The 72,089-nt window shown below is 38.5% G+C and overlaps 3 protein-coding genes across 7 annotated transcripts in view; 1 reads left to right on the top strand and 2 right to left on the bottom strand.

The window, feature by feature from the left end:
• The window catches only part of CFAP96 (cilia and flagella associated protein 96), a 13,820-nt gene extending 6,545 nt beyond the window's left edge, over positions 1 to 7,275 (top strand). Inside the window, exons 6-8 of one of the 2 annotated variants that reach the window (XM_060136456.1) lie at positions 1,431 to 1,610; positions 5,383 to 5,552; positions 7,114 to 7,275. In XM_060136456.1, coding sequence (XP_059992439.1) covers positions 1,431 to 1,610; positions 5,383 to 5,552; positions 7,114 to 7,162 — 399 coding nt within the window. In that variant the 3' untranslated portion in view covers positions 7,163 to 7,275. The remainder of the gene's footprint in view (positions 1 to 1,430; positions 1,611 to 5,382; positions 5,553 to 7,113) is intronic. The other variant, XM_060136457.1, reaches the window with a different exon arrangement.
• An 8,400-nt stretch (positions 7,276 to 15,675) lies between these two features.
• CCDC110 (coiled-coil domain containing 110) lies at positions 15,676 to 27,785 on the bottom strand. 2 transcript variants are annotated; one of them, XM_060136413.1, is made up of 6 exons: positions 27,648 to 27,785; positions 27,198 to 27,302; positions 21,087 to 21,142; positions 20,761 to 20,826; positions 19,435 to 19,545; positions 15,676 to 18,600 (listed from the first exon to the last, which is right to left on the bottom strand). In XM_060136413.1, the coding sequence occupies exons 1-6, from the start codon at positions 27,655 to 27,657 to the stop codon at positions 16,504 to 16,506; spliced, it is 2,445 nt and encodes an 814-aa protein (XP_059992396.1). In that variant the 5' UTR covers positions 27,658 to 27,785; the 3' UTR covers positions 15,676 to 16,503. The 2 variants fall into 2 exon arrangements, with proteins under 2 accessions (XP_059992396.1, XP_059992398.1); XM_060136415.1 differs by lacking the exon at positions 19,435 to 19,545.
• Positions 27,786 to 40,931: 13,146 nt separating this feature from the next.
• PDLIM3 (PDZ and LIM domain 3) lies at positions 40,932 to 71,002 on the bottom strand. Of its 3 annotated transcripts, XM_060136615.1 has the most exons (8): positions 70,816 to 71,002; positions 61,831 to 61,982; positions 60,106 to 60,190; positions 51,669 to 51,736; positions 46,692 to 46,955; positions 44,967 to 45,094; positions 43,020 to 43,131; positions 40,932 to 41,654 (listed from the first exon to the last, which is right to left on the bottom strand). In XM_060136615.1, the coding sequence occupies exons 1-8, from the start codon at positions 70,906 to 70,908 to the stop codon at positions 41,465 to 41,467; spliced, it is 1,092 nt and encodes a 363-aa protein (XP_059992598.1). In that variant the 5' UTR covers positions 70,909 to 71,002; the 3' UTR covers positions 40,932 to 41,464. The 3 variants fall into 3 exon arrangements, with proteins under 3 accessions (XP_059992598.1, XP_059992599.1, XP_059992600.1); XM_060136616.1 differs by lacking the exons at positions 46,692 to 46,955; positions 51,669 to 51,736 and adding an exon at positions 52,116 to 52,303; XM_060136617.1 differs by lacking the exon at positions 46,692 to 46,955.
• Between the last annotated feature and the right edge of the window lie 1,087 nt (positions 71,003 to 72,089).

Genomic DNA, 72,089 nt, shown 5'->3' with positions numbered 1-72,089 from the left:
TAGATTCCCAGAATGAGCTTTAACCCCTGCTATAGTTTACCACGTCTATCCTGTATCTCTCCAAACCAGCTGTGAGACTTCTGTTAAGTTGGCCTGATCAACTATGCTCTATTTTGGTTAGAAGAGTCCTAAAAGTATCCTGGTCCTTAGCCGTGTTCCCACCACACCCTAATATATTGTGCCTAAAAAAGTAGTGGTAGTGGGCTTCCCTGGTGGCGCAGTGGTTGAGAATCTGCCTGCTAATGCAGGGGACATGGGTTCGAGCCCTGGTCTGGGAGGATCCCACATGCCGCGGAGCAACTAGGCCTGTGAGCGACAACTACTGAGCCTGTGCGTCTGGAGCCTGTGCTCCGCAACAAGAGAGGCCGCGACGGTGAGAGGCCTGCGCGCCGCGTTGAAGAGTGGCCCCCACTTGCCACAACTAGAGAAAGCCCTCGCACAGAAACGAAGACCCAGCACAGCCAAAAAATAAATTAATTAATTTAAAAAAATATCCTTACAATGGAGATATTATTAAAAAAAAAAAAGTAGTGGTAGTACTTTTGGGCTGATCAGGCCATTATGGTGAATGAATGGGATGGAGGAGTGATGGGGAGAAGGGAGGAAGTGGAGAGTAGAGAATGAAAACCTACAGAAGAGAAAGTGAAAGGACGGGAGAAAACGACTCACTTTATTACATGGCAGAAATAAAAACTGAGATGTACTGGCATAAGCCTCTTACACTCACTTTCTACAATATTTCACTTACAGTGAAGCATATTCACATTTGTGGATACTTTTCTCTCTTTAGAGTTTTTACTTTTAGAACTTATTATTTATAAGTCAGAAATTTTATGTCCCTGGATTTCCTAAAATAATATTGTAATATAAAAATGTTGTAATGTAGAAAGTAAGTATTCCTTATTTTTAGAAGTAAAAGCTGACATTCTTTTGAAGACCTATCATATGCCAGGTACTTTGAACCCATAATCTCATTTAATCTTTAGAAGAGCATTAAGGGTGGGGGGAATAGTATCATCATTATTTACACTTAAAGAAAATGTGACACTAAAAAAGTAATTTTCCCAGTGTCCCTGAGAAATGCTAAAAAGCAGGAAGGAGTTAGGGTTTGAACTAGAGACTGACTTTTTTTTACTGCCTTATATCACCCAGATGGTTGATATAGATTTGTTCAAGTGATAAATAAATCTCTATACATCAAATAAATTTATATCCAAAATGAACAATCATAGCTGTGCTTGTTCACAAGTAAGCATATCTTTTGTATCATAAAAATAGAACATAACAAAGGAATGTTTCAAAAAAGTGAACCCAGCGGTATATATTAAAAAATCTACATATTTATATTAAAATTTAAAGGTATATTAACTCTACATTACTTCCAGTTTGAGTAATTTTTGCTATATAATTTCAAACTCTTTAATTTACAGAAAGAGAATGAAGAACACCATCGTTTACTTAAAGGGACACCTTTCAAATTAAATCTTTACCCAAGGGAATATTTTGATACCAATCCTTATTTGTTTGAGAAACCTTTACCACCAATTAAAAAAGCAGAGAAGAAAGAAGCACTTGCACACCCTTTTAAGCCCTCTTCTCCTGGTAAAAAGGTAAGTTAAAAATTTTAGAATGAAAAAATATTAAGCATTATGAAGAAACGTTGCCTCTTGCTGTCATTTTATTACCCATGTAAATAATAAACTTGTTTATAATCATGCCATGAATCATGAAACTCGTTTTTATGAAATTATGAAAAGTCATAAAACTGGATAGCATAGGGCTTCCCTGGTGGCGCAGTGGTTGAGAGTCCACCTGCTGACGCAGGGGACATGGGTTCGTGCCCCGGTCCGGGAGGATCCCACATGCCGCAGAGCGGCTGGGTCCGTGAGCCATGGCCGCTGAGCCTGTGTGTCCAGCGCCTGTGCTCCGTAGCATAGGAAATAATGAAGCTCTTATAATGAAATAATTATTAACCATTTCATAACCATTTCAAAAGTATTTTACTTTACAATGAATTTTCTAAGTGCCTCTCTAGATTTAGGCATAGTTTTTCTCAAAAGCATAAAAAGTCAGATCATCTTTAGTTTTTGAAGTGGTGATTAAAATGAACTGTCTCCCTTCTGCTGAGGTTTACAACAAGTGTGAATAGAAATGAAAATGCTTCTAACAGTAAACCTTAGTTTATGCTTTTGTTTACCTTCTGTGAATTGCTTGTTAATTTTCCTTGCGAATGTTCTATTGGGACATTTGTCGTTTTGATACTGATTTGTAAGATCTTTTCATATATTAAGGATATTGTTTTATCATTTGTGTTGAAAATAATTTTTCTAGTCTGGTGAATCTTTGACTTTGGTTATAGTATTTTGTGCTATTCAGAAATTTAATAATTTGATGTAGTCAAATTTATCAGTCCTTTGTGCTGAGTTTATGTCATTCTCAGAATGACTTTCCTTCCCAGCAGTATTAGAAAAATATGCATTCCTGATTTCTTTTACTGAAATGTATTTTGATGTAAAGAGCAAGGTAATGATCCAGCTTTTACCTTTTTCAAAATTCAGTTTTAAGGGCAGAAGGAAGCTTTGTGGGGAGGACATGTTCTGTGCCTTGACTGTTGTTGTGGTTTTAAGCGTGTATACATCTGTCAAAGCTCATAGAATTGTAAACTTAAAATGGGTGCAGTTTATTATACTTAAATTAGATTTATGTAAAACTGATTTTGAAAAAATTCAGTTGTTCCTGATCTCACCGATAGGATAATTAGCACCCCTGCTTTGAAATGCCACCCTTATCAAATCAAAATTCCCAGTTTTTAGGTATTTTTTTTCTGAATTTTCATGTAATTTGATTGATGTTTATTTCTACCAGTACCAAACTACTTTTAATTATTTTTGCATTTTAATATTGGGTGGGTCTAGTCTCTTCTTACTCTTTAAAAAAGTTGTATGGCTGTTTTCCAATATTTATTATTTAGAACTTTGGAATTATTTTGTAAAGTGCTGTGGAAAAAAAGACCTTTGGTATTTTGCTCTAAAATTAAATCTTTAGATTTTTGCTTGTATTAGCATATTTATATTTTGAATCTTCTGATCTAGAATTAAGATACTTACAAAAACCTTCGTCTTGTAGATTTTAATATTTTACTTCACGTAGATTTATCTATCTTATATTTATTCCTACTTATTTTAAGGTCCTGGTCAATGCTTTTTTCTCCCATCAATCCTCTTATATTATTTGTTCTTATTAAAACATCTGATTTTTTAAAATAACTGGCCACTTAATTAAAGTTTCTTATGTTCTAATGGGTATTCTGTTGATTCTCTTTGGATCTTTAGATATATGATTATATATCTGCAAATAATTTTGGTCCTGCCTTTCTAATATTTATATCTCTTATGTCATGCTCATTCCAATATTTGGATATGTAATGGAGATCGTGGGAATTCCTCCAGTGTTCATTTTTATAGATGCCAAAAATAAGAATAAATCAAGAATGTATGTAGAATTATACTGAATGTTTTGGTGTAATCTGTTTAGACCATCTTTTTTTTCTCCATTGACTTGTTATGAGTAACAGTAATAGATTTCTTGGAATGATGCCCACTTGACTGTGTTGTATTAATCTTTAAGTGTAACACTGTTTTATTTTGTTAATATTAAGTATTTTCACATCAAAAATTTTAAGGGTTGTGACTGTCTGTACTTTTATTTTTATATGCCTTGTTCTATTTTGGTATAAGTAGATGCTAGCATCTTAAAACAATCGGGAGATTTCCTTCTTTTTCTATGTTCTGTGAGAGTTTAATAGCACCAGAAATATCTGTTCCTTGAAAGCTTGAAAGAATTCTCATAGGAAATGTTCTGGGCTTAATTTCTTGCATGATGCCCATCTGTTTTCCATAGTTGGTCTCTCTCTTTTTGAGTCACTTTTGACAATATTTTCTTTGAAAATCATTCATTTCATTCAGATTTTCAAATTTATTAACATAGAGGTGTACAAAAATACTATCTTACAGTTTTTGATATTCCATATATGTACAGGTTTCTTCCACCCATTTCTCAATCTTAATTATAATATAGACTTACCTATTTATTTTTTAAGTATCATCTAGTGGGTTGGTTTATTTACCATATATATTTTTACATTTTCAATGCATCTGTTTTGCTTTTACATTAATTAATTAATTAATTTTATTTTCTTAAGATTCCTTATTATTTGTTGCTCTTAAAAATAATCCATGGGTCTCTATCTGGAAAACTTGAAAAATTACAACCATATCTTTCAAACGAATCAAGTTTTCATGTATATCTGACTTAGACACTGTAAGAGAAAGGATGCCTAATTAAATGGGTTATTGTGATTGTATAGAGTTTTCTTGGTGACCATATATAATATAATGATAAAAATCCTGTTAGTAAGTCAGTTTAAAAGGTCAAAGCAAATGTTTGTTTGTTTTGTGTATAGCTCAAAAAATATTTTGATTGACTTCTCTTAATAGATTACAAGAAAAGTACAGTATATGGTACAGTATCCATGGGGAATTGGTTTCAGGACTCCCCCCGCCACTCTCAGGATACCAAAATTTGAGGATGCTCAGGTCCCTTATATAAAATGGCATAGTATTTGCATGTAACCTTTGTACATCCTCCTGTATACTTTAAATCATCTTTAGATCACTTATAATATCTAATACAATGTAAATGCTATGTAAAGCACATGTCAAGTTCAAGTTTTTCTCTTTGGAACTTTCTGGAGTTCTTTTTCTTTAAATATTTTCGATCTGAGGTTGGTTGAATCTGAGGATGCAGAACTTGTGGATACGGAGGACTGACTGTGGATTACATTTTCCTCTCTCTTTTTCTATGTGCTCTTCCTTTATTTTTATCAAAAAAAAAGTTTTTATTTCTAGTATCTTCCCCATCATTTACTGACATTTAGTGAACTCATGTCGTGCCAGGCTCCCTGTTGGACAGACCTTACCCTTGGCCTCTTCTGGTTCTGAGGCCTAACTCCTTTCTCTATCAGAATACATGTGACCTAGGTCTCATTCCCTCAGTAATGGGCTCACCTCCTATGTAGATGATAGCCTGATCTGATAAATTCTCACTAAAATATTAACTGTTGGCAACAGTTTAGAATATTACCTTCTTATAAATATTTGCATTTTAATAGAGAACTTTTGGAATTATAGTGTCTTAACCCCATAGAATTGGTGGTAGGGAGACGCTTTGGTGATATTTGAATTAAACAGTATAGACAATTTTCTTTAAATGTAAAACCAAACTCCATGTACAGTACACAAATATGTATGAACTTCTTCAAATCTAATTTTGTTAGAAGCATTTTTACAAAACCACATTAAATTGTCTCATTTTTATTTGTAGGCTGGTGGAATGAAGGCAGGAACATTTGATTCTTACCCTTCACATTCTGCTGACCCTTACGGGGTTAAATTGACAAGCCATATTTCCAGCAAAGGTGCTAAGGTTTTCCATCCACCAGGTGGACCAAAAAGCAGACCAACTGAAAGTATAATGACTTTGAATGTCAAAAGGTAGTAATGTTACATTTAGCCCATAAACCAGACAAATTATTTTCAGCTTTTAGATTTCTTCAAAATAATATCTTTTATTTATACATACTTTAAAAAATGACAAATTTGGGTGACTTTAGAAATCTCAGCTTCTTTCTTATACCTGCCCTCCCCCGTAGAAGTTCTTTCCCATCTTCTGAAATTCCCAATTCAAAAAGCTTAATTTATCTGTACCAAACTACTCTGTTCATAACTTTTAAAGCAAATCTATATAGCACCTTATTTCGAGTCATTTGAGACTTTAGATATATAGAGTTCAGTTAGCAGTACATGTTAACATTGTCTGTTTCTCAGTCTTTTGACCCTTGTTAAATTATTATCTCTCTGTGGGCCCCAGGCTCTCAGTAATTGTGTAGAATCCTAATGACACTTATTCTGTTCTTAACTTTCAAATAGCCTATGAAAGCAGGAAATATTCCGATTAATTAAAAATGCTTCGAGGAAAAGTATATATATATTATTAATGTATCATGGAACTTCAATTTTACCTAGATTTTGAGCACTCTCAAAACTGAAAAAGAAGTTCTTACAAGTTCAGAGTGTAATTTAGAATGGAACAATCCATCATTCTTTTGGTGTGTATGCAAGATCATAAATAACTGAAGAATTCATTTGATTACCTTTCCACCTATTCATTGGAGAACTTTTAATGCCAATTTAACTAACTTACATATTTCTAACTTCAGTGTAATCATACAATGGATTAGGTAAAGGACATCAAATTCACATTCTTTCCTTTTGTAAAAACAGTAGTACATCTTGATCACTTGCGGACAGTGATTGTAATACCAACATGATTATTATATCACAAAAGACCTGCCCTTCATTATTTATGTAATTTGACTGTTGTCTGTAGGAATAATATTCTTTGCAGGCTAGTTGGTAGACAGTCGGTCTGGGAAACAAAGGTATGAAGCCTTTTTTCCATGTGTTTGGACCTTTATCCTTTGGCAAGTTACCTATCAGTACTCTGGCCAACTTTAGTTATACAATAGAACTGACAGTAAGATTGGAATTTTCCTCACAACACTGACCCTCAAATAGATGGAATTTTTTTGGTGCAGGGTGGTTTCAGGTTTTCTGGCTATCCAGAGGACAGATCCAAGAAAGCTCTATGATGCCCTAGCATATATGTTTAGAGCAGAGTAAAGAAAAAAGTCGCTGATTGTTCTTTTGGAAAATCAGCAGTTTATCTTTTGTTGAGTAATTTTGAGTTTATTCAATCCCTCTTTTTTTTACATGATCACAAATATTATCCTAAATCAAGTTTTAGCTTCTTTTATCCTAATTTAAAAACTAATAAACCTTTGGGCAATAGCATTTAAAATTGGTATCATAAACCAGTTATTCCCTCTTAAATTACATTTTAAAAGTATATCTGACATATAAAGTGAAGCTTTTTATTTGGTGAGAAAATTTGGGTTTGGATTGGTAATTTTTATTGCAAAATGTTTTTACAAGAATAAACAGATGTATTACCTGCACCTATAAAATTAAATGTGCATTTATTTTTCAATTTTAGGGCACTAAATATGAAGAACTACAAGACTGCTTCAGTACAGTCCTATTAGCATCTGGAAGACAAGTAGCCTTATAAGTCCTGACTACCAAAAATTCATTATCAAGTGCTCATCACTTGAAAAAATATAAGATATTGTGGAACAAATAGCTCAAGCATTTAAAAGAAATTTAGGGCTGTGACTCTAATACTCTTCCATCTTTTAGTACTATTACATAATAAATAGTATTTGTTAATAATTTAACATGTGCTTGCTGATCTGTGTTTAGATCTGTGTTTCTGAGGAGATGTTTAGGAATGTTTAGAAATGTTATAAAATCTTGAAGTGTAGTCTGTCATTTGAAATATTTTGCTCCTAACGTTAAAAAATTGCAGGGTTGGAGGGTAGGGGTGGAAATGGGGGCTGGAGGGGTAGAACGTGCACAGTGAATTCTTAATTTGCTGTTCCTTCTTGGAGGTATTTGAAGGTTGAGTTGATAGTTATCCTAGTGTCATAGCCCGTTAAAGCATTCTTAACATCAAAGAGAAGTATTGATCCAGTCATATTGCATAGATTCATGTATACACACATTATATAGTGAGGCAGATAGCTCAATTTATGTGGTATCGTGCCTTCTATTTGTGGCCTATGTAGAGCATCAGATCAGCCAATGGCAGCCTCAGGATGAGCAGGGGGAAGGGAGAGTGGGGATGTACTTTAAGTTCAGTGTCTTACAAGAAATGGCCAGGTTTCAAAAGATAGGTGCAGTTGGTCTGTGGTGTCCTCTCACGCTCCTCGGTAGCTGCTTAGAGCTGCCTCTCTCGTACCTGCCTCTCTAGGTCTTACCCTCTCCTTTCTCTTCACTCATCCTACCACTTAAAAAATATTTGTTCTTAAAAGATATGATTTAAATACATTACTGTAATTCATAGGTCTCTCTCAATAGTCCTCATTCTGTTGGGGCGGGGTGGCGGTGGTATTTAAAAAGAGAAATTTACAGTATCTATTAATATAATGTATTGCAGGAATTATTTTTGATCCGTGTTTTTTTCTTAGTACTTGTCTCTCTGCCATTCTAGACCTGTCAGAGCTGAAAACCAGAATATATAATATATAGGGGTGGCAGTAGTCTCCTTCTGGATCCACTTTTTTTTCAGTGGGGGGAAACCATGTCAATCCAGATCCACATCTGGCTTTTAAAGGGATTGCAGATGGTACAGAGAATTTTTAATGTTGTCAAAAATCTATTTTTATTTCCATGCCTCATAACTGTTTACTTTTTTCTAAAAGAAACTATTTTTTAAAAGATTTTTAAAGAAGACTTAAAAAATTTTCTAAAATATTTAAAAATTTTCTTTCCTATCCAAAGGACAGTATGGAATGAAGATCTTGAAGACATTGTCAGGGGTATAATGAGACTCAATGGAGAATACATTTGTCTTCAGAATAGCAAAGGTTTTGCCAGGTGGACAAAACTGAATAAAAACTCATTTAGTTGCATATTGATAAATGTTACCAAACAAGCCTTATAAGTATATGCATTATTTTGAGGAAGAGGTTTATATATTCAGATTTTATTAAAATCTAAATAATTGCTCATTTTCACCTCTGCCTTTTGTTAGCTATTTATTAATGTGCCTCTCATAACAATGCACACTTCATATAATTAATTCATAGATGCAAATACTCATCTAATGCCTCCTGAAGGGTGTAAGAAGCAGTGTGACAGTTGACAGAGCTTATCTAGAGTTTACATAAATATATTGTGTCAAATAGAGAAACCAGTAATAGGAATAGTGAAGCCTATAGAAAAGTTAAGATTTTTGAAATGATCAGAAATAGAGGAACACACACATACAAATTTGATTTGAGGGGCACAAACTATTTACGATGCCCATTGTTTTCTTAAAACTAGTGTCTCTCTCCTTTTAGTTTTGAAGATATAACAATACAGTACAACATTAGGTGGTTTCCTGTGAAACAACCTTTTTCCCCAGAGTCAGATGTGAAGAGTTAACATTAATGGACACCGGTGTCCTGTCTCTTGACAACTCAGGCGTGTAGTTATCTACTGCCCATTAGGATGCCTGTATGACTTGAGTGGTTTTCTGCATCCACCTTCAGAGAATAATGGAAGCAATAATATGCTTGCTTAGTAGTTGTTAATCTCTGTTATGAACCATCCAACCACACCTATTTAAGGCTCAAAGTTGAAACAAAGATTAAGGATGTTAACCTGATCATGGAAGAAATGCTTAACTTTGAGAGAGACTTAGATCAATAAGAAGCTCCAACAGGAAGTGGAGGGAATGTTAAGCAGTAGCATAGTGTATTTTTGGAAACCTTACCCTGCTTCTTCAGAGATTGCTTGCTCCTCTTGTATGTTAATATTGTGGACTGTGTATTAATAATAAGCCAGGCTCAACCTATGACTAGCTGGGTAAATTGGAGCAATTTAATTAAGCTTTAAACCATATCTCCAGCTTACAACATTATCCTGAATCAGAGTTCTATTTATAACTGCCTACAAGACATCTTTTCTCTTTTTAAAATGATCTCCTAGAGAGCTCAAATGTAATGCTTCCAAAATGAAATCTATCATTTTTACCTCTTAAATTAGCTCCTCATTAATTATTCCCTCTCAGTAAATTGTGCTTCCAAATATCATATAACTTAAAACAAATCTTGAAATTATTCAGAAATCATCTCCCTTTACCATCCAATCACTACTTCACTAAGTTAAAAACTCTTTAGTGGATTCCCATTATCCTTAAGATAAAGGCAAAATCTATATCAGGGTTAAAAGGCTCTTCGAGACTTGACTCATTTCTTTTCCTTTATTTCTTGTTACTCTTCTTTGCTCTTTTCATTCTACCTAGGGTAGATTTATTTCACTTTTTATGATGACAGACATGCTGTCCCTTGCCTGGGAGGGATTTATCTACTTTCTATAGCTTGGAATTTTTCCCACCATCCATCATCTTCTTACTTTACTAACTCCAATTTGTAGACTTTCAGATCTCTTCTAAAAATGTTTCTTCCTTAAGTAAGGCCTTCCTGATCTTTGAGATGAGGTTAGGTCCCCTTGTTAAGTATTCAAATAACACCTTCTAACTTCACATTTATAATATTTATTAGCCTGCCATCTTCTGTGATATTATAAGTACTGTAAAACCGTATCTATTTTGTTTATGGTTATTAGCACCTAGCATAGCGCTTGACACTTTTTGTAGGCACTCAGTAAATATTTGTTGATTGAATGAATAAATACTATCATGGCCATATTTAATCATATTTCCCCTTCACCTTGAATTATTTGTAATTCCTTGAAAGTGACATGTTGTTTTGAGCTATTATGATGGCTCACATGCTTTTCCTTTCCTGGAATACCCTATGCCTTTCATTGTTTTGCTAACTTCCCAATTATTACTCAAAACTGAGATCAATACATAATAAAAAACCAAAGCTACATAAACAAGATGAGAAGACAACCCTCAGAATGGGAGAAAATATTTGCAAATGAAGCAACTGACAGAGGATTCATCTCCAAAATTTACAAGCAGCTCATGCAGCTCAATATCAAAAAAACAAACAACCCAATCCAAAAATGGACAGAAGACCTAAATAGACACTTCTCCAAAGAAGATATACAGATTGCCAACAAACACATGAAAGAATGCTCAACATCATTAATCATTAGAGAAATGCAAATCAAAACTACAATGAGATATCATCTCACACCGGTCAGAATGGCCATCACCAAAAAATCTAGAAACAATAAATGCTGGAGAGGGTGTGGAGAAAAGGGAACCCTCTTGCACTGTTGGTGGGAATGTAAACTGATACAGCCACTATGGAGAACAGTATGGAGGTTCCTTAAAAAACTAAAAATAGAACTACATACGACCCAGCAATCCCACTACTGGGCATATACCCTGAGAAAACCATAATTCAAAATGTGTCACGTACCAAAATGTTCATTGCAGTTCTAATTACAATAGCCAGGACATGGAAGTAACCTAAGTGTCCATCAACAGATGAATGGATAAAGAAGATGTGGCACATATATACAATGGAATATTACTCAGCCATAAAAAGAAACGAAACTGAGTTATTTGCAGTGAGGTGGATGGACCTAGAGTCTGTCATACAGAATGAAGTAAGTCAGAAAGAGAAAGACAAATACCGTATGCTAACACATATATATGGAATCTAAAAAAAAGAAAATGGTCATGAAGAACCTAGGGGCAAGACGGGAATAAAGACACAGACCTACTAGAGAATGGACTTGAGGATACGAGGAGGGGGAAGGGTAAGCTGGGACAAAGTGAGAGAGTGGCACTGACATATATACACTACCAAACGTAAAATAGATAGCTAGTGGGAAGCAGCCGCATAGCATAGGGAGATCAGCTCGGTGCTTTGTGACCACCTAGAGGGGTGGGATAGGGAGGGTGGGAGGGAGGGAGACGCAAGAGGGAAGAGATATGGGGACATATGTATATGTATAACTGATTCACTTTGTTATAAAGCAGAAAACTAACACACCATTGTAAAGCAATTATACTCCAATAAAGATGTTTAAAAAAAAAAACACCAAAGGTAAAGAATTAATCAGATGGAAAATTTACAGGCTTACACGCTGATGTTAATATTTGAAAAAGATTGAAAATCAAATAATTCAAAGAGAGAAAAACAACCAACTGAGAAGCAGATCTGAAAAACTTAAAATTGGTTTTTTAAAAAGCCCACCTAGAAAAAAAAGAGGTGAGAGAGAATACAAACTATCCTCTGAGTAAGGAATAGATTTAACCACAGATGTAGCAACGGTTAAAACATGTACAATTCCATGTCAAATACATTTGAAAATGAAATGTTACCAGAAGTAATTCAACAAGAACTGAAAACATGAATGGACCAATAAGGGTAGAAAAAATGGAAATAATAGTTAAACTTAGTAGCCAAAAGGTACTGTGTCTAGATTTAAGGAGCTAAATCCTATCAAATCTTCAAAACAGAGAAATCTTTTGTTATTTAAATTGTTTTGATCATAGAAAAATATGAAAGAGTTTTGATTTATTTTATGAGGATAGCATCACTGGACAAGGATAACATAAATAGGAAAATAATATTTCTAACTCATTAAAAAAATCCTAAATCAAATACAAGCCAATGGAATCCACATTTTAAATGAACATAAAATGATTTATTATTCTATGACTGCTAAAATAGCTTGACATGAGTGAATCTATTATTATAATAAAGTTCTTTAATATATTAAAATGAAAAAAATACATGTTCCCCTAATAGATGCTAAAAAGCCATTTGATAAAATTAAATACTCTTTCCACTTAAAACCTGTTAGGATGTGACAATTAGGAAGAACCTTCCTTACTTTCTAAAGGATATCTATCACAATCATAACAGACATTAAGCTTGAGCCATAAACAAGACAAACACTTCCCTGGAAAACATATTAATATAAATATATTAATGCAGGAAGACAGGAAAAAATCCCAAGAGGAAATAAATGTTAGAAAAAGACAATATTATTGCTTGCAGGTGATATATAGTTATTTACCTACAATGTAAAAAGAATCTGTTGAAAGATATTTGAACTAATAAAATTGTACAATAAACAGATGTATATAATGACCTGCAGAAAAGACAGTTTTCCCCATATGTCCATTAGGAAATGTGAAAAGTATTCTATTTACAATAGGAAAAAAACTATGGAAACTTAGGATTAAAATGAAGATATAAAAGGAGGCCGGAGCAATAGACCATGTTCCAGGGAGACTAAATATTGTAAACTTGCTGTTTATCTTTAATATATCAATAAATTTAATGCAATTTAATAAAAATCCCTACAGAATAAAAACAATAAAACTTGACTAGCTAATTTAAAATTTTATTTTGAAGACAAAACATGAAAATATGTCATGAAAATTTGAAAGAGGATGTTTGTTCTAAGCCAAAATATACTAAAAAGCTATTTATACTATAATCAAAAACACTAATGTATTAGGGGCTTCCAATTGAAACTGGCAGGCAGAACACACATATTTGCTGGCTCTCCTCTGACCCTAATAACACAATAGTAAAATAATGAGTCCAGAAAAATGACTCATAAGGGGATCATCAGAGAATAAGGGGTTTCAAAAAAATTCTGTAGACAAAAGAAGTAAGAATAGAGCCAAAAATGTTTAATTAAAAGTGTGTTTAGGACAGACTTTTTCAGTCAGTTTCTTTTTTTCCTCCTACCTCCTTCCCATCCTCAGTGCTTTCCCAGTTCAGGCAACCTGGAATTTTACCCCCAGATGAAAAACTAAGCATCTTGCCTCTGAACATTCTAAAGAGCTGCCTAAGGAGAATTGGGACTACAAGGGTAAGGTTCTTGTTCTGGCACTATTACTCCAAAAAGAATAATTCTGGTTCTCTTCTGGTCAATAGCCCTGTACACACATACTCATAGTTACAGGCATCTTCTTTATAGTTGGGTGAGATCTGGTGGAAGAACATACCTACATATACCAGCTACCTAGAAGAGTCAACACTGTGTTCTGTCTGTTCATAGGACTTGATTTTCCAAACTTCCCAAACTTGACTACCCAGAAATGGCTTCTAGCCAAGATAGAGTATCAGGAACCAGATTTACACTTCTTCTTTAGGCAATTAAAAACTGTACAAAACATGCATAACAACTCTTTTTAGATACTGGACACAGACAGTGCAGGATTGTGATCCGTGAGGAAAAGGAAACAATTGAGGTGAGCCCTGCAATTGCTTTTTGTCTGGAGGCACTTTTGGACTGGAGAGGATGGAGGACTTGGAATCTCAAAGTATAGTAGCCTTGCTGAATTGAGACAGAAATTGGAACCCAAGGAATCTAAAGTGGCTCGAATTTGTGGAGTTGAGTTCTAGAGAGGAAAGATCTACACAGGAAAAGAGTTCAGAAATCTGCATAGGGATCCCCTTAACCCTGCTGACATCTAAGACAGGCATGCGTAGGTTACATTCCATGAGGCAGAACAAAGAACAACACGGACCTGTCATGGTTCCCACAGCTCACAGAAGGCCAGGAACCATTCAAGGCTGGGACATTCTCACCTCTCTGCATTCAGTGGTGGTTCCAGAGGATCTAGAGTAGACGAGAGGCTGCTCTACACCCACCCTAATAAAAGTTTAAAAAACAAGCCTCAAAAGCATCAAATTGAAGCAGAAGTAATGTAATGCCTAACACAACCAATTCCAACAATCTGTAAAGGAAACAACAACATTCGGACAATCAACAATGTAAAATTCACAAAAACCCATCTTCCAGATGGATTTTTGGCATACTAGATATGCCAGGAAGCCAGAAAATATGACCCATAACTGGGAGAAAAATCAGTCCATAGAAATAAACCCCCAGACAGTAGAGAAGATGGAATTAGCAAATAAAGACATTAAAATAGCTACTTGAACTATGTTAATGTATTTAAAGGAAAATATGAACATATTGGAAAGAAAGTTATAAACAAGAACCAAATGGAAAATCTAGAGATGAAAAATAAGATAACTGAAATGAAAAACTTCAGTAAGTGGGAATAGTAGAAAATTAGGCATGGCAAAAGAAAAAACTAGTGAACTTGAAGATATAGTAATATAAAGTATCCAAAGTGAAACACAGAAAAAAGACTGAAAAGCAAATGAAAATAATACCAGTGAGCTCTAGGACAATATCAAACAGTCTAACATATGTGTTATTGCATCTCAGAAGGGAGCAGAGAGAAAAAGATTTAAAGAAATAATGGCTAAAAATTTCCAAGTGTGATAAAAATTATAAATCCACATCCAAGATGCCCAAAGAATCACAAGAACCCCAAATTATCAATGTCAGAAGTGAAAGATGGGACATCACAGGTCCTCTAGACATTAAAAAGATAATAAGGAATATTATAAACAACTTTATGCCAAAACACTTGAGAACTTACGTAAAATTCTTCAGAACAACAAATGATCAAACCTGATTCAAGAAGAAATAGAAAATCTGAATAGTTCTATATCTATTAATGGGGTTGATTTTGCAGTGTAAAACCTTTCCATTTAGAAAACTCCAGGCTCTCTGGTGAATTATGTATTTAGAAAGGAATAATCAATAAGACCAATTCGACACTAATCCTTTCAGAAAATAGAGGAGGAGGGAACACTTTCCTCTTGGAAAACCTGACCTTATATTTTATGAGGCCAGGATTTTCCTGACACCAAAATCAGATAAAGACATAAAAAGAAAATAATATAGATACCAATATCCTGAACATAGAAGCAGAAATCTTTAACAAAATATTGTCAAATTGAATCCAGAAGTATGTTAAAAGGATAATACATGATATCTGATGAAGTTTATCTCAGCAACTCAAGGTTGGTGTAATGTTTCAAAATTAATCAATGTAGTCACCATATTTACAGATTAAAGGGGGAAAACACAGGATCACCTCAGTAAAATGCAGAAAAAGCATTTGACAAAATTCAGTAAGTTTATTTGTATAACAAGCAGTCTTGGAAGCTAGAGATAATGTCTCTGCTGGAGCAAGGGCAGGTATTCTAACTGTCCTGTACAATAAAGGTAATGTTTCCATCTAGAGCAAAGGGCAGGCATGCTTACTGCACTCAGAAAAGTAATGGTTCCCTTAGCTTAGAGTTTTCTCTTGTAATGCAACCACTGTGTGACCCTTTTCATGTTGCCTGTAGGAACTGGGGCTTGGAGAACCTGTGCAAAAGTGCTGTTACTCTGGCTCCTGCTATTGCTGTGAGCAACAAACTGTCCTTTATCTCTGACCCGGTAGTCTCATGTCTTCCACTAGAACCCATGAAACTGTCAGGCTAACATATTAGCTTACAAGTTGGATAAAGTCTCAGAATGTTTACAGTTCTTGACAACATAAAAATATATACCTAATTCCAATATCGAATTTAAAAAAACTAGTCTAATCAATTATAAGGTAATTGTAATCCCATGTAAAAGTGAATTTAAAATTTTTTGTTGAAAAAAGTACTTGGACAAAGGATTTTGAAACACTATTTCAGAAATTTATTTACATGGTTTGGATGGAAGCAATTGATACGGTTTACTTGGAATTCCTGGAAAAAAAAAAAAGAATTTTTTAGAAGGTTGGACTTCTAAGTGTATTGCAGAAAAATAATAATTAAAAAAAATCCCTGTTTGCTGCCAAAGTTGCTTTGGTCATATACAATGTATAGAAGTAGTATAATAAAATAATATGAATTTTATCAAAAGGGCAAAATCTCTAAATAATTCCACTATATAATAAATTGGATACAAATCTTACAAAACTGAATTGTACTCACCTTCTTATTACTGTCCTCTGGCTAATGCCCGATAGGCTAAAAGAATCTTAAACGTATTTCTGCTAATCCACCATGATATACATACCTTTCAAATCAGGGGCTAAAGGCCTACTTCTGGGACTAGAGGTGGCTTCATAAATATCATAGATGTCAAAATGGAATTTCTCTCTTCTTGAAATGTAACCCATTTTTGATAGGTCAATATGATGATTATAGATTTTTTCACTTAGATTTAAATATTCTTTTTGAAGATTCCGCATCTCAAATTCCAAGGTATCCCTTTCATTCTCTATACTTCTTACATAATTTTCTAAAAGTATTTTGTCTTCCTCAAGTCTACTGATGCTGTTTTCAAATTTTATACTTTCTTGACTATGTTTTTTTAGTTCTTCTTTTAGAATCTGATTATCAGTTTTAATTTCCATTAACATTTTTGATAACATCTCACATTTGTTGCCCATTTCTGACAAACTATTCTTATAAATACTTGCTTTTGATTTTGCATTTTTTATTTCTTGCAGAAAATTCTCTTCGGCGGTAGATTGGTATGTTTGAATATCCTCAATTTCTCTTTCCATCATTTCTCTCGCAGCAGTAGATTCTTGTAAGGTTGTTTCAAGATTAAGCTTTTCATTTTTAACTGTTTCTATTATTTGAAGAAGTGTCTCTTGTTCAGTTTTTGCCAATCTTTCTTTCTCTTTTAGCTGCATTATCTCTAGCTGGTTTTCTTTTCGTTCATTTTCAAGTGAGCCTTTTTCCTTTAGAAGCTGGTATGTTTTTTCCTCTAATATTTCTTTTTCCTCTTGTATCAACAGAATATTTGTTTTCATTGATTCCATTTCTGTGATCAATAGTTTATTTTCATTATTGACAATGGCCATGTCACTTTGAGTTTTGTGTTCCTTACTTTTTAGTTGTTCTAATGTTTCTATTATTTGTTGCTTCTCCAAAGAAAGTTGACTATTTTTTTCCTCTAGGGTTTTATTTTGTCCTTGGAGAACATTATAGTTACTAATTATTTCTTTCAATTCTTTAACACATTCTTTGCCATCTTCTTCTGTTTTAATTAACTTGGGCTGAATAGTGTTCTTTTCTTCAGCCAATGTCTTAAGTTGTTTTTCATACATTTCAATTTTCTGTACCAGAGATTGTGTGGTAAAGACAAGAAGTTTAATTTTCGCTTTAAGGGTTAGGTTTTCATTCTCTAGTTTCAGTACTTTTTTCTGTATCTGCATAGATTCTTTCAGGTAATTCTGTAAGTACTGAATTTTTGCTACACACTGTTCAGTAACAGAATTGACTTTGGATGTCTTCTCACTTTCAAATATTATTGATCCTTGTTTTACTGCAAATGGTTGTCTTTCTTCGTCTTTCATTGCATATTTTGTTGGGTCAAAGAATGCCAGTGTATGTTTTGGAACTGTGGAGTGGAGTTTTAAATCTGCAGTATTCTTGTCAGCGATAGGAATTTCTTCATTATTTTTCTCATTCTTTTCCCCCCTGTGTATTTCACTCTTAGATAGTTTTTTACATTTCCTACAAAAATTCACATGGAATTTTGACACTGTTTCCCTAAGTGGGAGTAATTTGTTTACTAGTGCCTCTAATTCCAAAATTCTCTTTGATTTTATATCTTCATTTAAGTTACTTTCAATATTTTCTTCCTTAATAGAGTTAATTTTTTCCTTGTGAGTGGGGGGCAGGTCATAGTTACCATTCCTTGGAACAGCTTTTAAAGTTTGCAGTTCATTTGTAAGTGCCAGTTCCTTGTCATGTGACTTTTGAAGCTCTTCCTTCATTTGTTTGATAGAATGGCAGATATCATCTAAATTTTCACAAAATCCATGCTTGAGGTAAGGCACAGTAACTCTGGACTTATCCAGAATTACCATATCAGCTTGAGACATCCCGTTTTGAGGTACATTAGGTAGGAAATTATAAAGGTTATTATAATTCTTCAAGTCAGAATTTTCTGAAGCTGAATTATCTGTCGAAGTTAATATGTCCTTGAAATGTATCTGGCATGGGATATTTATACCTTGAGAGAGCCTGTTAACACTGTCACTACTGAATATTTCTTCTACGGAATGAAGAGTCCTAGGATCCTCAAAAGGCTGAATTTTCTCCATAGAAAGGGTTTCTTCTTGATTCTCTACAGGCTAGTAACAATAAAAATCACACTATAAATGTACTATCATTTGCTACATGACCAACAAATTAAGATAATATTTTGTGGAGGAATTGCTTTTACTACAACCAGAATGAACATTTTATCCATTTCTGCAGCAAAGAGGCTGACAAGTATGATTCATTTTCTCCAGGAAATATACTGTTATTTTGAGATCTGTAACTCTGGTCTTCACAGTTTGCTTAGAAATTGCACTTACTTCCTTAGGGGGTGAGATAGAAGGGCCAACCCCTCAATTCCAGAAATATAAATTCGGCATTTCTAGAGACCATCATAGATAGGTGGGGAAGAGAGAAGCAATAGTTCAAAGGGAAGTTTTAGGAAAATGAAAATTTCTACTTCTGGGCTATTTGTCAACCTTAGCTTGTCTTCCTCATTTCAAATGGGTCTAGGGTTGTGACTCTTCACAGAGAAAGTGTGAAGTTCTAATAAGTATAGACACAGTGACTCTAGTTTGGACCTGTTTTAGAGAACTCACTCTAGGTGTAAGTCAGTCCTAAAAGTAGAAAAACTCAAAGTGGACAGAAAAACTGCCATGTATTTCAGTTTACTTGGGAATCTTTAGGTATATGGATTAAGTCAAATGCCCCTCACACGCTCTCCTAAGAGAAACAAGAAAATTGCAGAAGTACAGAGGTAAACGAACATCTTTTAGGGTTTTCAGGACAGGAGTTTCCTTATTTTCATCTTTGACAATCCAGTCGCCCTGTGAAGAAGGGGAGAATGTAAAGGTGAAGGTAAACTGGTTGCAGTAACATTTCTGAAGTACCTAAATGTAGGAATGATTTTGTACTGAAACACATACCAAAGCTTTTTCATTGCGTGTGCTGAATACTAGATTTTTTTCTGAGCTAAATTGTGGGTTTTCTACTTCAATAATACTTTTGTTCAGTATTTCACTGATTTCAGACTGCACCTTTAAAAGAGAAATTAAGAATGTCAGGCTTTGATTTCACATATAAAGTTATGAATGCACAAGGATGATAGATATTATACTTGAAAGATACCTTTACATTTCCTATGCATATTCTTTTCCATCATATAAATTAAAAATTAAATTTAATTTATTGTAATCTCTATCATTGAAGGAATCTTTAAGAAAAGGATGTCTTTACTGCATGATTATAAAATCAGAAAGACTTAATTTAGGAAAACAATAAAATCTTATGAATTAAAATAATTTTAGATGTTTGATTTTTACATTGTTGAATAAATCAGAGGTCTTTGATCACTGTCACCAGAATGGAATCTATGCCGTCAGCCTCAGGAGGATTTTATCTTCTCGTCCCATTTCCCTGCAGTTGCTTCAGGAATATCAGGATGAAGTTTATGTTGGGTCTTTGGCAACTATGCGTTGTGTTATGTACCCCCAGGATCCATGCACTGTCCTTCTGTTAACACTATCCCTTACTTCTGGATAAAGTCCATGTGCCTTTGGTGATACAGATCCCTCCTCCAGCTCCAAGGGGTGGGCATGTGACCCAGAGCTAACCAGTCAGAGCGTTGCCTCCCTCTGAACAGTGATTGCTTCAAGCACTGCATGTGGGGCCGTCAGAATCAGGCCAAGAACTCAGTACACACTGTTAAGAGAGAAAAGCACGGTCTCATCTCTGTCTAACTGGAATCTGGAAGGATAAGGGCCAGAACTTCTAGCAACCCTTTTGCTACCACATGGAGTCTGAGAATACATTACTGTCAAAAGCAGAACCAAGATAAGGAGTGAGGCTGGTTCCCTGACGACGTGAGTCCTGACCGTATGGATGAAGCCATCCCCAAGTGAACTATTCAGAGGGTTTGCATTACTAGAGCTAATAAAGTACACTTTTCCCTTAGTCAGTTTGACTTAGATTTTATTATCACTTATAATGAGAGTCCCTATTTGTAGACTATATATAGGTAGCACTTTAAACATATGTTTTAAAAAAAAATCAGTGAGTGTTATTTCTTTGGGCTCATATCCAAATGCAAGTATAACAGAATATAGTTTCCTGCCAATTTCGTGTCTAGAATAGGTTGTGGCTTTATTACATTCAATACCAACTCATCAGTTGGCTATAGTGATCATCAGTTTAGAAGTGTGTGACAGTGCTCTAAGTTTGGATATTTTCTATGTAAATGAGAAGAAACATACCATGCTAACATTCTGCAAAGTCTGTATTCGGAGAGCCTGAAATGATTCCAGCTGATGCTGAAGGGCCTATAACAAAATTACACAAGGTATGAAATTGAACATTTTTAGGTGAACATACATTTTGTTACAATTAAAAAAAAAATCCCCTGAAGTTGCCTATTACAAGGATCATGTGAGGGTCAGGTGACCCGCATTCTTCATCATTCTTGCCCACTCTCCAGTGCATTTTGATGAAGACTTTTGTGGAAAACCCGTATATATTTAGGAAGTATTCTGAGAAAGATCAGACTTTACACAGATTTTCTGAGAAAATGAAATATACTCACTTTCAGTGCTGAGTGTGGTTGGATTTGATTTTCTGATTCTGTTATGCAGCCGTATTCTAAAAAGTAAAATTGAAAAACGATGTGATTTAATCCTTAAGTGTTATTCTTAAACAATGTTAATGGAAAGCAGTCTCCTAGCTTTCCTGGATGGTGAGGCAAAGAGATGATGAGACGATTGATGTTCACATTAAGAAAAACCCGATGCTAGCTGCATGGTGAGTGTAAGAGATAATTCTCATCTGACTTACAATACTGCACCTACTTAAGGTTGTAATAGTGGTTTTACTTTTATAATAAACCCTTAACTTGTAACACCAAACTGAGAACTCTCAGGAACTCAGATATCTTTGTTTGTTTCTGGGATATAAACTATATTTTTTGGCAAAAAAATTAACAATTCTTATGTTAAGGGAGACCCTTGGCAAAGTCGTATATAGGTCTCAGTACCTATGCAACAGCCACGTGATGTTTTTCTTCCTTAACGTGGAAAACAGTTTGGATTAATAGAACATAATTTTTGTTATGCTCTTAAGCAAAGTGCTATAAGGATCCGTGTGTTCCTTCCTAGAAAATAGATTTTAGTTCTGCAGTAGGGGAGAGACTATATAACGTTTGCACATTTCCTGACATACATTCCTCTTTTTTCCCAAATGTTAGGCTACTTGCTTTGTAAATTTTTATTGAAAAAATTAAAAAACATGTCCTGAATGAAATGAGAGTTATGTTAGAATTTGCCCCAGGCTGACAATTTCTGCTGTAAGAGAAGGTTTTTAAAGAAGTCAGTGCATCTCTTTTGGAATGGCAGTCTGCCAGATGTTACAGAATCTGGTTGCAAAGTGTACTTCCTTCCACCCAGTCCCAATGTGGCCCTCATCACTGAGAGAGCTGCTGTGGTTCAGAGCCTGGAGCCATTTGGCCAGTTGAAGAATCCCGCCTTCATCACAGGGCAGGGATGGACCATGTGTGGGGGCTGGGCAGGGGTGCATTAATGAGTTATCTTCAGGATTCTGGCTTTCTTTATCGCCTCTGAAAGTCAGAGGGAGTTACGAGCCATGCTATAGATAGCCTTGCCAGAATCATCTGTTTTTGTCTTTGGCCTCCACTCTCCCATTTTATGTCCTGAGGGGGTGCCCCCTTCCTTCTCCAGGTACTGCTGGTGAAGTTTTTGCTGGTGTTTGTTCATGTCCTTTTGTAGTGGGGGAGGAAGGTCTGGGGTCTTCTTTGGCTCTAAAGTCTCTACCTGAAAGTCTAGAATAATTTTGATAAGTTCATGATTTGGCCTTAAATACTGTTTCATGTTCAAGTGGTTCGTTCCTTCAATAATATCACACGTTCAGATTTTGAGTGTCTACCACGTGGTGTGCCCCACTGTAGTTACTATAGACAAAGCAATGAATAAATCAGCCGGAGCTCCTGTTCTCACTATGCCTACCTTCTAAAAAAAGTAAACAGAAAAAAAGCAAACAAAGATATAAACAAGATACTTCCAAATAGTGATAAATAACACAAAGAAAATAGGCTACTGTGAGAGTGAGGGGGGGTGAGGACAGCATTGGGGAGGGCGGTTAGAAAAGGCCTATCTGGTATTTTGTGGCTTCAGCCAAGACTCCTACGTGATAAGAAGGGGCCAGCCGTGTGGACATCTGTAGGAAGAGATTCAGAGCAGAGGAAACCGCAAGGTCCTGAAGCAGAGCACGTGTTACCTGTGTTTGGAACAGAAAGAAAGCCCATGTGGATGCAGCTTCCTGAGCAGATGGGAGCACAGTGTGCTAAGAGTTCAGGGGGAGATGGGGGTGAGGTTAGAGAGAATCTGGCAGGCCATCCTGAGGGGTTTGGCTTTTATTTTAAGAGAAATGAGAAGCTTTGGGGGGTTTCGATCACGAGAATGATTTGATTTGACTAAAAACATTATAGGACACTCTCCTGCATGATAATGGATTAGAAGGTAGCAGTTGCAGGACTATTGGAATAATCCAAGGGAGAGACAAAGGTACCTTGGACTAGAATGGCAGTGCGGGGAATGGAGAAAAATAGGTGGATTCAAAATACGTTTTTGATATGAAGCATTGCTGGAGGATTAGATGTGGCCAGTGTCGAGGAAGGAAAGGTGACTCCTGGTTTTTAGTGAGAGCAGGTGGACGAATGATGATGCCATTTACTGAAATGGAAAAGAGTGGGGGAGGAACGTATTTTAGGGAAAACTCGTTTAGGTCTGTTAAAGTTTTCTGTTGGACATCAAAGTGGAGATGTCAACAGGCAGTTGGATAGTCAGGCTCTGGGTCAGGGGAGTGGCTATGAGCACTGTATTGGGAAATATGGACCCTGCTGCTGGCCTAGACAGGGGCACTTTCTGTGCAGTGAGCAGCTCAGAACCCCAGATGAAGTGGCTCGAGGGGAGCTGGAACGTGAAGGTTCGTGGGCAACGCTTTCTGGTTTTACTGTGGCAGGGGATAAGGTGCTGGTGGGGATAGGGGTTTTTGGAAGAGATGTGAAGGTTAAGAAGAACTTTTTTTTTAACCATGAGCGAGTCTAATATGCCTGCTTACTGCGGGAATCATATAGTGGAAATGGAGGAGAAGAATAATTCTGGAGAATGAGGAAGGCTGATCGCCAAAGTTGAGTATTGAGAATTACAGGAGAGGTATGATCTGGAGGAAATGACCTGTGGTTGAGCAGGGACAGTCCTTCCACTGAAGTGGGGGGCAGCAGAGAATACGGAACACAGGCGGTAGGTTAGCAGAGTTTAAGGTTGAAGCTTAGGGATTTGGGGTCTGATTGCTTCTATTTTTTTCATATAGTTTGAGGTCATGTTACACGTTGGGAGGTAGCGGTGAGAGGTGTTGGAGATTTGAGGAAACCAGAAGAGTGGAATAGTTATCTTGGACAGGGCTTGCAAAAGCATTTACTGGGGAAATAAATTAACTTTTCCAAATAGCATTGAGATCCATGGTATGACTCAGAAGTGAGTGTTTTTCTCCAGCAAAGTTCATATGATTCAGTGAAGATAGAGTAGGCAGAGAGTTGGATTCATCTATTTTTAAAAGCTACGAAAATAACTTTTTGTTTTTCTTATGAGTTTCAGAGACATTGGCTACTACTTATTCCCAAAGGGAAGATAATTTAAAAATTCATCAGTACTTAAAGAAACACATAGGATTATGTGATTCTAGAATTGGAAGGGAAATTATCAGTGAAGCACAGGAGAGGGAACACAGTGACAGGTCACCATTTATTAAGTCCTTGCTAAATGTACTATATTGGGAAGTATTTAGACTAAGTAGAGGATATGGTGCCAGCCCTGAAGAAGCTTATACTCTATTCAGATTGCAAGAAATATTATTCAGATTATATTCACCTTAAGTTCTCTAGCTGTTTCATATTTAAGTGTCAAAATTTAAAAACAAGATAGTTATCAGCAGGATGACTTTTGAGGTCATTAAGATAAAGATATAAGGAATTTATTCTGAAGTCTGCAGAAGATTATGTCATATTCAATGTATAGAGAAAGTTTTAAGGGCATACTTGTAGCTAATAGAGCAGGGAGAACAAATGAGTTTTAAAAATGCAACGTGGTAACAATTCTATATAGGATGTTAGACACTCTGTAGTCAACGCCTTTTAATCCTCAGGTTCAAATACTGAGTTTTGCCGTGACTATTCACACTCACTCCTAGAAGTAACTGTTTTATTGAAGCCTTGTGAGCTGTTCTACCCAAGCCTTCATTCATTCATCTAACAACTATTTTTAAGCACCTGCTATGTATCAAGTACTGTCCAAGGTGCTGGGGATCCTACAGTGAGCAAAATATGCAAAATCTCTGCCCATGTGAGGGGAACAAAGGATACTGTGTGTAAGATGGGAGTGAATCCTATGGAGAATAGTAAGGCACAGAGCAGGGGAGTGTGCATATCTGCACGAGGCTTTGTTATGGGAGCTATGGAGCCAGGCTGCCTGAGCTTGAATCCTGGCTTTGCCACACGCTCACTGTGAGGAATCAGTGTCTCGTTTGTAGGTAAAGCCTTACACAGTGCATGGCACACAGTAAATGCTCAAGGAAAATTTACTCTCTTACTGTAGCAGCAAGGGTGTTATCAATATGATGATGATTTGGTAAATTTAAAATTTCTAATAGAGATGGAAGGGAGGGATGACTGCTCAAATTCTCCAGTGCCTCCCATTTTGCTCAGAATAAAACCGCACATCCTTACATGGAATTACAAAGCCCAGTATCCTCTCTGAACCCTTCTCCTATCCTCCTCCATGCTTATTCTGCTCCCGTCACCAGCTGATCCTCAAGCATGCCAGGCATCCTCCCACCTAGGGACCTTTGCAGCTGCTGTTCTCTCTGCCTGGAATGTTCTTTCCCTGGAAATCTGCACTGACTACTCCTTTACCTCCTTCAGGTCTTTGCTCAGATGTCATCTGCTAAGTGAGGTCTCCTACCATCCTATTTGAAATAAAATTGCACACTCCCCACCCACCTCTGACACTCCATATATATACTTCACGCCATATACTAACTCCTTGTTCTTTTAAAATCAGAGACCTGAGAAATATATACGACCTTGTAATTCGGCATTATTTATGCAAATCATGTTAGTGTTCTGTTGGTCAGTACCCAGCGAATGGATCACTTGGTGACCATGACGTGTAGCTAAGAGAACAGAAAGTGGGGAGGGCACAAGGTCACACGTCCTAGTTTTGCCTTGAGCTGTAAGCAGGAAGTCCCTGCCATCCTTGGTGGCGCCTAGCTTAGAATATGTCTCACCCATTGAGTCCCTGCCCTTACACCCGCCACGCTCTAGCAAGAAAGACTTAACTCTCACACAAGCATATGTGCTATTTTGTATGTAATTTCATTTTCTGTGAATGCTGGCATTTTTCTCCAGAGCCTTCCATCTCACTCACATTAGAGAACACACGGTCTTGCCACATGAAGCTCCCTCAGTCTCTTCTGACCTTAAACACTCTCTCTTGGTATGGAGCTGTCTCCGTGTCTAGACTCTCTGTGAGGGCTTTCTGCCCCACTCAGGGCTTCCCGTCGCCCCTCCTGTTGCCCAGGGATGCCTGCCTGGCCTCATGCAGGCGGGCGGGGCGCAGAAGAGCAGAGAGGGGGCAGGTCAGTGCACTGCCCTGCGGCCTCTACTGAGGTGTGGCTTATCCTGGTGCTCTGGGCATCCAATTGTCTTGTGTCTTTTGTCTGCCTGCTGTGGCTGTTCCAGCCTTTTTTTTAAGAGCCCTTGACAAGGCCGTTGTGAAGGTCCCCGGTTTATGGAGGTGGACAAACCCCAACCTGACCTCAGGTCTCGGGCTCATCACTTGTCGCAGCACCTCTGCGTCTGGATTGTCCACGTGTCCCGCGTGGCTTATGGGTAACCGTAGGATCCCAATGTGGCCCCTCAGTTTAGATACTGCCTTCTGCCCACAGCGCTCTGCTCCTTCCCTGGTGTCTCACATGAACACCAGGCCCCTCTGAGAGCTGTGTAGCCTCCTTCAGCTTCTCTCAAGGAAGCGAGACTCCAGCTTCAGTGTTCTCAGATCCTCCACACATCTTATTCATGGTTTATATGGAACTTGAAAACTGCAGCTTTTTAATGACTTCAAACATCCTCCCTATACAGTATCCTGTAGTCTACAAATATTTACTATAAAAGTATTTCTTTTGGAAAAAAATAGGTACCTTTTTAGTGACTGTCCAAAAAATCAGCAATTCTTATCTGGTATTCAGAGAAGCAGTACAGTGTAGCATGGAGGTTAAGGCCTGGACGCTGGAGCTACCCCGCTGAATACTGGCTCTGTCAGTTGCTGCCTGTGTGACCTTGGGGAGTTAGTTAACCTCTCTGTGCCTCAGTTTCCTCACTTGTAATATGCGGAGAATGGTAGTACCTACTTCATAGGGTTGTTGTGAGGATTAAATGAGTTGACATATTTAAGTGCTCAGAACAACATCTAGCACAAAGTAAATGTCCCGTGTCAGTTATTATTAGTATCTTACGAGTAGTTACCGGAAGCACACCAGTTGGGCCGGTGGACTTAGGTAACGTACTGGTTGCCTATAGTAAAAGGCAGAAACATCACTGCCATCGGAGCCTTGGCCTGGGAGGTTTTACCTGTTTCACTGCCACTATTTTCCTTTACCCCCTCAGAGGAATTTAGGATCTTGGGTGCTGAAAGGAGAACGCAGTCAACCCCCTCCTCTTCGTCAGTACGCTTTTCTGTAACACAACAGTACGCGGCTTTTGGTTTTGCTGGGAGAAAGGAGGCGAGGCGTGGGGATTCGGGACGCGGGCGCGTAGAGCGGCCACGGGAGGGCGCGCTGGGGCCACACCGCGGCGGCGGGCCGTGCTGCTCCAAGGCTGGAAGCAGGGCAGGCGCGGGGACGCAGGCGGTGCTTTCCTCCTGGGGAGGGCGGAGGTGTGCGGCTCGTCTAGGAGATCCGCACTCCAGACGGGACCCGCCCCGCGGGGGAAGGAGGCGGGGCGGGGGGAGGCGGCGCTCCCCACCACGCGTCCAATTCCCGGGTAGCCCCCTCCCAGGGCAGCCCCCGACCCGGCTCTTACCCGGGCTCATTTCTGCTGCTCAAGCTCCCTTTCCAACCGCCTTCCCCTCTCCCAGGCACTAGGCTCGGTTGCTTCCCGCCTGGGCAGCTCGTTGCTTGGTAACAGGGTGGCCGGGACACAGCTAGCGGCAGTGGGGCGCGCGCGAGGGTAGGGGTGGGGAGGAGGAAGGTGCGCGCTGGGGGCCGGGGTGCAGTACGTCCGCCCAGCCGGAGCGGCGCCCGCGACAGCTGCGTGCTACCTTTGCTGTGCCTCCCAGGCCCAGCGACAGTCTCACTAGGGTGTATCAACCCCCCACGCCCCACCCCCGCCGCTCCCCTGCTGACCCAGAACTTGATCTCGATCAGACTCTGATTTAACACAGCACCTGTTGGACCCAAGCTGTGTGGAGAAAGGGGAATGTTTGGAGACACGCAGACACCTAGGAACTTCCCTCCCCCCCCTTTCTGATCGCCATTTCATTGTTTTATTCTGTTCTATTCCTCTTGTTTCAACACATCGGTCGAATTAGTTTCAGCGTTTGGGGATTTGAACGGTCCTAGACCATTATTGTGAAAGGACGTCTGTTTGCTGTGGTTAAAAGAAGACCCCTGTTTCCGATAATGAACTTTCAATAACCGTGTATGGAAATGTAAACATTACAGCTGTAGCAGAGGCGCCGGTCTTCATCTGTAGAGCATGCTCATTTCCTGTGCACCTGGGCAAACTGCTTGCAAAAGATGAATGTTGAGTTGGAAGCTGGGGCTTGTTCAACTGAGGACTGGTTGGCGTGGCCGCAGTCAATCCCTGCGCCCATCAGGAAATGGAGCTCTTTAAGTAAAAGTTTTAAATGAGTGTATATTATTATTTTGCGATAACAACCGTTACAGATGATAGAATATAAAATAATTGAAAATTCAAATTTTAAGTCACAATAAGGAATTTAAAGTCATGATGACAACTTATTATATAATAATTATGTCGCTTGCTTTCATGGAAATGAAATTCTTTATCAGAGGTTCAGTGTTTACTTGCTGTAATTTCTTGTTTCTTAGCCTATAGAAATGGTCTCTAGAAGATTCGACAGTCTTGTGGTGTTGTAGACAATTTCAACAGATTGTAATTTTGAGAACTTAGGTTCTCCATTGATGATTGACATTGACAAAATTAATTTTTTCCAAAGAGCTACGAAAGTTTTCATCAATGTGTCTGTTAAATTGCTATTCTGAATAAATGCAGTATTTTGAAGGGAGAATGTAGATAAAAAAGCATTACATTTTAGTAAGTTAACTTCCATACTAATGAAATTTCCATAACAAATAACTATAAAATATTCTATTTTATGTAATATTATATTTTAAGATGTAATAACCTGATAATTAACATATGTAATATTCTATAATAACTAATTTGGCCATGTAATATTTGTGGATTATGATGGCAAATGTATACAGAGAAGTTACTTGTGGATTTAAATTAGAGGATTTAGCCACACCATTTAGCACAGAATATAAAAAGCAGATGATAAGATCTATAAAATCAAAAACTCAAACTTAGCCAGTGTGCTAATTTCAATAGAGAACCTACTCTAATTTTAAGATATTTACCAATCAGTTCATCAGTTAGGGAAGCAGTTCTTTACTTAGAAGTTCAGTTGATTTTAGATGTTAGGTCAACAAGATCATTTGATTATCAAACTCATTTCTCTTTAGTAAACTAAATCACATATGTGTATTCTCAGGATAGGAATAATTTGTCAGAAAATTATTGTAATTAATATATAAAAAGCCCATCTTTGGAGCCAACAAACATAATAAATTTTAAAAATGTCTTTAGTAATTACAGTGTCTATGACATGAATGGCATCCCCTCAGAAAAGGCCCCATGTTAGGGCCTCACATCAACAATTGCACATGGAGACCCTGTTCCTTGGTGAGAGAGAACCTGGAAGTGTAAGAAGAGAACATGAACCCCCAGAATATGGGTGGATGGTGGACACATCATTTTGGGGGTGTTCATTGCATTTGTGAATGTATGTCGAGGGAAGTCTTTTCTGATTACTCACGGCCACTTAAAACCGTTGTCACCAATCACAGCCTGCTTGAAACTCCCTCCATTTCTGAACTTTGCAGGTAATGGTGACTCGGTGACTTGCCATCTCTGAGCATGAGTTTACTTATCTCCACAACAGGCCAGGATTGCTGTAAAGGGTCCTACTACAGTAGGTTCAGTAGTTACATAGGAGGCTGCCAGTGATGGCACCTCTAGACCCCAGAGTCTCAGGTGAGATTCCATTAAGAGTGCTGACATTTTTTCCTGTGATTCATCCTTATTTTTTAAAAATTGACACTTCAATTGGGCTTCCCTAGTGGCACAGTGGTTGAGAGTCCGCCTGCTAATGCAGGGGACACGGGTTCGTGCCCCGGTCCGGGAGGATCCCACATGCCGCGGAGCGGCTAGGCCCGTGAGCCATGGCCGCTGGGCCTGCGCGTCCGGAGCCTGTGCTCCACAACGGGAGAGGCCACAACAGTGAGAGGCCCGCGTACCGCACCAAAAAAAAAAAAAAAATTGACACTTCAGTTGAAAAAGATTCAACTACTTTAGCTCAAATACCGGAACACGTATATATTTTAAAGAGATAGTTTGTGTTGTCTAATTTGTATTGTGCATCCACTTTGTGATGAATTTGCCAAAATTCAAAAAATAAAAAATTTTATGTTTCTCAGTCAATGCACATTTATATGGCCTATAAAATGTAAAGTCCTCATTAAGTTTTATTTATTAAATTATTTTTTGAGAAATTTAAAAATGATGGAATATGCAAAGAAGGCTATAATTAACCCTTTGCTTCCATCTCCCAGAATTAACAGTTATAATTATACTGGCATATTTGATTTTTATTTAGAAAAATAAGAATCATATAGGATGGAACTCCCCACCACTTCCTTTTCTGTTCCTTCTTCCCTACACTCCTCCCATAAGAAACCATTGTCATGAATTTAGGGTACAATTTTACAGTCCATTCTTATATTTTTATACTAATTATAATGAGTAATAGAGATGATTGCCCTTGTTTGTTTTAAAGTTTTTCATAAATGGTATCATAGTTTACGTTTTATTCTGCAGCTTGCTCTTTTTCAGCAAATGTTTTTTAGGTCTATGCATTTTTAAAGAATAGATCTTTAATTCAATTGTAAAACTGGACTTGAGATACCTTTCAGTTCCTCCAGTGTTTTTGCCCTTTTGGTCTCCACTATGTTTTAAATTTTGAAATGAGATCACCAACTTATAATAAGGTTGGAAGTATAGTCTGGTACATATTTCATTTTCTCCTGAGCCATTAAGAGTGAGTTGTTGACATGTTGTCCCGTCACTTCCGAATACTTTGATGTGTATCTTGTAAGGACACTCCAACATGAGTACAATACAGCCATTAAAGTCTGGAAATTAGCATTGATACATTACTGCCATCTAATCCTCAGACCCCACTAAAGTTTGACCAGTTCTTCCAGTAATATCCTTTACAGCAAAGGGATCCAGTCCAACATCTTGCTTTACATGTAGTTGTCATGACAGGTCTCTTTACTCAGAGTCTTGACCCAGAGTTGCCTGTTTTATTCAGTGGGTTAGAATGGATTATCTTCTGTTGCTGACATGATTTATATTGTTGCTTAAATTTCCCTAATGGGGTCAGTGCGAGTGTCTCCAGCTGGCCTCTGCATACTTTTGACACATCTCCTTCATTACTAGAGCACTTTTTAATTTGCTTGACGCAGTCAGATGTTTCAGGCTTATCCTGAATTTTCCCTGCCCTAGCCCTGAAATCAGCCATTTCTCCGAGGAGACTTGGTTTCTTTTAGAAGAGAATGGTATTTAGAAGCCAGGATGTGAGTGCTAAGTTGCTATCTAGGTGTAGCTGCTCCCAGGCCATCTTAGTAGATAGAGCAAGGGAATGTCTGCCTGGGTATGTATGTACATATACACAAGCACACGTGCACATTCGCATCCACGTTTATTTATCCATATTGAGAACCCTGAGTTCACAATGCCTCCAGTTCCAATGCAACATCACAGTGCTCTTTCTAGTTTTTTCCCTTTCCAGATGAGAAAGTTGACTTCCATTATCCCTTATATATTTACTTATATGCACTCTCATGCCAGTCTTTCACCATCACCCTCACGTGGATGCCCTTGTTATCCCACTTAGGTTCCAGTACTCTGTATCGCCCCTTCCCAACTCCACTGAGACCCTGAACCCTATGCTGGGCTCCCTCTCCACCTAGACACGCTCCTCACCCCTTTGGGCTCTGTCACTGTAGGCTGGACCTCCTCTCTGTGGAGACGTCCTTCACGGCCTCCCTGCCTCTGACACCATGCACCACCCAGTCCCATGCACGGCCACCCTCCCCACCTGCTTGAGCTCTGACCACTGATGCCAGTGTTCCCAACCATGCGATGCTTTCTTTTCCCACCTTGGGATGGGACACCCAAAGCCTGCTTTTGCAAGGTCATGAGATGATTCTTCCATGCTTTTTTTTTTTTTCTAAAAGCTTTATTGTTTTACCTTTCATTTTTGGACTCGCTATTCATCTGGAATTGATTTTTATAGAGAGTGTGAGGTAGGTGTCAGTATCCAGTTTTTATATGCCTATCCAATTGACCCATCATTTATTGTAAAGAATGTGATTTTCCATACCAGCTATATATTTTAATATATTTTACAGTGTGTTTTTCTTTTGTGTGCTTATATTCTACTAACCTTGAACCTAAAGTTCCTCATTGCCAAGTTGCTAAAGTCAGGTAAAGTGATTATTTGCTTACCCAGCATATAGATGAGAATTAGATAAAAGGAATAGTATAGTGAAATTTCCTTTAGACTGCGGAAATGGGGAAAACCCTATTCTCCTGAGTGAGACCCGGAGAACCCTGGGTCTCTGAGATTCTCTGTTGAGTACCCAGTGTTTTCTATAGCACTCAGGTTTTCAGTACATAGAAATGAAGGCTCAGTGATATTCAGAAGAATCTGGCAAAAATTTGCATTACACTTGCCCGGCCCTACCTATCATTGTTCCTGCTCCTGTGACACTGGATGGGTTCATTATTCCATTTGAAATCGGTAAACAAAGTTGAGAATTAAAACACTTAACTCTGGTGGATGTTCAATTTTTTCCCCCCCAATGTAATTATCCTCCCCCACCAACCCCCAAATTAAGTTTTTGGTGAAATATTCTTGCTTTTACTTAATGGTGTTGAGAATTGTGGAATTTTATGGAAAAAAGTTATTTTCCAGATTTGTGTGGGGAAAACTGAAACATGGGGAGGTTTAGGAACTTTTCAAAAACTCTCTTAACTGGTCAGTGCTAGACTTACTGATTCTGAAACCCTGGTTTTGCCCAAATCAGTTTATTTTGATGTTTTGTCCCCCATAACAAGTTATAATTTTATGAGATAGGACAATATTTCATCTAAATTTTCCAAAAGTATAAAGGAGGTATAAGTATTAATGCTAGAAACTAAGAGTTCCTGTTTCCTGATACGGTGTCACACATCACCTGCACTACTTTCTCAGTGTGGTGAGATTGTTTCTGTTTCATTCGACCTCATATCAGATAGACAGTGGAGCATTTTCTGTCACGGGGTATGCTTTCTCTGGTCACACGTGTCAGTCCAGCAACTGCCCTGAAAAAATCTGATTTTTTTTTTTTTATTGTGAAGTTCATTGCGAAAGGTTGGAATTAAAATCTGTACTGCCAATCTTTTTTAAAAAAACTGTGAGTCACAATATTTCAGAGTCTTCAAAGAGTAGCTCTTCTTAGAGAATCCATTTTCACCTGTTGACTAACAGCTGCAGATCCAAGAATCTGGAACAAATTCAAGAGCTTGAACAAAAACAAGGTAGTCAAATCTATTCTTAGCAATTGATGACCAGACTAAAATACTTCTGGGTTTTTCAGCTTCAGGAGATCTTTTTTAAAACCTGAGATCACAAGACTATCATTAATCATAGCTGAGATCTATAGTAGTGTGAAAAAGTGACCAAACCACTCCTAAAACATAACAAATTTGGGCAATTGTCATAAGGCTGGTGCTTTGGTCAGACCTATGTGCTGGTGACTTAGGACTCTTGGATGGGTAGTGGGCCTTCAACAGCTTAAAGGCTTTGTGCCACAGGCAGCTTTAAGTTTCTTTTAGAGTAAATTTTAACCTGATTTCATCTATATAAGAGAATGAACCCCACAACTCACTAAGAATAACCACAAGCTTTGGCTCTTAGGAAGTTGGCTGCAGCCTTAAGGGGACTTATTAATATGATATACTGTAGTGGGGATACTAAGAAGGTGGAGTCCATCTACCTGTATGAAGTTTGGTGTGCTCAGGGGTAGGCAGAGGAACATCAAGGGAGCTTGAGAAGGAATAGATGTTAGGGAAAGAGAGATTTCCGGGCTGGTGTAGAGTACTTGAGTATGCTTGCAGGCTGAGAAGAGTCAGTGACACAGAAAGACTGAGTGGGAAAAATAAGTTGGAAAGAGAACTTGGGGAATAGAGTGATGGAGATGAGTTGGACCAAGAAGAAAGAGGGACAAACAGCCTCTTTGAACATGGGAAGGTTTGGCCGTTCTATAGAGATGATAATATAGAGCTTTCCTCCCTCTGACCAAGGCAGAAGCGATGGGGAATGCAGTTTCTCTGGACTGAGGCATGTAGGTCAGATAAGTGCTGTTTGTGAAGCTTATCGAGGCTACGTAGGTGCTTATTGGTTTGAATAAATATAGCTGTAGGAGTCTCTGTAGCTTCTTGTAGACTTTAATTCAGCTCGCAGTATGTGACCTTCTTCCTAATGCTAAGCTGCTTTATGCTTTTTAGATACCGAAGGAGCTGCACTAACTCAGGTCACTTGATCACACATTAATAATAGGAGTTCGTTTCCCTTGCTATATATAGATACCTAGAATGTGTGCTTCCAATGGAGCTAATGAATTTGCAATGATAAATTCATATTCCTTGCTTGATTTCAACTGTGAGCTATGACACGAGTCAGAGGTGGTATCCGTGACCATGGAACAGAATGAAACTTCTAAATTGAACCAAGAGCCTGGTCACATTGACAGCATGCCTTCACTAAATTGAATGTCTAGCCAGTTAACACCAATAAAGACAATGTCAAGAACACATCAGTGACTTTTTGAGCTGGTAGAAGTCTCAGGGGTCATCCAGTCCGTTTCCCTCATTCTGCAGAAAAGAAGTCGAAGCCCAGTGAGTCCAGTCTTTATCCAGAGCTGTTTTCATGACAGTCTTCTTACTTAAGCCTTACTTAATCATATCATTACTTAATACTTTTATTATTCCACACTACCTTTTTCTAGCACTCATGGAAGAAATGATTTTTCTTATAAAGAGAACAAACACAGACTGTAAGTAAATGTTGATGTAAATAAAATAATACAATAGAGAATTATAACAATGTCTAGGACTTTTAGGTTTAAAGATTTCCAAGCCATGTGACTTACTACTGGAGAATATTAGTGAGGTTAAATGCTGTTTTTTCCCCTACTTGTTTGGTCCTGTACCGAAGTTAAACTCTCTGAAACTTTTCCTCATCTATAAAATATTTAGTTGGCAAAGTTGTAAGGAAATAATTACATTTGAATGTGACCAATATTATGTCAAGAATTTTGTAAGCATTCAATTAAAAATATATATACTAAATAAAATAGATGTAGGCAATTGAGGGACCTTAGTTTTCTTTCTAGCTATAAGATTATAATGTAGAATATTGCCAGTGAATCTTTGGTGGGGACAGGTTGCTTGTGAGCTCAGGCTTTTAAAATTGTCCTCCTCAAATGAAGAAAAGTTCCAGTGGACTTCCTGAACCTGATCTGTCTTAGTGTGAAATGTCAGTTCTTCTGGGATCACTAAGGATAGGAATCTAGTTCTGTGACTCTTCCAATTGGACACAGTTGTGCTCATTGTAATTGGACCCGGATTTCCAACACCAAAGAACAATTAGAAGGAATAAAGCCACCATTTTGAATCTAGGATTAAACAGTGAAAAGTATACATAATAATCGTTAGGTGCTTACTTACGTATTACTTGCTAGGAAATTTGTTAGATCTTTTGATACGAATTATCTTGATTTAATCCGTATCACAAACCTGTAAAGTAGGGATTATTGTCCTCATTTTATGGTTGATGAAACTGAGGTCTGGAGAGATTTCATGATTTCCCTATACCTTACAGCTAGGAGATTGTAGAGCTTGGTTTCAACTCGGCTCTGCCCATGTCCAAAGCTCATTTTTGTAACCACCAAGCTCTAATACCTGGAGTAAGTTATACTGAAATGGAATCTAGGTGATAATTTTTACAAAGCTTACTGAGGGCTTTGTTGTCCCATGAAAGCCTTATAATCATCTTAAACTAAAAGCTACTAAATCTCCTGTGCAGAGATAATGTGAGGTGGTCTAGAGCATGGATTTGGAAGCCAGGCCACCTGTGGTCAAATTCTGGCTCCGTCATTTACTACAGGAGAAACCTTGGATAACCTTTTTGTGTTTCAGTTTCCTCAACTGTAAAGTGGGAAGAAAAAGAGGACCCACCTCACAGGGCTGCTGTTAAGATTGGATGAATTAGTATCGTTAAAGCACTTAGGACCCTGCTTGGTACATAGTAAGAGCAATGTAAGTGCTGGCTATTGCTATTGTATCAGCAATGATCAAGCATTTTCCGGAAGAGGAAAATGAAGCATCGAAATAAGAACGAACATTCCTACCCATGTTGTTTCTTTTGCTCCTGTGCATTTCTAGTCTTAGGACTCTATCTAACAGATTAGTGACAAATACATATTTATGTTAATAGTGTTCTTTTAAAAAATAACAGCATTGTTGAGATATAATTCACATACCACATAATTCACTCATTTGAAGTGTGACTCTATGATATGTAGTATATTCACAGAATCGTGCAAACTGAGTTGCAGACTCTTCAGTCTGGAAGAGGCTACGAGACCCCCAGTGCTAAATTTACTCAAACCAGTAAACACCTGTGCACCCTCAGTGAGATTCACAAACGCAGCACTTATCTGACCTAAGTGCCTTGTTTCAGAGAAACTGCATTCCCCATTGCTTTGGCCTTGGTCAGAGGGAGGAAAGCTCTATATCACCTCTACAGATCGGCCAAACCTTCCCAAGGTCCAAGAGACTGTTAGTCCCTCTGTCTTCTTCTTGGTCCAGATCATGCCCATCACTCTATTCCTCAGGTTCTCTTTCTAACTTTTTTTTCTATATCTAGAATTCCTACCCTTGAAGGCATTCCTTTAGATTAAAGGGCTGTCTCCAGAGCAAAACACAAGTATTAGACATAAAAGGGGCAGTAGAAAATTATTAGTACTTGTTAGCAGGAATTAGCCTTTTCCATTGGCTGGCAGAGCAAGCATTAATCTGAGGATTGGGATCAAGGACAGTATTCATGAGGAGGAATGAGAAGGTTTGCAGCATGAAGCAGTGTTCTGGAAGGGTCATGGTTGGGAGCTTTGGGAACTTGGACAGCAGCATCTGGAGCCCAGATGTGTGAAGGGGCAGGCAGGGCAGCATGTGCAGCTGTGTGTGGCATAATGGTACACAACGCAGGCTCTTGCATGTGACGTTGGTAGCATGAGCCTGGTGTTTTAGTGAACCACAGATGTATGTGCACTTTGGCATTTATACACGTGATGAGTAATTCACACACCTGTGTTTTTCAACCCCCTCTACTTCAGAAAAGGAGATGGAATGGGAATTTGGTCTCATGAGAGGTAGTTCTGAAACTCACAACATAATTTTGCTCTTGGTACAGAAATAATGACTTGTATGTACTCCTTCGCCAGATGAATAGTTGAATAAATAAATGAATGGAGTAATTTTCAACTCAAACAAATATTTGGCATTTTATATCTTAATTTTAAATCTATATGCTTAATATTTATGATAGGGGTAGCAATTAGGTTTTAAGAGCAGCTCTTGTATTATTCTTTGGATAATGGAATTGTGCTTTGGGTTTTTCATAAGTTGAGGTGTGCTGACATGCCTTATTCTTAGAGGTAGGAAAACATGTTGTTAGACATTCTCTGCATACTTGGACAAACTTTTGAGGTAATTCAGAAGATAATGTTAATATCTCATTTTATGTTCTTCTGATGTGAGCAGTGATGAATAATAGTACTACAGAATTTGGAAGAAAGAAATTATGATAAAGCACCCACTTCTTCTAGGTGCTTTGTTTTAAACTTAATTGCATGAAGCATTCTAATTAGCTTGAAAATGTCAATTTGTAAATATAGCCAACGCATTCAAAAATCCATTTTGTTGTTGTGCCTAGTATTCAACATCTCTTACTTGGTAGGTGCTCAACTAAATATTTATTGAGTACTCTACAACATGAATAGAAGCTTAAGACGATTATCTTGAAATAGTCATGTAGATCAGGTAAATGGTTTATTTACTTCAATTATCTGAATACCCTCAATCTGTCTCCAATTTTCTTTTTTTTATGCTTAAGTTTCAGATGGCACAGCATTTAAAAAGAAACATTAGGCCATGATAACAGGATAATACAGAATAATGGTTGTAAGTAGTAGTTTCCCAGGACTGAAATAAATCTGTTCAAAGGACAACTTGACAAACTTTTGCAACTCAAGTTGTTAGGAGAAGAACCCCAAAGCTCCATTCTGCCTATCTTGGGATATTCCTGTGAGGGACAAACTTTAGATTAGCTTACGTAGAGATAATCTAAACGGTTTGCATGTCACATTAGCCATTAGCTTTACCTTTGCTTACATAGGTGCAAGTGTATGTGATAACTAGAACTGTTTTTCACTCAAACAGTCGTCCTATTGGTAGAGAGTGTAGCAACTCTATTCTGCATTTACTCTGAAAAAACAGCAGTTTAGTTAATCATGAGTGCAAAGTTTACAGATGCCCAGTTCTGTCTTGGATCATTTCATTGCTCATTGCTAGCTTTAATAAGCTTATAAATATAAAAACAGTGACTACTCTGCTTTCTAAGAAGACGTGGTATGCTGAGAGCTAAATAAAAACTAGTTGGCATCCTTTGTTCATGGCATGAATTCCTATATAAGACCTGGTATGAATTCATTTTTGAAGGACAAAGTGCTAGTATGGGGGAAATACTGTTATTTGTTTGCTTTTTAAACAAAGTTTTAACTCCTTTCCATTTTAACAACATTGCTATTTTCACCCTGTACGTTACATATTTTAAAACGATTTTTATATTGCATTCATTTCTATTGATTAATTCTGTCATAAATTCCTCTATATGTTTAAATTTCTAGATTTAATCGTCAAAAGAATAAAAATAATGAACACGTACTTTTAGAGTATGCTTCACAAGCCTTAGTCACAGAGACTGAATTATCAGCTTTAAGCCCTATCTTTCCTGAATTTCTGATTAGAACTATACTACTACTTTTTTTCAAACTGTACTACTTCCTTTTCTCATTATTGAACATCTGAACTTAAGAAGTTCATTACGTACTCTACTACATATAAAATGTGTAAAATATAATTTTAAGGGAAATATTGTCTGATATCCAACATCAAGTGTACACTAGTGTACAATATAATATCTAATCTACACTTTCCTTCTCATGAGTCTTTCATTCCTATTTAACTTCTTTTTAGTGTGGTACACATACCTTCAGCGGCACTTCCTGACTCCAGAGATGCTGTTTGACCTTCTCCAGATAACACCAGGCAGTCTTCCGCTGACAAGTGCCTTGGGTGTGTGAGGGGGAGGGGCAGAGAGGGGGCACAGTGGGGATTAAGTGCTTTTCAAACAGCTTGTATGTGATCCTCCTTATCATAACTCTGCCTTCATCCCCTAGTCCAGAAATGCCTGGTGCTGTCAATTCCCAGGCTGTTTCCAGTGCTGGAGAGTAAATTGGGTTGGTTTTCAGTTTTCTCGGTTGCTGCTTTGGATTTTAACTTTCTCAGGTTTCCTAAGTCAGTTACCATGCATTTGCCCTCTAGCTTCCACATTTTTAAGATTATATCCTTACCAGAAAAAATATTTTAAAATAACATCTGAACAAAAAATGTAATGTATTTGAATACATTCATTTCTTTGATTGCAGAATTTTCTATTTTATTGGAATAGCTCTGTGAGTGAATTTGTGTTTTGGTTCAGGGGTTCCAGTTTTTTTTTGGCTCACGGGCCCAGCCGCTCCGTGGCATGTGGGATCTTCCCGGACTGGGGCACGAACCCGTGTCCCCTGCATCGGCAGGCGGACTCTCAACCACTGCGCAACCAGGGAAGCCCAGGGGTTCCAGTTTTGATCTCAAATGCCCATAGGGGCCAGGCAGGTGTTCTGGCTCCTCTCACTGGTTCAAAACCTCAGACAGGTCAGGGTCAGAAATAATTAAGTTTGGGAGAACCCCAGAGCAATACAACCCAGGCCCTATTTTCCATTTGGGACAATAGGAGAATCCTTGCTCCAGTAGGGTAGAGATGACTTTGTGACACAGTGGTGAGACTGAGGGCTTGAGACAGTCCCACCTCCCCAGCCTGCTGGTTCCCATGTTTGTACTTGGAGAGGACAGTTTCATAAGCTCCCCTGGGTTCCCAGTGAGGTGCATGGGAAGTAGGTAAGACATGCAAGTAAGGGGGCATTGCCGTGGAGCCACCATAGTGAGAGGCAAGGTGACAAATCAGAGCCAGGGGCCAGATGGGGTTCATGTCTGAGATGCAAAGGATCCAAGAGTCCAGGGAAGGCTGAGCTGAGACTTTTGGACGTGGTGGTAGAGGTGGGCTTGTTGCCTGGTCCCAACTATGCTGAGAAAACGGAGCACACGTGGAATCATGGGTTTCAGCAGAGAATACAAGCAGGACCCCAGGAGACCAGCAGCCCCTCCCTTCCTCAGGGGCGTCCCCTAAATGTCTCCTCTTGGAGGTGCCGTCTTGGGAAGGAGAAGGTGGTGGTGGTCAGCCTTGAGAATAAAGAGCTAGCCTTGATAGAGTCTGAACCTTGACTTTGAATACTTATCTGAAAGAGACATTTAAAATGAAAGAGACTATTTCAAAGCAGCAGAAACTGTTTTAATCTGAAAGAGACTGCATCACCTTTAACTAGCACATTTAAAATTTCCCCTCCTATCAGCAGAAATTGTGGGCTCAGAAGAGTGAGTGAGTTATGAAAACTAAAGAAGCCACATTTTTCTTAAAATACCTGAGTTGTTAGTGTACACGACGAGATATGACTGGGCCCTCTCATTGGAATGTTGATTTTATCTGAATTCATTGAGTGCCACTTCGTTAGGTATTTTTAAAATGTTTTATGTATTTATTATGTATGCTGCATCCAGTAGTATAACTGTTTGAATATGAAACTAGAGAGATCTAGGGAATTTCTGCCTGACATGCACTATTATAGGTAAAACAGATAACAGACACCTGCAGGGCTGTCTTAGAATACAAGATTGTCATTTGTCGTAAGTACTGCAATTGCAAAATCAACTGGTTAAGGAAGGGCAATTAGACTCCCCCTAAAATCTTGACGTTTACATGTTTGACGGTCATATTATAAATGTAAAATATAGAGTGTGACATAAAAATTATTGCTCTAAATTTCATTAAGTTATTGCTAGCCCCAAAGAGAAATACAGTTGAATGTATGTTTCTGTTAGAGCAGGCATCTGCCGCCCATTCCTTCTCCTGAGGATACAATGAGATAAGTGTCTAAAAGCTTGGTTCTAGATTTGGAGTCAGCCCTTTGCTCTACTTCTGCCCCAAGCCGTTAACGTCTGCCTGTGAGGGTGCGCCTGGGTGAGTGCATGTTCCGTCTGCTGGAGACTTAAGCTTTGGGATAAAGAGTGACTGTGTCGTAGCCCTCTGGGGGCCTCATGCGGGCCCGTGCGTGGGTTTCGCAGTACAGCTCCCCCTCCACGAAGAAGTAGCCCTTTTGTTTGAGGTTGAGGTTACAGTCAGCACACACGAAGCACTCTGGATGCCGATGCTTGTCCCTCACCTTCACAACCGCACCACTGTTGGGGGAAAAGGAGGCCTCGTGAAAAAAACCCCACAAAGCCAGAAACATGATACAAAGGCAGACAGCACTACAGATAAGGCAGGTGTTATCTGTTTCACGTTCAGGAAACAATAGCTGCAAAGCTGGGCACAGCTGTGGAACTGATGTAGTTGCCAGGGAGAGCCAAGACCACCATAGTAAACCTTCACATGTGTCTCTCTGTTGTTGACGTGTGAATATTTTTCAGATCTTTTTCAAACAGGTTTTTTTTTTTTTTTAGAAAAATGATAGGATCCTTACTTCATGATCATTCCCCGTGTTTCTTTGAAAGAGGGAGACATGATACAGATAAAACAGACACCTCTGCAAAGGATTCTGATTTTGGCCAAGGTTGTTGTCTACACAACTAAAAGTCCCTCTGCTTACTGTCTAGCTTGGTGATCCAGCCTCTATTCTATGGAACACAGAGAGAACAGATCAAAGGGCAGAGATGGAATTTCCACTGGTGGGTGGACTTGGCCTCTACCGTCAAAGCAGTTTACTCCAACTTGGGGGCAATCATTGCTTCGTGTAACATCACAACCTGTCATATGTTTTGAGGTCCTGTCTGCTCCCATCTCCCTGTCCTGCTTGTTTCTCTGTCTCACAGCCCCTTCTGTGCTGTAACCAGGCTTATCTCCCACTGCCCTCCTGGGATGAGTCCTGGGTAAGTGGACAGATGGTGCCTCAGTGTGTGAGCTAGTGACATAGGAACAGAAAAAAGGGATGGAAGAGGTGACCACATGGGGCATGAGGTGGAGAGACTGAAATGCTCTGGTTCACTTGAAGGTTTGAACTGGCAGGTGTGGCTATTCACACATGAAGTCCCTTGAAATGGAAGCTGACTCTATGTCTAAAAATCATATTTCAGTATTTGTGCAACTTAAGAAACCATGTAAAGATAATGTGTTTTAATTAATAACTGGGTGACCCCCATATTTGTTTTCCTGGGTTTATACAGAAAAGGAAGTGTTCAAAGGCTATACAGAAAAGGAAGTGTTCAAAGACTATATACATTAACAAAGGGAGGGCTTTTTGAAGTGAAGTTATTCTTGGAAATGACTTTTTAAATATACTTCTGGGGTGATTTCTTTTCACCAGAATATGTCTGAAATTATAAGTCAAGATATTCGACTCACATTCTATGCTAATTTGGGGGTACATCGAAGGAATTCTGGTCAAAATGTGCTAAATGTGTGGACATTATGTTTCAAGTCAATGAATAGAAATTTGTTTTTCATAAAACTTAAAACCTTTTCTATATACGGAGTCTTAAAGTACAAGAAATAGAGAACTGACAGCAAGATTTATGATAAATTTTGGAGTTGAAAATGAAACTTACACAACGCCACTCCCACATTTGTCACAGAGTGGCATCTTCTGTGTGCTGCCAGCACCGCATGGGACTTTTGTAACTGGAGCTCTCACACTCCGAGTTCCAGCAGGACGGTCATCTGAAAAACAGAGTGTTTCCATTTATGGCAAGGGAACAGCTGGCAACAGTTTATACTTTGCTTCTATTTTAAGGTGTGCACTTTAACCTGAGGAATTCTTAGTTGCACCCACAATATCATTTAGGAAGAAGCAGGACTGGTTCAAGCATAATTTGTTCTGAAACGGGACCTTACAAAACAAAATTAGTTAAAAATTGTTGTAGTTGTTGTCATAGGGAGCTGTTACAAAATGCCCAGAGGGGCAGAGGGCATTTTGCATTCTTCTTTTTTTAATTGTGGTTAAAATATACATAAAATCGACCATCTTATCTATTTTTAAGTGTGTAATTCAGTAGCATTAAGTATATTCCCAATGTTGTGCAACCATCACCAATATCTATTTCGAGAACTTTTTCATCATCCAAAACAGAAACTCTGTACCCAGGAAACATTAATTCCATATTCCCCCCTCCTTCCTGACCCTGGTGACCTCTGTTCTGCGTCTATGACTTGCCTATTCTAGGGTCCTCATATAAATGGAATCGCACAATATCTATCCTTATGTCTCTGGCTTATTTCACTTAGCAGAATGTTTTCAAGGTTCATCCATGTCGCAGCATGTATCCGAATTTTCATTCCTTTTTAAGGCTGAATAATACTCTACTTTATGGATATAGCACATTATGTATATCCATTCACGTGTGGATAGACGTTTAGGTTCTTTCCACCTTCTGGCTGTTGTGCATAATGCTTCTATGAACGCTGGTATATGAGTATTGGTTTGAGTCCCTGCTTGCAGTTCTCCTGAGTATACATGCAGCAGTGGGTTTCTGGATCCTATGGCAATTCTATGTTTAACTTTTTGAGGAACCACCTTACTGTTTCTCACAGTAGCTGCACCATGTTACATTCCCCATCAGCAATGCACAAGGGTCCCCATTTCTCCATACCGTTACCAACACTCATTTTTCATTTTTTTTTGATAGTGGCTGTATTAATGGGGCATTTTGCGTTTTTGTGCAACTTCTGAAGGACAGTATATCTTTTGAAAGTGGAAAAACATTGGTAAGAGTATGAACTCTGAAGACAGCAGGAGTGGGCTGGAGACCCAACTCTGTTTCTTACTTGCTGTGTGACTTTGTACACATCCACCCTCTCTATGCCTCATTTTCTCTTTTGTTAAATAGGGAAAATAATAGCTCCTACCTCACTGGGTTATTGTGCGGATTAAATGACCATGTGTGCAAAGCACTCAGCACAGGATTTGGAGCACAGTAAGGGTTCATTCCAGTGTTATTTTAAAATTTTGATGATCATGACACCCTGGAATATGGGGGAGGCTGAGAAATTTTGCAACATTTTATGATCTATAAGCTGAGCCAGCCCTTGACTACTGTGGATGGGATTTGTCTTCAGCACCCTTTAATCACCAAGTTGGTGGCTACCTGGATATGTCTGGAAGCTCCTTTCCTTAACCAAGCACCACCCAAGTCCTTTTCAGCAAAGCATCATTTGATGACTGATTAAAATCGGGTTTTTTTGTTGTTGTTGTTTTGTTTTGTTTTGTTTTGCGGTACGCGGGCCTCACTGTTGTGGCCTCTCCCGTTGCGGAGCGCAGGTTCAGCGGCCATGGCTCATGAGCCCAGCTGCTCCGCGGCATGTGGGATCCTCCCGGACCGGGGCACGAACCCGTGGCCCCTGCATCAGCAGGCGGACTCTCAACGACTGCACCACCAGGGAAGCCCTAAAATCTGTTTTTAGACTCTCATTCCCATTATGCTTGCTGCCCTCCCCCACCCTGATCCTTCCAATAGCCTCTATCAATAACGTTTCAGCAGATGTTCACGACTGCTCACCATCGTTCACTAGTTCCTGGAGCACCCTGAAGGAGCCTGACTGGCGAGGCTGAGTAGGTTCATTCCGATTGTCGTGGAGCATCCGGTACACATCCGACTGGGGGGGCACTGGGGAGGCCGTGGGTTCACTGAAACACAATATGGTTTGCGAAACAGCGTCAGGAGTGTGTGTATGTACAAGAAGCCACAAGATATCAACAAGCAGTGATCACTATATTTACAGCAACTCCTGGACAGAGATTCAGTATTTTCAAGTTAATGTCTATTATATCAATAGCTAAAAATATAATGTGAATTCACACGGGTTGCCTTAAAAATATCAGTAATTAACCTGGGGGTCACATCAGCACTTCTCCATGTGGCAAAATCCTTTGGAGGGCAACTAAAATGTGATTGTTAGGAAATAGTAATTTAAAAAATAATGCTTATGTCTGATGGATATATAATTATAATGTGAACAAAATTAACCTTTCTCAGGAAAAAAAGGACAACATACACATGATAGAAAGTGCACGAGTGAGCCTGGTTTGATTATTCTCAGTCATAAAGATGTCAGTAAAATTCAGATTCATTTCTGATATTAAACCAACAGTGTATGGTTTAGTTTTGTTAACTCCTGTAGACAACAAAGGTATCATTTTGCTTGTAAACTGAAGAAATTCAACTTGTCAGTGTTTGAAAGTGCATAATGTAGCAACTTTCACATAGAAGTCAGCTTTGTTGGCTACTAAATAGCCACATTATAATTCATTTACAAAAATGATAGAAGCTTTATTTTAATAAACTTTCTACAGATATATTCATGATGAACAATAAAAAAAGCCACAATAAAAATACATATCAGGCACTGAGTTGCTTTATTATTTTATGTCATTTAATTGCATTATCTAGAAAAGGTAGTTGTTATTTGCACATATTTTTATTACCAGTGTCATATTTGGAAGTAATCATCTTATATATCTGAAACTCCTTGCAAATGGCTTTGAGATACATTATGGTATTATTATCACATTGTATTCATCCCAAGAATTATCTCTGGGATATTGGTACCTAGCACTCATAAGCATTACCATACTTTATAATGGCCCTATAATATTGAAAGAAGTAATAAGATTTTATCTTACAGTAAATTTTTTTAATTGAAAATGCTTGATGGCAAAAGTACTTTGAACAAATATGCATAATAAAGAAGAAATTAGTCAAAATAGCGATCAATGGAAATTAAATGTCTATAGCAGTAGCTTGAGATATTCACTTATAAACCCTTATTCATGGCAGAAATTTTAAATGAAAAATAATTAACTCTCCACAAGATGCCATTAGAAGAAAAAAGAGGTATCATCTCTTTTAAAACTTCTCTGAACCTCCCATCCCTTTCCCAGTTTTTGACCCCCAAAGGAGAAACATAGATTATCCCAGATTATAAATCACTTTTGAGAAGTATTGTACCAGACATTCGTAAACTACACTGCAGTTTTTCAAAAGACATATACGTTTGGTCCTTCCATGATTTCAGTTTATTGCGATCTGTCACATAAAACTCTACTTGGTTAATTTTTCAAATCGCCCTTATCATTAGGCCTAGATATCTGCAATAAATCCTTAGTATTTTTTTTGAAAGCTTTTCACAAAGCTTTCTTTCAATGATAAGACAGTGTACAAGACAGCAGTAAAGTTGACATTGCCCATGTTAATATGCCGATGGTTCAAAAAGACTCATATTACCTCATTGAGGGCGTTTCCCCTAGAGCTGTTGAAACCTGACCCTGAAGTGTTTCCATAATATTGCCATCTGAGTACAACTGCATAGGTGTATTAAACTGAGCATGTATAATCTTCACACCAGGAAGTTCCATTTCCAAAGGAATGTTAGGGGCCATCTTAGCAGCAACTTTCAAGTCACCTGGGCAAATAGTACTAAGAGTACTGACAGAAGAAGGGGTGCTACGTCCACTGCCACCGTCAATACCGGACGGAGTACTGCATCCACTGTGTTAATGACCACGTTACACAGAGATGACACAGGAACCAGAAAATCCAGACAGGAGAACACAGAGAACAAGTACAGAGAGGTTAAAAGTAAGAGGTGAATTAAATCAAATGAAAAAGAAATATTTATTTCTGGCTAGAAGTTATTTTCAAAAGGGAAGACATTTAAAAATTCATGATTGAAAAACGTTTAACAAAATTAAAAGGTACAGGTGATATTGCATTGTTTGGCTCTGTTCTACTAGACAATATGTTCTACGAGACGAAGGCTTCATGTAAAAAGAGCTGTGCATAAAGGAAGTGGCTCAGGGAAATTACATTAGCGGGACATCCTTTTACATTTCTGAGCTGCAGTTTTTAAAACTAAAATATTAATGAATGATCCTTCACAAATAGTAATATGAGTATGCAGCATGAAGATCCAATCAAATATTTAGGCTAAACGTTTCAAAAGAAGAAGTATTTTCAGAAATGCAGTTGGGCCTTAATTGAATAGTAATTGGCAACTTGTAGGTTATGTGATAGAGATTATGTTTTAAGACTATTTTGTAAATATTTTATTGTTACTATTTTAACTCTTTCTACTTTCATTCATTCATTTTGTGAAGACTATACTTTAAAAAATTGTTCGGTGATTTGATATAGGCTCTCGAAACAGCCAATAAATGCCTGTCGCCTTGAAATGAATGATTAGAGGGGAAATAAGGTGATCTCAAACTCTGTGAATGCTACTTAGAGCTAAGATATATATATTTCTTTTATACATAGCTACTTCTTGTAAAATTTTGGAAGCACACATATATTTCCATGCATATTTGTCATTTCCTTTTAAAGACAATTTAAGGCAACTCATTATTAAAACATCAGAAAGGCCAGTCATGCAACTTTAAGGACAACGACAGAAATTTCTTATTCGCTATGAATAGAATTTTCCGTGGATAAGAGGTTAGTCATAACTGATGCCAATGACTAAAAAGTCATTTTTCTACATGCATTTTAAGTGCAGCATGAGAAATGCATTTTTTGAGAAAAGGAATATATTGGTTTTTTTTAAGCGCAGTCATTTAAGACAAAGCTAAAAGAAATAGTAATATTAGTGTGAACTTCAGTCATGCCTGCAGGTTAGTGTTGCTGTAAACTGAAGGCAGAGAACAATTTATATGGTGTGTTTTCCTGAAAGTGTCCTCTGAGGGCTCAAGTATGGCCGCATACCTGCATTTACTCTCTAGGGCCACTAATGCCAACCTCAGCCCCATTCAGAGAGCAAAAACCAAAAGCATATATTGGGCATTGATTTTACTGGCTTCATCAATGCTGCAGCCTGGATAGTCTGAGCAACCCATGTCACTAGATGAATTAAAATATTTGTGTGTGTTGTGTTATCCAGTTCAACCACCTGCAAAGACTGAATCGGGCAGGTATATATGAACTTGCTCCTTCACTTCCCAACTACTGAGAACTTGTTTGAAACTCAATCAGTAAATTGGTTGATCACATACAAAAATGTCATATGGTTTATTCACCATTTTCATAGGCTCAACACTATGCTGAAATTGACTTCAGTTGGTAAAAGAATAGAAATAACATTTCAGTTATAGGTGCAATTTAGTCAGGATCATATTGATTTGACCTCAGTATAATGAAGTTTATTAAATTGTAATTTAGGGATTTGAAACACTGAGTTTCAATATTGGGAGACTTCGGCTCAAAATAGTGAACCTTTTCAACAAGCATTTATAACTACTCGACCTTACTGTGTGCCAGGCATGGTGCTAGATAGTGGAGAAGTAAACTATGGTCAGCTCAGAACTTACAGATATACCTTATTTTACAGTTGTAATTAGTATTACATTTTTTTCTGTTATTAGTGTTCTTATATACATGCATGCTTGTGTATATAACTTTATTTAAGCAGAGACTGTGTCTTCTATTTCCTAGTTTCTTTATCATTCTATTTAGGGGCCCGTGTGTATTGAATAGATAGGAAATAAACCCTAAGCAAAAAACAATTATCTTTTTATAAATTTCTGGGACAATTTTAAAAGAGCTCTTGAACTGATGCTTTAAATAAAATAGTTTTCATGGACTCTAGTCACTGTGGAGATCATCATGGGTCACCATGACCTATTCCTGTGACCTGGAAAGGTAGATACCATTGAGATTTCTTGACATTGACTTACTGGCTTGGCAACCTGTAAGGTTGATGATACACTCAATTACTCTCATACGCTTGGATAGATCATTAGACAGAGAACTAACTTCCCTGGTGTGTATACAGACTTGGGGACATGCTTCCAGAAGCGACTTGTCCAAAAACCACTCACCAGATTGTATTTTATCATTTGGATCTAGCCTTGTATGTATTTTTAATGATAGCTGTGGCTTTAAACATTTACATATTTTCATATGAAAATACTGGTCTTTTCATATGCTTCAATTATGATGAAACCATTGAAAGAACCCTAACTAATAGTAAGACCCAGGGAAATGAATATATTAGCATCTCCAACTTACTTCTGATTCAAAAGTTGTTTATTAATGGTGTAGTTATTGCTTGGTAAGTAGCCACTCAAAATTCCACCTTGATGAACAATCATTTGGTAAGAACAAGAAATTCAGAAGCTAGAGCAAATAGTGAGGGGACACAGGAAGAAAGGAAGGATAATAGAAGCATTTTTTATAATTTTTTTAAGATTTGTGTACTGGTACCTGTTTTTTAAGCAGATCCTCTCATCTCTTTTTCCACTCCCCTCTTCCAAATTTAGCTAGATTGAAAGGCACCAGCTTACAATACAAAATTATGAGTGGCTTATTATTATCACCATGTTTGAATTAAAATGAAAATGTAAGAGAAGGGCATTACATACCTGAATCTCCTTGACTTTCCCTGAATTTTTATAAAATTAAATGTTATTGGTCTTCAGCAAAAGCAAGATCTGTGTTACTCTAATGTATCATTTTATCTGAGCCTCGCGGAGTCCTATAGCTCAAGTTAGTGAGCTTACCATTATGCTAAGCTCAAAAGAGTGCAAGTAGATCCATTTTACTCTGCTTCTCTGGGAAGATGCATATATTATGTATCTATTTATTCAATAGCAAAAGAGCATTTTAACTTTTAATCCAGTTTTTTTTAATATTATTTAGAGTGGTGTTGGGAAGCTGTTGAATGTGGAGAAATAGAGAAAAGATACAGAGGAAAATGGAATATGAAGGAGGCAAAAACTAAGAGAAGCAAAAAAAAGGATTGTTCAGAGTTGCCAGTATGAGGGAAGGGTAACAGCTCTTGATTCTTCTTGCTACTCAGGAGGTCTGATTAGGTACTCTTGGGCTTTTGTTCCTTTATCTCATGAACATTTGTTGAGCATGTACTCTGTCCCAGCCCCTTTTCTGGGTGCTGGGGATATAATATGTAGTGGGGGCAGATGTATTTGGTAGTCATTGCCTTTTTAGCATCTTTCTCCTGCTCTTTTACTCCACTCCTTCTTTCTGAGTCTGATATCACAAAATTGTCTGACTTATTTTGAGGTAATCCTCTAGCCCTGACTGTAGCTTATAGAAAGGTCTGCACACGGAAATCATGTATCAAGTGATGGCTGACCATCCACAGCAGGCATCATAAACTCAGATGTCTCCAGAGGCCAGGAGGGTCACACATATATGAAAATGGGCCAGGTATCATACGCTAAGGCATGATGGGCATTTTGGCAAGTTAGAGGGTAGATGTTCCATCTTAAACTTAAATTCAGTATTTTTAAAAACGGGAGGGTTAAATAAAACATTGTGAATTGACTCCACCTATGGACCCCTATTAGTGACACGTGATGTAGATCATTATTCAATGATCCTAACCTGTTAGGCTTGATGCAGCCTAACCCCCAACTTCCTTCCTCTGGGCTGATTGATGTAGCTGAGGTCAGAGGAATGGGTTTGAGGTTTCCCGAAGTCACTATTTCCTGATGTGGCAAGACAGAGCATTAATTTCTTTCCTCGTAGGTTGGAATTCAGTTTCTAGAGAAGATTTGAAAAGGATCATCTGAAGATGATCTGTTTCTCTGACAGACAAGCAGAGATATTGCTCATTTTTATTCCAGTGTGTGCACAGTTATCCATGAGGGTAACCCAGTAAATCTCTCTGCCTCCAACTCTTTCTTTCCTTATACTTATTTTCCCCAAGTGGAAAAGTTCCTTTTCAAGTGGCTTCTCTTCCTTTGCAAGTATCCATAAGAACACAAATTTATTTTTATTAAGAGCTAGAATGAGTGGGATTACCCACTGGGCTCTGATGGTGCAATGAGAATTAGGTGCTGAGATGGGATGATCAGAGACTGTCAAACATGGAAAGCTACACCAGCCTTTCCACGTTTGCCTCACCTGCTGCCTTACTCCTGACCAGGGGCTGGTTTTCATTTTTGTGACTGCTGCCTGGGCCTTCCTGCCAGCCTCAGAAGGTCACTGTGTTCTGGATGGGATCCTCAGAATGGCAGGGGTATCAGTTATAAATACACACAGGGATTGCATAATATTTCACAGCTCTATAATCTGGTCAATATTTACTCTCTTCTCTGCTAAGTGAATTTGTTTCTTTTGCTTTTGAAATAAGCTTCAAAATGAGAAAAGTCACTCCAAACACCTAAGAGTTATGTGTCTTGGTGATTAGTAGGATTTATTAAAGATGCATGCACTCCAAACTTCACAATCTTAAAGCTTTATGACCTGCTTCGGCCTGGAATTATGAAAGGTTTGGGCCGAATATTGTGCTTGTGTTCAAAGTAGTTCACATCCTGTGAAAACAAAGGGTTAAAAAAGTCCCTCAGTGGAAGACTAATATATATATGTATATATATTTAGATAAAATTAAATGAACAATAATCGTACAGAAAGGATTATTTACCACCAAATATTGACATGACTAAGAAGGGTGATGATGGAACCAGAGCGATTTCTTCCTTTTAACCATCTATTCACTAAATGTTCGGGAACTGGCAGATTGGACTCCAGAACATTAGAACCATGTTCTAGATGCTTGTCTTTAAGATAAAAATCTGATCGTGCCTTCAGGAAAGTAAAAATAAAACAGCAAGAGCTGGACTTTTGAAAGGAAGAGAAGTCATACTATCACCATTAAGAACATGGTGGCCAGAAACCAAGTGCAGTACTTACTTTTGAGGTGAGCTGGGAATGAGCCCCCGCAGCTGCCCGTGAAGCGCATCTTGTATATTGCTGGTTGAATAGAGCCCAATGGGTGAGTTATAGGAAGCGCTCACTACCTGTCTTTTGTCATCAATGTTTGCTGCTGCAACAAAAGGCTGGGCCCTTCTGTTGTACCCGGCACCAATGGGTTTGAACTCCTGTACAATGGCAGACAAAATACACAGAGCCACAGAATGCACAACAAAGCCGTTAACGCGCAAATCAACAGCATCGCTCTTGTTAATCAGGGTTCCTTTACCTCTACGAGATTGATGGCCAGGTTAAGGGAGGACTGCATTCGCCGTGAACTTTACATGTGCTGTAATCACCCACCAAATGTTCAGGTGCAAAGGAACTGACCTTATTTGAAATATTATAAAATAATTCGAATATTATACCTCTTGTCTGCTCCCTACTGACTTCTACATCTAGAGCTTTTAAGAAATTCTCATAAGACTCATTTGAATCCAGAAATTTTGTGTCAGAAGTGAGATTTTTGGCTTAGAAAAATTATTCTACTTAACATTTTCTTAAGTAGAACTTACATATGCTTTCTCTTCTAGTAATATCTTAAAATTTCCCCCATTTTAGAAAACGGGAAAATAAAACAATCAGAAAGGGAGTGAGCATTTATGAATAACTGTACTGAATCATTATAACTAATCCAAGTTTTTTTCTTAATTCCTACAACAAACAAAATTCTTAATTTGCATTAAGATATAACCTTAAATTTAGAAAAAATAATAGGAATTAAAAGACTTTCCTTATGAAAGCAGGAATAACATTTATAGAAAACCCTCCCTTTCTATTGTGATGATTTCATGTTGTGCGTTCATGTTTACTCTAATCCCAGAAAGACTTAAGTCAGCAACTTAGAGAGAGCTAATTTATATGATTCACAAAAGGATTTTCACTTAATTGCTTTGGGAAAAGGACCAAACGTCACTCCTAAACCTGGGTGTGAAACATGCCTGAATGATCGGAAACTCTGTATTACTGTCTTCTAATGTAGGAATCACGTTTTCCAGTTTTTATACAGATTTATAATTTTGTAAAGTTCATTAAACTTTTTTTTTCTTCTAAGCAACAGAAGAAAATCAAAAGGGAATGCTGAAATACACACAGCTGATTCTCTTTCCAAATCTTTTCATTTGGCAGAATTAGTAAGATCAGTCTTTACAATATTTTTGCTCACACATTCACATCAACTTCCTTTACTTTTGACTGTGCCACCAGTGTCTCACACGGATCTCAGACGGCACAAACATTTATGACTATTTGAAATGGTTAATGCAGACTGTTTTGATTAAAAGAATAAAAAGGTCTTGTAATATTCGTATCATTTTTTTTTCTTGTCATTGTAGGTGAGTAGGGTGTGGGATGGTGCTTTTAAGAAAAGAGATTGTATTCCTTTCTTAGGGGTGGAACCACAGTTTTGCGTGGTGATTCCAGAGAACACCAGTGACTTCCTTTAGAGACCCAAGCAGCACACCGCTTCCCTTTGGTTCTCCTGAGCAGGCAGTTGTCACACACACTCCCTATCCCCGCATCTAGGCCTGCTGGCAAAGCCCACTTGAAAAGTAGTTATGACAAGGCAAATGGGGTGCAGCTTCAAATACTAGCCCTGCAGCGTCTTTGACTCCAGCAGCCCCAAATCTCATGGTACCTGAAAATCTGTGATGTGGTAAAGAGGAGCTTTTCTCTCATCAAAATTGGGGAGCAAAATTTAACAGCCTCCTGAACTTGAAAAGAAGGTCTGAGTTGAATACAAAGCCTGTGATTCTATAGTATGATTGAATTGACTAATATCTTATTGATTCAGTTTTTTATCTCCAGAATAATGACTCACTGCCTAGAAGTTGGTTGGGTGACAATGTAGTTGCTGATATAAGATAGCAGAATGACTGAAACAGCCAAATATGGCTTCAGAAAAATGCTGAATCCCAGAACATGTGTGCAAACATTTATATACTGGTACAATCTGATTGCTTTGGCTGATTTAATAATGAATTTGGAGTGGCTGTGTTTTATGATTAACCATTATGATTAGCTGTTATTATGGCATGAAAAAAGTGAATGGCAAATAATCATAAGTAATGACAATGGCCATGATTCAAGCCTTTGCTCCTCTTTTGGATATGAAAGAAGACAGAAGGCTAATTGCCTAATTTAGTTACGGTGGACTATAAATCTCTCAGGTTCATTAAAAGAGTGAATCAGGAAGTACTGAAGGAATCAAGCTTTGTGGAATTTAGCTTTTGTTTTTTTTTTTAAACCGAGAGTGATATGCCTTAAAGATCTTGGTATATAGAATTGAATTTACAAAAATTAGGAAAAATAATGGGATGGCTTTATGGGGGAAAAAATGTCTGCCCTTATTTCTTCTGTCTTAAAATTATAAATAAACATGGTTGGCAACTGTCCTATAAATGAGGCATCTTCTCTGAAAATATTTGTGCAATAATAGTCTCTAGTAGTACTTCCAAAAAGCAGCACATAAGTTAATTAGCTCCAAGCTTTTTCTTTGCCATTTTCAGCTTTAGTTACATATTGCAAAAGTCACAAAAGTGTAATTTGTTAAAATAAAACAGTAAAACTCTATTTTCCATTCAGATCATAAAAGGAAGTGTTTCTAATACAGGCTTCAAACATTTGTATTTAGCTTTTGCAAAGCATTAGTTTATGGGCTGCTGTAGTCATTCCAAAAAAAGCACAATGAAGTGTATACACTAAAGGTAAACAAAACATTTAAATATGGCACGGAGAGGCAACATTCTATCCAAGTCTTACATCATTGTTGATGGTCAAACAGAATCAAAAGACAAAACCAACGGGAAGTTTGCTATTCCACTTTAATTCCTTTTTATATTTTCCTGGAAAATCATTAGTAATGGAAAATACTAGTAAAAAAAATTATGTAGCAGTTAATAGAGTCCAGCTCTTGTGTTTATTCTACTCAGACAAAAGCATCTAAATGATTCTTATGTCTGAAGAATTCAACAAATAATCATTGCAGTTAATTAGATCTTTAAATATTATTTTTAACTGTTAGGAGCTCATATTAAGGAGTAATATTCTGAATTAATGGAATGCTAGAGCTGCCAGAATCAAAGCTAAGTAACTTGACAGAGATCCGCTGCCATTGGGAGAATATGCACCTCTTGACAGCAATCTCCCACGTCCTTGAAATGACCTCAGCAATGATGTCATTCTAAGACAGTTCACCTTTCAGTTTCTTACTTGGATAAACATTCGGTCTGAGAACTGAGACAAAAACCAGCTCCAACAGATACAACATGTTTGATACATGTGTGATAATATACAGATCTGTTTATTTATAAGAAAAAAATGCCTGCGAAATGAGGGAAACTATGTCAAGTGATCATATATTTGATCAAGCCACACTGAGTAAATGATGATATTTTATCGTGTTTGGAATTTATGAACAATCCCTGCCCCCCTCCTCATGCTCACCCCTTAAATGAAAAATAACGCCACCCTTATAATTATTTTTTCTTCAGTGATCTGTTTCAAGTGTTCCCCATATCTCACTGGGGAAGAGTTTGGGGAACTGGGGATTTTATGAAAATTTGTTTTGTGTAGGCTGCTACAAAACATTGTAGAATAAAGTTATTTCATGAAAATATGACAATTTCAACCCATACCCCACTTGATTGTGCATATAGTATGTCTTTATTATCAAATCTTTTATGGAAAGGATGCAATCCTTTCTCATTTAGAGAACAGCATTTTTATTTCTGAAAAGCATCTTTCCTGCCTTGTGGTAACTGCATTATAATTTTGAATTGTTCAGCGAATATTAAACAAAGATGAGGGTAATGTTTTATTGGAGAATATAAGCTTTGAAGAAGGACAGAGAACTCTAGCACATACCTTTTCTCTAGAGCAATGCATTGTATAGAAAAATGCACCTGCTCACAGACAGGACTGTCTGGAAGGAGTTTATCCAATGGCCAGGGGTTGATCTAAACAACCTCTAAAGTTTCTTTTAAGCCTAAGATTCGAGTCTAAGTTCATAAAATCAAAATTTAGCTATTTAATAATAGCACGGAAACATGGAAAAATCTAGATATTAAAATTTTGTATCATTATTGCTATAACTGTGTCAGAAAAAGTCCCCAAAGCCTAAACCTATTCCTAGGGGAAAAAAACTGGAAAAAATACACTAACATTTTATTATTTGTGGCTGTACTCGGATGGTAGGATGTAATGGGTATTTTTTTCCCCAATGACTATATATTGCTTTTAAAATGAAAAATAGTATTTAAGTCCAATAGCAAAGGTCGGATAACTTACAATAGAAGTTTGACTTGGATTGAGAAACAAGAGCTCAAATATTGTATTGCTCAACGGCATTTTACTATTCATATAAGACGGCATTTTATTTTATTTTATTTATTTATTTTTTTGGCCACACCATGTGGCTTGTGGGGTCCTAGTTTCCCGACCAGGGATTGAACCCGGGCCCTTGGCTGTGAGAGCACGGAGTCCTAACCACTGGAGTGCTAGGGAATCCCCTCATATACGATGGCATTTTAAACATTCAACGGTATTTGTTTTTCAGACTGACACACCTTTGTTGTCCAGAAGGGGTTGCTTTATTTGTAGAAAGAAAAGACATCTCTTTGCATAGCTTTGTATTAATTAAAAAAAAAAAAAAAGAATACAAACATAACCACAGTTTAGCCTTTCTCCAATCTCAGTCTACAAGTTACATTCACTGTTTGATATTTTCAGTGCATTTTGTTCTAGTTTGTGCTATAGGATTTTCAGATAGGAGAGGTTATGCTGAAATTTAGCTATATTTTGTGGGCAATGTCCTGAAGTGCCAAGTCATGTGAACTGGTCATGCATAAATCTGGCCTGAGGTTCGTAGGGGTAGGAATATTTTGGTCCTTTAGGGGAAGAACTGAAATGGTCCTTATCTCTGAGCCCTTCAAACACCCACCTCTTGGAGAGGGTGCAAGTAAGAAATTAGTCATGGCTCAAACTAATGGAAAGTTCAAAAGCTCCATCTGACTGACTTCTGTAGCCCTTAACCCAATCTTCACCTTTTGGATTTTTAAACCTATCTCATTCTTTATCTTTTCCCCCTTTGCAGTATCATAAATATCCATACTGTCTGACCCCAAAATTCAGGACACACGGGCTAATAAATGATTGACAAGAGGCCAGAGTATTTAAAATCTGGATTATCTTTTAAAATTAATTCTCAGAATAACCATAGTCATAAATTAATACTCCTAGATCTGCAAAAGAGACCTCTTCTAGAGTAAAGCTCAGACAATTGCCTTGAAAACTCCAATTCTGGAGAGATGTTAGCAAAACACAGGCTCCAATCATGCATGCTCTAAGCTCACCCCGTGCTTAATAAAATACGTACTTGCTGAGTCACCCACATGCCAGAGTGGGCGCTGCAACATGATCAGGGATCACTGGAGATTTGGTACTTTGGTCAAATATGTGTGGTTGGTCCCATATCTTAGCATCTCGTATTGATGAAACCGGGTTTCAAAAATTAGGAGAAATTGTGAATGGAAATGTGAAAAAGGGTGCAGTACAATTTTGGATGTGTACTCTATATCAGGGGTCCCCAGTCCCCAGGCCGCTGACCAGTACCTGTTAGGAACCGGGCCACACAGCAGGAAGTGAGTGGCAGACGTGCGAGCGAAGCTTCATCTGCTGCTGCCCATCGCTCGCATTACCGCCTGAAGCATCCCCCCCGCCCCCGCCGTCCGTGGAAAAATTGTCTTCCACGAAACTAGTCCCTGGTGCCAAAAAGGTTGGGGACCGCTGCTCTATATGGAAAAAGGAAACTCAGAATTCTGTGCGGTTTGTCCTGGTGATGATGAGAGATTGGGGAGGTCAATATATGCGTGTACGTGAGCCTTAAATTTCCCTTTTCTGTCTTTTAAAGCACCACGTGATCTCTTTCTCGTGTGTTGCCTCTGAAATGATGAGTTGATGAGGGTTGCAGGAGGCAGGTAGGCTTGGGCATTCCTGCCAAGGGCTGTCTACAGGTGACAGCTCTGCCTGGAGAACTTTGTTCTTATTCTTCCTGCAGTCTTTCTTCTATCAGGAAGATGTCGATTAGAGACATTATTCGCCCACCCACCTTGGATGTTGGGGTGAGCACCATCAGCATGCAGAGCGCTTCTCACCACATTGATTACCTGTCTCGTCCATTTTTCCTTTTACTCACCTACCCTGAAGAGCGGCACTCTTACCTGACCTAAATATCCCCCTCAGCTTTCGTAATTTCTTTGCCGCGCGTGCAGCCCCTGGGGGTGGCAGTAGAACACCAGTCTGAGAGTTGGTTCCCAGGACTGCGGTGTCCAAATGAAGTTTATCTTTAGGGCCTCCAGTTCCTTTCATTCCCTTGTCAGCTATTTAGTGAGCACCTGCTGTGTGCCATGCCTGGGGGACTCAGAGTAAGGAGAACAGACACAGCGGTTCCGCCTTCATGAATATTCCATATATCCTGCTCACTCCCTTTGGGGCCTGTTTTCTCCTCCTTTTGCTTTTAGTGATTTTTAGGCTCAGGCTCTACCTTCCCTCCAATCAAAAGTCTAGGACAAGGATCTAACAAACTGATTCCCTCTAAAAGTTAAACTACTTAGTATGTTTTTTTCTCCTGGGGTTGGGGTGGGGTTTTTATTTTAACTGAAATTGAGGTTTTAATCCAAAGTAATTTGTAATGACCCTTGGATAGTGATGAGGAAGACATTACTGGTCTCCAGGAAGCCCTGTGCCGCCGTCTATCTCACTGTCAAGAAAGGCCAGGAGGCCACCTGATCACAGGCTGGTGGGAGGGGTGCCATGCCCAACGATAATGAGAGCACCCACTTAAGTGAGCAGCTCTGAGAGCACTTCACTGTGCCAAGTTCTTTTTCTATATTATTTTATTTAAATCTTTAGAAGCTCTATGAGACACATGTACATATGGACTCTCCGTGTTTTTACCAAGAGTGAAATGAATGGGGGCTTATGGGGGTAAATGGAAAACTTGAAGGACAAATTCAGGAGTTGATGGTCCTGAAAGGGGAAATCTTGCTGAAGCATAGATTATAAATATACTTTCAGTTCGTTTTCATTAGATGTATAGAAAAACTACACTTTGGGAATATCTAATCAGTTTAGTAGGGATACTTGTTTAAAAAGGGATATTCGATTTATATATCTCTGTCTCATTAAACTTGGGGAGCTGCTGACCAAGCAGAGGTTCTAAAATCCTTTTCTTGATTACATTTTCCATATACCACAATTGGGGGTTGGTCTAATTGCAGTTTTTTGGAGGTTTTGAAAGTAGACATGGATAAGCATCAGATTATTAGATTAATTTAGCTCATTATATAGCGTTGCCTGAAGGGAAAATCCTTTATCTTTTGTAATTCAGCAGCGCAGGCAGCATATCATCATGATTACATAATGCAAAACTCTTCTCCTAGAGTAAACTTAATTATAGAATGCCAGAACTGATAATTAAAGAAGGATGTAACATAAGAGCTGGGTGAAGACCTTGAGGAATTGAAGTTCACAATAACTATTAGATTAGAGACACCTGTTTCAAATGGTTGACCCTATTTTTGTTTTGCTTTGTGTTAACATCTTAAATTTCTTGGATTACCTCATGGTCATTTGGCAGATGTCCATCATAAAAAATGAAAAAGTAAGTGGACTATACATAGATATAGCTGACTTTTTCCTGATGAGAACATATTTGTCTTTTAACAAGGTGTTTGCCTAGGCATACTTCTCTTTCTTTCTTGATGTAAGAAGACACGGATAATATAAATTAATCTCGGAGAGTAAAGACAACCACTTCATCAGGTGGCTTATTCCATTTTTTTTTAATATTTGCCACTTTTCCCTCTTGGAAGGTATCCACATCATTTAAAAGGAAACATAATGTGAACATTATTTACTCCAAAATTCATACCTGTGGTTCTGATTCTAAGTTGATTTTGAAAGGATGAGCCTTTCCATCTTCAGTTACCTGTGGAGACCATAAGCGAGTTTCCGCCCTGTAAATGAAACAACGTTTGTAAACCCCAAATTCTAATGGTACTTCCAGTTTTAGTATACTTTAATTTCCTATGTTTCTGAAAATACTAACAAACCCTTGATACTTTGAGCAAAAGCAATATTCCTTGCTCATTATCCTGTATTGTCTTATTGAATTAGTCTTACGTTTTTAGTGTACTTCTGGGAATACTTGAATGGATCAAAATTGCTTGGAGGACCGCTATGGACTGAATGTTTGTGTCCTCGCCCCACACCCCAGGTTCAAATGTTGAAATCCTAATCCCCAGTGTGATGGCCTTTGGGAGGTAATTAGGGTTAGATTAAATCATTAGAGTAGGGCTCTCATGGTGGGATTAATGACCTTATGAAAAGAAGAGGCATGAGATCTCTTCCCTCTCTGTGTGAATGCACCAAAGAAGGCCATGTGAGGACGTGACCAGGAAGCGGGCTCTCACCGAGAACCCGACCGTGCTGGCTCCCTGACCTTGGACTTCCAGCCTCCATAACTATGAGAAGTAAATGTTTGTTGCTTAAGCCACCCAGCCTATGGGATTTGATTGTAGCAACCTGAACTAAGGCGAGGACATTGTACAGTGTCTGGAGAAAGTGGGTCTGCGGTGCTTGTGGGAAGCAGTACAGGACAGGGAGATTCTGGAGGCACACCCTGCAGATGACCACAGGACAAACTGGATCCCTAGATCTCCTCAACTTCCTTCCTGTCCTGCCTGGGTCACCACAGGAGGCAGTGAATGAGTTGTCAGGTGGATTTGCTGTTGGCATCAAGGAAATGTGCTTTGCCCAACGCTTCTCATGTATCTACTTGGGATCATGTGGCTCCTACAGGACTATGTGCTTGACAGGAACACAGGTTATGCATAGATAGGGAAAGAGTCAATTTCACCTCGTGAAATGGCAGATTGGCTGACTGATTGTGCCTTTGGACCACAGCAGGGACAATTGTGAATACAACAGCAAGAGGATAAACACACATGCTAACAGCCACTATAACAAATCATTATTTCCACAATTCAGTTTCAGATCACGAGTCTGATGGCAATAGATCAATTTCCTAATGTTGTTTTTGGTCAGAAATGTCTCATTGTCTAAAACCTTCATGTACATGTACCCTCTCATACCTTGTGGGATTCTTCTGGGCTGAGTTCAGTACAAAACAGCCAGTAGCATACAGGATATTAGCAACCAGATTTTAACATGATCACATCTTGGCAAGCAAGAGATTCTTTTAGGAGCATCTCTAAATTCCACTCCATGTTCTCTACCGTGTTTAGAACAGCAGTATAATTGGACATGCTGTTCGGTGTTTATGTGGCCAATACCTTAAATGGTTCTATTTTCATGGTCAACTAACTGCGTTAGTACAGGAAAAAAGTTGTTTTAGCCTCTTTCATTATTCTGACATTCCAGAGGATTCTTTTTAGAAATCCTTTGTTAACAGCTACTAGATTGACTGACTTCAGTGAAGAACAGACCAAAGTGGCTGATACATTAAAAAAAAAGCCAGTCAAAATTCTGGGTCCTGTGACACTCCTTCTCACTGGGAAGATGAAATCATTTATACTTCTGGTTCAGGTTCTTCCGCAAAACAGATCAAATTTTAACACCATTAATTAAAGAGCACCTGTCAATTTTGAGACACAGCTGGTGTGCTGCTGCTTTAATCCTGTCCTGTGCATCAGCATGAGTCATGGACTCAGTACCGAAGCCATCAATAGCCAGGATGACATCTCCGGGACACAGGTTGGCAGCTGCCGCCTTGCTTCCTGGAGTAATCTGGAAGAGATCATTTAAAATCACGTTTAAAATCAACACCCTGCACGTTTAAAATCAACACCCTGGAGCATCTTGAGTTTTGTGCCCAACGTTTATATTTCACCTTGGTAACATTTTAAATGCTTCACTGGGCAGGACATATTAAATCTCACTTAAAATAACTCTTAATTGATCAGTTGTGCTACCTCTATTTTCCCATTATGTGAAATAATTTTGTTTCTTACTAACCACATTTCCTCCATCATGACATCTCTGATTCTCTTTTAAAACATCTTCCATAACTCCCTGTTTAGATCATATTTTCTTTGCTTTAAAGAAAATCATTTGTTTCTTAGGATTTTTTGTCACCCAGAACTCTCTATTTGGGAATAGAACTTTACTACATCTGGGAGCCTTAATATTTGAACTGAAACTACTTTAGCATCCCTATAATGCACCTGGGATATAGAAAGCTGGAAAGAGAATCACTCTTGTATTAACAAGAAGCAGCCAGATAATACGCAAAATTATGACTTTTCGTGGACTCTTCAGAGAGCCGAAGTTGCAGGGCAACCAACTAGCTTGGAATCTAAGGAAAGACGGGAGTCTCCGAGGAAAGACAAGCATGGGCTCACCTGTACCAGAGCATGGAGGAAGATGGGGCCAAATGTACTAGTTGTTAAGAAGAGTTTAGCTAAAATTATGAACAAATTGCTAAAGGCCAAGTATGAGTTAAGCATTGAGAGTCTAGAACCCGTGGGAACCACAGATACAAGAGAAGTTTGTATCTACTCACAGTCTCTCCTCCATGAATGAAGAACAGATGGAACAAATAGAAAACAACTAACAAGATGGTAGCTTTGAATTAAACCATACCAATAATTACATTATATGTAAATGGCCTAAAAACACATCACGTTCTGTTTTTTAACAGAGTTTGTCAAACTAGGTAAAAAAAAAAAAAAATAACGCAAGATCTAACCTTATGCTGTCTACCAGAAATCCACGTGGGTTTCTTTTTTGGAGGGGAGGTGGGGAATGATATGAGAAATGATATGGGGGGAAATGATGTGAGAAATGATATGAGAAAAATATGGTTGTTAAATGTTTAGAAAGTGGCATATCTGAAATTATTTCAGATATTTCAAATTATTTCAACAAAAACATGTTGAGTATACAGTTAAAGGCGATGATTGTTTTGATGGCTATACCTACTCCCAGTTTTTCTGGGTAAATCCCAACTATTTACAACTGCCTAATAGTCCTCACCTGGTCTCACCCTGCCTGCTTCTCTAACATCATCTCACACCATTCTCACTCCCCCGCCCCTCCCAATCCACTGCTCTACAGCTAGTCCGATTTCCTTTTAATTCCTCAAATAGGCCAAGCTTGCACCCTCTTCTGGGCTTTGTGCACACTGTTAACTTGCTCCTAAAATGCTTCCCCCGCCTTCACCCGGTTGCTTCTTCTCCTCCTTTTGGTTTAGGCTTAAATGTCATGTTCTCAGAGAGACCTCCCCAGACATCTGACGTAGTTTCTCCAGCCCCCCTCCCCACTGTTACACCCTATTGTCTTCTTTTATGAAGACAGTTTGTACTTTCATGTTTGCTTATTTACTTGTGTAGTGTCTGTTTTCCCAACTGGAAGTTCTTGAGGATATCGATAATATTATGTATATTCCTAATGCTTCACAGTGTATACTCAGTGTTTGGAATTGATGAATAATTACTTGAAAACTGAATGAAATGGACATTTAACTCAGAACTTGTGAAACAAAAATAACTAGTCCTTATATACCCAAAGATTATGGCTATTAATGTCAACCTGTCATTGTTCCTTTTGCAAGTTCCCACTGTTTAGATCAGAATAATATGTAGAACTTGACTTAAACCTCAAACTGCTCCAGGAATAAACTAGACCATTCCTAATGTTTAACTTGAGGATCAGTCATTAATTCATTTTTCGTCTCTTTGTTTAATCTAGTCATCAATTCGATTTAAGTGGCTCTAAGAGAGATCCAAGATTCATATAAATGAATAAAATTGCTAAAATGACAAATTCTCATGGGTCCTAGATCTTCAGTCTCATCACTAAAATGTTTATTGTACTCATTTCATGTCTGTGATCACCTCACTGTAGCAATCATGATAATTTCCAGAAGGGACAGATGATGGGGGCTGGGTGAGGACAACTGGAGATCATTATATCTCAGCTTTTAGGAGGCATTTCGTAGATGTTTTTCCATTTAGAAATTCTCCCACACTCAGAACTGTTAGAAGAATAAAAGTTTCCATCCCCAGTGTGACTTGTAGTGCTAAAAATAACCTCAAACTTTTAATTTTCTCTAGCTATAGTTCATCAAAATCAGTACCATCTATTTTTAAACTTCTAAGACCAAAATGCTTTTCTTTGAGTTGAAACATGAGAAAGCATGGCTCAATGTGTTTGCTTTTAAAGCCTCACCTAGCTTTTCTAATATACTTTAATTTGCTTTATATATAGTACTCGATCTAGGTTTAGAAGAGCCTAACATTATTTCTTAGCTCTGGTTCAGATGAGTGGAAGGTAGGGTTGTATGTATCTGTCTATATAAATTTTAAACGGAGATATCTGGGGTCCTGAACTTAGATACTGAATATTACTAAATGTTATTAACAACGTTAATATGGAAGTTAATAACTATTTTATGTTTATGCAAAGTATTACATTTGCAAAGCTCTTTCTAATAACTCTCACCATTACAACTCTAAGACAGTTCGGACAAAGAAGGCTGCTTCTCTTTTTCAGAGAACCTGTGGCTTCTCACTAAGGTGGTTGCAGTTGAACAGCTATGTCACCAGCGGTTTCATTAGCTAAATAGGAAAAGTGGTCGATAGTGATGCCAGAACCAACTTCTGACTTTGCGTTCAACCTGGCGATTGATGTCCTGGGACCTCCACATTAGGAGTTGATAAGAAAGAAAAGAATCTGTAGAGAAATGGATGAGAGACAAGGAGAAAACACGATCCTTCACTTCTTAATTCTCAAGTTCAGCTAGGATAGTGATCAGCAAATGGCCACTAAACTGGCCTGGTTTTTGTAAGTTAAACTATTTGTTTAATCATAAGAATGCATTATTTTCCAGCATGACTTTATATTATTTCTTTGTAGTTTATTTATATTACTTTATATTATTGCTCACAGTTTATTTTTAACATTTTCCCAAATGATGAGGAGAGAGAGCTAAAATGAGGCAAAGAGTTTTTCAGTGGCTTCTTCATTTTTCAGTTTCATTAGGGTCTCAAATGTCAAAAGCATTCAAGAGATCATGGGAAATAGTACTGCTGTCAATCACTTAGCACATCTTTTCTAACTTGTCTGATTAGAAGGATCACCGAGCGTCTTTGCTTAACATAAAGATTCCAGTCCAATCCAGATGCCTGGAATCACGAAACAGAAGCTGTAGCAGAGGAACTAGGGAATTTGTGTTTTTAACAAGTCCCTTAAGATGATTTCTGTTTTTCACATCAACCTATTACTTGGGTTTATTTGGAAAAAACTAACTTAAATCACAGGTAAAGCATCTGTCAATGTCCTATTAACTGTGGGAAACATGAGGGAAGTCCAGAATATCGCCCTGGTGGGATTTCTATATTAAGAATAAAAATGGTTGAAATAGTTATGGAGAAAGACAAGTATATACGGAAGGGCTGTCCTGTGGGGCCTGGATCTAAATAATAAGAAATCCCATTATTCAGTTGTTCTCCATTGCCTACAAATAAACTTCAGTACCTCACCTGGCATCCAAAGCCCTCCAGCACCTGGCTGCAGTCTACATTTCTAGTCCAATCAGTATCTCTGCAAGTAGCGCCTGGGCATGGGTATGTTCAGCTTATCTGGGTGAGGCTCATGTGCAGCCACAGGTGAGAACTATTATGGTGGTGTTATACTGTTGGTATCTTTTAAGATGAGAAAACTGTTGCTCAGAAAGTATAAGAAACTTGCTTAGGGTCACACATCCAGTGAAAATTTGAAATTCCTCGTGGGTCTGTCTAACTCTACAGCTCAAGCTTCTCCACTATCCCAAAATGCCACCCCTGCAGGTACTCTCTCTCCCCTGACTCCGCCCATCTCTTTGACCATACTTTTTTCATGGAATCCTGGACAAGTTGTATCATGGTAGTTTGTGTTCGTGTCTTTTCTGCTGATAACATGAACTTCTCAGGGGAGTAGAAACCCATTAAGTGATGACTGTATCCCGCACAGTGCCTTCCACATAAAATACCTTCTGCACTTAGTAGGTACTTGTGGGATGTATGAATGTTGGGAACAGATGAACCAGTGCTCCCGTGCAGACACGTCTTTGTCAAAACACAATTAAGTACAGTCACCCCTCTGAATCCGTGGGTTCCACATCCAGGATTCAACCAACCGAGGGTTGAAAATATTTGAAAAAAAATTCCAGGGAGTTCCAAAAAGCAAAACTTGAATTTGCCACATGTTGGCAACTATTTACATAGCATTTACATTGCGTTAGGTATTAGAAATAATCTAGAGATGATTTAAAGTATAGGGGAGGATGTACCTAGGTTATATGCAAATACCATTTTATATAAGAGACTTGAGCATCCTGGGGTTTTGGTGTCATTGCGGGGGGGGGGGTGTTGGGGGCATAGAGGAGTGGGCGTCCTGGAACCAATCCCTCAAGGATACCGAGGGCTACCTGGAAAAAGACTGTATTCAACTGTAAACATTTCTTTCTAAAAGTTCAAATTTCAAATATAATTTATATTAAAGTACTATTCAGTGTTAAAGCCTACAAAACTTAAGAATACACTGACATTTTCCGTGTTGGCACCCAAGTCCATATATAGCATTCTCGGTTAACAGTGATCTTGCTCCTGGGTGTGGTCTGTATAGAAAGGAGGGAAGAGGAACTGAGTGGGAAGGGACATGGTGGCATGAGATGTGTACAGTAGTTTTACATCGTGTACACAAAAGAAGCTTGTGCTTTATTCCAAATTGGACCATTTATGAAAACAAACCATCTGTAACTTGGCTGTGATAGTGGATCCACCTTCTGGGTGGTCCAAACATTTAAGAAAGAAAGAGACTCCTTAGAACCTTCTTGCCAGAAAAAAAAACAGCTGCTCGCTTAGAGATGTGAACCTTAAACTTTATTCTGTGAAATGCCTAGGCCAGTTGTTTATGGTGTTTGCGGTAGCAACTCCCTGCTGCATGCTGAACAACTGAAACTTAAATTCATATTGCACGAAGTAGAGCACACCCTTGCCTAGAAACCGCTTTCCTACAAATCGTATCACAACCGTATCACAATGGCTCAAAAAAGTTTTTGAGATTGTCTGGTGTTTGATTTACCTTCTCATGTTTTTTATGATACAAAGTTTCACCCAGCTGATGCATTGGATGGTAAACAATTGCAGGGTGGGGACCCTTTGTCCTAATTTTGTGAATTGTAATTTCAGCTGATGGAGGGAATTACTTTGTAAATCCTGCCCCCAGCAGAGGGTGGAGCAGAGGACCACAGTCTAAGGAGCATTTCTATAATCTGCTTTTGTAGAGTGTGAGGAAGGGAGGGGAGGGCGTTGCTTGTAGGACAAAAATTGATTTAATTGACTCGAGGACTATATCTCATTCATGGGACTTTTTGTGGTGTTAAGTGCAGGCATTGGCATTTTCATTCTTTGTATGCTTAAGAACTTATGTAAAACAGACAAATCAATTAACAATAAAACAGTTCTCCTTTTTCTTTATTGTGGAATACTTCTGAGGACACAGTTTGCACCTATTATGAAAATAAATTTATGTCAAAAGTGAACAATTTATTCACTCATATTATGTCTGTTTGTATCCTGTGACCTGTATGAGGTACTAGACACTGTGCTCGGCACTGAACAGCCCCCAAATTTGCCAGTTGTTGCCCTGAGGGGGGAGCATTCCATCTGTGGGATACAGATGTACTCAACCATCTGTGGTACAAGGCATGTTATAAGGAGAGGTTGTAGGTCAAGAGCTACAGTAATTAAATGGATGAAATGATGACTGCTCGAAGAAGGCTGGAGAAGTGGTATTTGAATGGGTTTCCACAGGCTCAGAGGACAGTGGAGTGGGTGGGGAAGAGAATTCTGGAGAAAAATGATAGCAGGGGCAAAGCCATGTTACAGAAATCATAAGTGGTCCAGAGTATGGGCACCACTACCTATTTATGGAGTGAGAGGAGGAAAGGAGAGAGGAAATGAACTTGAAAACTTGAGCTGGGAGAGAGGGTGAAAGCCATGAATTTCGTGCTACAGACCACACATTTTTTTCTCTATAAACTGTGGATGCCACTGAAGGATTTTTAAGAATGGGGAAGATAGGAGCAACCAGCAACCATCTCAAAGATGGCTGGTAAGAATATGCAGGGTGAATTGGAGAGGGGAGACAACAGCTAGGTGTGAAATTAGGAAACCTTGCCTGGGGACAGTGGTAGAAAAAAAGGAAAGTGGTAGATCTGAAAGATGTAGCATCAGTAGGACCAGGGGATGAGTTGCATGGCACAAAACGCCTGTTTGGAAATATCTGTACAATAAGCAGCATCTTTCACGTGTGTGGGCTTCAGGATGCAGGCTTTGGAGGCAGGTCGACCTGCGTCAAATTCTGCCCTGCCGCCTGTGGTCATCGACAGGTTAATGAATCTCTTGCAGCCCCACTCTTTTCATCTGCAGAAAGGGATATTACTACTACTACTCTGATAGGATTCTTGTGAGATCTAAGTGAGTGCATATATAGGGCTTAGAAGAGTGCATAGCAGGCAACAGAGTATACTAACACGCACACAGTCTCATTCACTACCTTTTAACACAGTATAAAAATATTAATAGAATTATTCTACTACCTAATTACAACACTGATAATTATGTTTGTGTAATATTTTTTAGTCTTTTTTCCAAATGAGTTTTAGTATTCTTATAATTTCAGTGGAAATACTCTCAATTAGGTGTTCACTAAGGCAAAAAAGTTCACATGAATATGTTTTCATTTATTCAACAAGAATCTATTTATGTGAATGGCTTTGGGTACACTTGGAATACAAAACAGTTTAGTTCACCCGCTCTCCTTGAGTTAAATTAAAGAGAAAAGCCGTAGTCAAATGAAATTATCAGATGTGTTCGTGCACTGTTATTGAACCAAGTGTCAATATGAGTGATACAAATTAGTTATGAGTTAAAAATTCAAACGGAATTGGCTTCCCAAACAATAACTGTCATCAGATCAAATATATTTACCGATAGCTCCTGCAGTCAACTGCAAAATGTTAAGTTCTGCTTTGAAATAAACACTGTTTATAATGTCAACAACTCAACATTTCAAACATAAGATTAATCATATTGACATGTTCCACAGTAATAGTGAGATATTTCTTTTATAAATCACTGACAGGATTTCTGTGACAAAATTATTCCTTTAAGGTTTAATATAAATATGGTTTATCCTTTGTAAGGATTCAAGAGCTTATTTCATTTAATATAAACAAATGAACACTATACTTCAGAAACTTTAAAAATATTTCTTCGTAGAGATAATGCAAGCTGTTTCCTTTGGTAAATCCATAAAAGGCATTGCTTGGCTCAGGTCACTGAACCATTTTCTGCCTAATTTACTTAGGAACATTTTTGGGGTATGTTAAGTTTTCATGTCTCATATGAAAACACATGTCAGATATGTTTATATGTTTTCAAAAAATGTAAAACAAAGCTTGAAATGTTCCATGGTATGCATCTGTTCCATGAATACATGTTTTGAGATATTTTTAAAAGCCATTCATTCTTAGGACTTGTAAGTAGAACAGAATTTAAAAAGTATTACCTTGTTCAAAGCCTATGTGAGGATATCAGATTATAAGGTATACATTTATAAAATATAGTATAAGCAGTAAGGAACAAAATAAAGCATAGTAAAGGTATAAATATTCTGAAAGTTTATGTTTTAAAATTAGGTTTAATAGGCTTTATATGTGATCATTGAAATAATAATAATTTTCTGTTAAGACAAACACATGTTGGAAAAAAGGTCAACTAGACCAACTAGACATTTACTGACGACAGATCCTGAAGTATCCATTTTCTTTTTTCTTAATTAGACAATACTTTAGAGAATATTAAGTAAGGAAAGCTTGACTTTGATGGTCAAGTATTCAGAGTTATGAGGCTGAGGATGGTTCTCCATCAGGTAAACGAAACTATCTGACACATTTTCTTTGTAGTTTGAGTTGTAGATGATGATTTCTAAGCCAAGTTCCAGCTTTGGAAAATATTTATTCAAAATGCCTGGAAACCTAGGAATACAGATTAGTGACATTGTCCCTGTCTGGGCTGATATGAGCGCTTCCAACTTGGCCAGCCGAGGTCTTGCCCTGCGAACAGCGCCCTGCTGAAGTTTTCCTCCAGACAGGGAAAGCGCTCAGTTGCCTGTCTCTCTCCAACAAACAGCCACCACTGTCTCTCCTTCTCTGGACCCTATCTCATTTGTTATTGAAAGGAGACCCGGAGGGGAGGGCGAGAAGGCAGCCCACCTCGCAGCCTCGCCTTCTCTGAGCGCAGGGAAACCACGCCGTCCGTTCTTCTCTCCTCGGAAAGTTGCTGAAGGCCAACAGGTTGCAGACAGAGACCATTGGAACTGACTGGATTAATTCTCTAAGCTGCGCTGCATCCTCCAGACCTAGTTTGCCAAGGTGCTGCCCTCCCTCGAACCGTGAACCCGAAGCCGAGGCCCCACCCAGCGCACCCCAGTGCCTCGCTGGCCACTCCTCTCCAGGGGGCCCCGCGGCACGCCAGAGTCCCCGACTTGCAGCAGAAGAACGGAAAACACCTACCCTGGTGATGATCAAAGGCTGGTTGAAGTCTATGCCCCCCGAGAGTCTGAAGCCCCAGGGCGCAGGGCCCGGCAGGACCACGTTTTGGGGCATGGTGCCTCCTGGCACGGCCTTTCTGTGGCGGGGGCGCAACGAGTGTCCCCGAGCGGAACAGCCCACTCTGCTCCTGGGGCAGTGTCCTCGCCGGACCGCGGCCGGGGAGCTTTATCCCCGCTCCCGAGTGACGTCACTGGCCTCCCCTCCTCCCCCCCTCCTCCCACCAAGGAGAGCTCCAACTTTGGAAGAAAGAGACGCGCCAGACCCGCGGGAGTTTACAGACGCGCACCGAGCCGGTGCAGCCTCCCAGACCTCTAGGGCGGACGCTGAAGGAGGCTTCGGGTTACAACTCCCACCACTCTCTCTCTTTTTAACATCTTTATTGGAGTATAATTGCTTTACAATGGTGTGTTAGTTTCTGCTTTATAACAAAGTGTATCAGCTATACATATATCCCCCCATATCTCCTCCCTCTTGCGTCTCCCTCCCATCCTCCCTATCCCACCCCTCTAGGTGGTCACAAAGCACCGAGTTGATCTCCCTGTGCTATGCGGCTGCTTCCCACTAGCTATCTATTTTACATTTGGTAGTGTATGTATGTCCATGCCACTCTCTCACTTGGTCCCAGCTTACCCTTCCCCCTCCCCATGTCCTCAAGTCCATACCCTACGTCTGCATCTCTATTCCTGTCCTGCCCCTAGGTTCTTCATAACCATTTTTTAATAGATTCCATATATATGTGTTAGCATACGGTATTTGTTTTTCTCTTTCTGACTTACTTCACTCTGTATGACAGACTCTAGGTCCATCCACCTCACTACAAATAACTCAGTTTCATTTCTTTTAATGGCTGAGTAATATTCCATTGTATATATGTGCCACATCTTCTTTATCCATTCATCTGTCGATGGACACTTAGGTTGCTTCCATGTCCTGGCTATTGTAAATAGTGCTGCAATGGACATTGTGGTACATGACTCTTTTTGAATTATGGTTTTCTCAGGGTATATGCCCAGTAGTGGGATTGCTGGGTCGTATGTCGTTCTATTTTTAGTTTTTTAAGGAACCTCTATACTGTTCTCCACAGTGGCTGTATCAATTTACATTCCCACCAACAGTGCAAGAAGGTTCCCTTTTCTCCACACCCTCTCCAGCATTTATTGTTTGTAGATTTTTTGATGATGGCCATTCTGACTGGTGTGAGGTGATACCTCATTGTAGTTTGGACTTGCATTTCT

The sequence above is a fragment of the Lagenorhynchus albirostris genome, chromosome 21 (genome assembly GCF_949774975.1).
Source record: "Lagenorhynchus albirostris chromosome 21, mLagAlb1.1, whole genome shotgun sequence".
NCBI lineage: Eukaryota > Metazoa > Chordata > Mammalia > Artiodactyla > Delphinidae > Lagenorhynchus > Lagenorhynchus albirostris.
Note: the sequence above shows the minus strand (reverse complement) of the source record. Positions and strands in the feature narration are given on the sequence as shown.

Excerpts from the sequence above, each read along its gene's own strand:
- PDLIM3 (XM_060136615.1), bottom strand. The coding sequence starts at position 70,908 with ATGCCCCAAAACGTGGTCCTGCCGGGCCCTGCGCCCTGGGGCTTCAGA. Across the intron at positions 46,956-51,668 it reads ATAATTCCAGGCCGAAGCAG|TGGATGCAGTACTCCGTCCG; the intron begins GTCATAAAGCTT and ends TCATTAACACAG. Across the intron at positions 43,132-44,966 it reads CCAGGAACTAGTGAACGATG|ATGACCGTCCTGCTGGAACT; the intron begins GTGAGCAGTCGT and ends TCTGTTTTTCAG.
- CCDC110 (XM_060136413.1), bottom strand. Across the intron at positions 21,143-27,197 it reads AAATAGTGGCAGTGAAACAG|AATACGGCTGCATAACAGAA; the intron begins GTAAAACCTCCC and ends TTTACTTTTTAG. Across the intron at positions 18,601-19,434 it reads CACGCAATGAAAAAGCTTTG|CCTGTAGAGAATCAAGAAGA; the intron begins GTATGTGTTTCA and ends TATTGTTACTAG.